The sequence below is a fragment of the Hydractinia symbiolongicarpus genome, chromosome 12, assembly GCF_029227915.1.
Source record: "Hydractinia symbiolongicarpus strain clone_291-10 chromosome 12, HSymV2.1, whole genome shotgun sequence".
Taxonomy (NCBI): Eukaryota; Metazoa; Cnidaria; class Hydrozoa; order Anthoathecata; family Hydractiniidae; genus Hydractinia; species Hydractinia symbiolongicarpus.
The window spans coordinates 11,639,650-11,711,738 of record NC_079886.1 but is presented as its reverse complement, the minus strand read 5'-3'; the positions used below and the strand labels follow the sequence as shown (position 1 = coordinate 11,711,738).

Sequence of the window (72,089 nt, the reverse complement as noted above, 5' to 3'; positions counted from 1 at the left end):
AGACTAAAAAAAGATTCGAGAAGGAGATAGCTGCGAGAACGAAAAAGAGAGGACTGTTGGGGACTTGATGCCTAATGTGTGCCAGCGATTAGAACAAACAAACAACAAAAATAAATATTGAAACAACAAACAATATAAAAAACAATATAATAACTTAAACAGAATGTCAAAGCCTGGCTTCGTCACATGCGAAGCTGAAGTCATCAGCTGGCTCCACGTTAACCTTCACAGAACGACTACCCCTCAGACACAACAAAGCAGAACGCATTATTACAAAACTTAATTTACATCTTATCCATGACATTATTCGTTCATACTTTTGTCCCGTCTTGTTAGCAATCTTTTCAGCGAGATGTTTGTGAAATATGGTACCTTCTTGACTCATACCTCCATTAATGGAAAAAACAAGTGGAGTGAATGAGCCATGTTCAAGGTTGATGACGCGGTCGTTATATTTCCTCTTCTTTTCGCTCTCGTGATTCCTATATATTGCTGCTACTGGAATGTTCGCTTGTGAGTTGGAGTTGACATTGGTAATTCGAACGTCGAAATAAGCGGATTGTCCCGGACGCCAAAAACCGCGAGCTCGTATATCTAGTCGGGCTTCATCATTTTCAACCGGTTGTAGTTTCGGTTCAATTTCAACGTCATTGCATGCCATTTTAAGAAGGTTTGCCTCAAAATCTCTTACGTTGTCGTGACGAATAGAAACAAATCCTCCCTTTTTGCAGTTCATGGCATGATTCGTATCGAATGGTTGTCCACATGCACACTTTGATGGTAAGTTCTTGACTTTGCGATTATATCTTAAAGCCAATGCATCACGGAATTCGTCCTTTGATAAATCAAATCCTTGGTCTTTCAGGGGGAGGACAGTAAGCCAACTTGATGCGCCTTTTTCACAATTCTGAGAAAGAACTCTTGACAATTTATTATCAAGTTCACTGATTACATTTTCACGTTCTTGTCTTTGTGAGGCTGTTACTAATTCCGTTCTGTCATGGCGAACTTGTCTTACAGTTTCTTTTGAAGGGATGTCGTTACCTTGAGATACAATCACTTCAACAAGGGGTGCAGATATGGCCAATGATGAACTACAATCAATTTTCGCTTTTTGAGTCAACACAGGTATGCCCATGCCGCCATCTCGAATTGGTAATTTGAACAGTTTACGATCATTTTCAGATATGGTCTCTCCAAACAAAGCAGGCAGGAATTCGTCCTCGATGACTTTATCAAGTGGTGTGAGGAAATCCTCCATATTTGGAATAGTTCTCATAAAATAATTGAATTTATGCATTTCGCCATGAGTATAAGCAGCAAATGCGGCTTGTGGTTCGCTAATTGCGATCTCAGCTAGTTTTCTCATTTCATTGCACCACTGATCCCAAACATTCATTTTTCACAAAATATATCTACAAAAAGCTATTGATTGTTAAAAATTGTTTGGATCACGTCTTTTTTAATAACTTTTGATTTAACTTTCTACACTAATTTCCTGTATTTGTTTATTTGAGGAAGTTATATTGGGTATACGCAACTGTCCCGTGCAGACTTTTACGCATTTACAGATCATGCCATTACGTTTTTTTCCTGTTATAAAATGGTGCTACATTCTTCCTTTAAATGCGCCTCCAAGTTGTAGAACAATAAAAACCGCATAAATACAACTGTTAGTCTGCAAGTGTGGCTGCCCCATACTAATCTATATACGTGTAAACCTACTTAGTGCCGTATTTGAAAGTCAAGGGTTTGCTTTTACTAGAAATCTATTTACATAAGCATAAAGTTAAATCGCCGGTTTTAAAAAAAGTTGTTTTATCTCCTGAACGTTTTTTACATTACAATCAAACAATAACTGCGAACAATCATATGGAGCAAATGGAAAATTGCCATTTTCTCTCTAAAAAGGAAACAGCTACATGGTACAGAAAGATCTGAAAAATCAGGGAATTGGGTCCGCTGGGAACAGCGACAAGTGCAATTGGACCAATACGGAGTGCATGTTACTTAGAAAACATGCAACCACATCGTTTTTCGCCCCTTTAGAGAAATCGGTTGCATCTATTTGAATGAATTTCAATGTGTTTTCTGGCAATCTAGAGCTGTTAATTTTTGACACTTCGACCTCGGGCAAAGCTAAGGATAGCCCTTCGCGGAGACACTAAATTTTAGTCAGTACTTCTTTTATATTGTAGTGGAGATAAACCTTTAAAGAGATGATATGTACAGAACTAAAACTTCAAATTTTGTTTTTCCTTTATTTAACTTTTTTTTTAGCAAAATATTTTTTACGTTATAATATACAAAGTTGTGTTGTATACATGCAACATAGACATTGTACAATATGTTACACATTACCATCAACTTTCCGTCTGTGAGCTATTTTTATCTCAGGCTAGTAATAGGCGAATTCTTGCAAGTTTTGCCAGAAGCTAATGAATAGTTGTTAAAAAAATCAGAAGACTGTTGCCATCTACACGCTTTAAGTATCCCACACGAATTTTGAACTTGTCAATGTTAACAGATTAATTATTGATGCGACCTAAATTTTAAATGGTGGTAATTGCAACTGACGTAAGAATAATAGCATTTTCCAAATATCTGGGCCTTGAACGTGACCAACAAAATTCCTACTTAACTACTGCCAACATAAGTACTGACACTGATATTGTAAATGCCATAAAGTATAAATTGTTGAAAAGATATATGTTTGTCAACAAATAAGGTACGACGTCAACCGGATATGGCAGTCATGACGAAAAGAAACAGGAAATATGACACAGCACGCAATAAAGTTTGCGATATATTTTTATTCCAACAACAATAACACGAATGTTAAAATAACATTTCCTTGTCCTTGCATGTTGCATGATACATTATAAGCCGGCTTTTCTATACCGGTATACTGGCTTTAATACTAACCTATAATCGTTTTAAAACACCTTCTTTTTTATTTGTTTTAAGATTCATTAAATATACCTTCGCATTGTGGAAGTATCGATGCCTCAGTATATTATTATGAGCCAAATTGGTAAGGTATGACGAGGACTACACTAACAATTTTTTTTTTCACAAAGATATAGATGTATTAGAGGTACATTATTTAAAGTTATGTACCTACTCCACTCCATAATTGGCATTTTTATTTTTTGAATACTGATTGTTGCAACCCTATGTCGATGTCTCAGAAGATTTGCAACTTTCGATGTTATTGCTCCAAGAATATATAAAGCTTTTTAATTATGTAAATTCTAAAACGATGGGCATACTTTTTACAATAACAAGGTTCTCTCTCAAATTTTTTTCCTAATTAACGAAACTGTTTTCTTTCTGTTACTGTGTAGAAGGATTTGAAACGCGATCATTAACAAATGATGTCATAAGGTTTTCCATTTGGATGGTAACAGGAATAGTGTTATCGTATCAACTAACGCATGCTAGTGTACGTCTTAAAATCTAAGCAAAATTTTGTTTTCCTCCTCGTTTAAAAAAAGGTAGTAAAATCACGGTTAAGATCTAGTATTCCTAGATTTCTAAAAGTCAGCTTCTTTTGTTACCGATCATTTTTTTACTAACTTACGTTCGTATTTTGTATCCCTTGTTTAGTTATTGGTTTCATGCTTTCATTTTATAGAAGTTTCATTATAACGGAAATAAAAAAATTAAGAAATAAGAAAAGTATGAAAGAGGAATATTTTTTTATCCTTCGCTGGCCATTTTGATGTATTGCCAAATCTTTTACATTTGTACGTGTCGTCTAATTTGACTATTGTTCATTTAACTGGGTCTCCTAATAAGGAAATACACCCTTATAAACACTGGAGTTGCTACAAACCAATATTCTCATTGTTAAGAATTATAAAACGGACGACTATTAAGTTAATCGAATATCATATCCCAAATTGACCTGCTAAAATGGAAGAAGAAACGAGCGTTCACATATGTGGTTTTTCTGTTCGTGTATTTTCTTATTGGTATGGAAATGGGTTGCATCAACGCAAAATTGTGGATGTATGTTTCCACTCTTCTGAAAACCGATAACGATGAATTGTATTATGGCTTAATAAGCACTGCATTTTTTGTTCCATCTTTATTTTTTCCGCCTATTGTAACAAGAATTGTTGATAAAACACGCCGAGTTAAGTTATGCTTAATTTGCATAATGTTTTTGTCTATTAGTGGCAGCATTTTATATCCAATTCACATGTCACCACTATTTCCATTAGTCGGAAGATTTTTAAGTGGTTTAGTATTGCTGCAGGCCCACTTATGATTTCCGAAGTAGCAAGATCTTATACAAGCAAAGGACTAATGCAACGACTACCGCTTTTAAACGGGATCATGATGTTTAGATATGCGTTTGGACCGTGTGTTTCAGTTTTGTTTCTAAATGCAGATTTATGGATTGGCCAAATACACATAACACACGCAAATGTGATTGGGCCATTTCTTCTCATTGTTACAGCTGTACTTCTCATTGCTATCATAATTTTTTCTCATGATCTATCAAGGGAGTATGATATGAAGCTGGATATAACGGAAACCAATGAGAACAACAGAACTGAGACTACGTTTAATATCATAAAAAGAATGTTGTGTGCTCCTGACAGCTTGCTGATCATCACTATTTCAGTTTTCTTTGGAATCGCTGATCAGTTAATTTTCCGTGTATTACCCTTACTAATCATCCAGAAGCTTAATTTTAGCTATGCATTTTTAAATGTGGTATTGGTCGGCCTTTCTCTCTTGAACACAGTCCTTATAATAATCTACTACATTGGAGTATTGAGTGTCGTATCAATAATGATAACATCTTTATTGCAGCTTTTAATATACCACAAAGTTGGAAACGTTACTATTTGGTATATGTGGATAATACTAACAGCATTCAGCGTTGTTGTATTGGCCAAGCTTGCATTTTCGTGTAAGCAAGGTTTTATGGAAGGCGTCAGAACTCTATCTCTTCAAAGTGGTCGAATTATTGGAGGCGTATTATTTGGTACATATTACGACTATATGAATGCGTTTTATGTTGGAATGAATGTTTTGTCAATTTTATTCCTAATTACCATATTGATCAGAAGAAAGACCCTTTCAAACCCAGTACCAATAATTTAAAACAATCAGCTTGAAGTGTATGCTGTGTGAGGAAGACAGACAACGAAACGTCGTATAAATAATGAATTGACAAAAGAATGAAAGAAAACTTTTTTTATATGAAAAGGCCTTTAGTAAGAAAAGATTTAAAATCGATACTGTGTCAGTTTTTATCTTTTTAGGATTATCTTGTTAAGTTGTTTACAACAAAGAAATTATTTATCAGTACGTTATGTTAATGTTTTGCGTGATTTAATAATTTACTTTATTTGAATAAACTATAAAACGAGTTGTTAATTTTTTACTTTAGCGACATACAAAAAAGCTAAGCTTATGACGGGGGAAGATTTTTTGAGCAATGAGGACCAAAACAACATCTTAAATCATCTTAATATCATATTTTCCTATTAACACCCAAATAGAATTGAAAACGATAGAAAAGACTACTTTTGATATTAATTAAATACTCTACATAAGCACTTACCCTGCTGGGAAATTAAAGTTTTCTTTCTTTTCTTTTCTAAATGATAATGACGTCACCAATGATTAAAAAAATTGCTTGTTGCCTGTGCTTGTTGCCTCTATTGTATAGAACTTGAAATGCTAATCAAAATATTGTTTAAGATTTTAACGAACGGTTAAGGAGATGACGTCAGCAAGTTCCCGCAAATAAATTGAGAAATTCCTTAACCCCTTGCTATTGTATAGATATTGAAACGCTGATAAAAAAATGTATAGGATCATGTAATTTTCACGAACGGTTAAAAAGATATTGGGGTTTAAAGGTTTTTTGATGATTATGTTGAAAACCCTCAGTATTTTATTCTGAAATGTCAAAAAGGAGGCCTGCAAGAGTTATCAACAACAACAAAAAATCTTAATGCATTTTAAATATTTTCTTTCCCCTAAAGGCAAAAATATCAAAAAGCCATCAAATTTAAATCTAGAAAAAACAGTCTTTTTAGGTTGCATACCATCCTCTCCCACAAAAATTTACAAAAAATGTAAAAATCAAACGGTCAACAACACAAAATTAATTGTTTTTTGGTTTAATGATCCATACTTCCTGTTATCAAACATTTTAAACAGAAATGTCAAAAAATGCGGTAAGCAAGGAGTAAATTTCAAACTAACAAAGATCTTTATTTTAAAGTCCTTCGTCACAAAAGCCTACACAAAATGTGAAACAACGGTTTCTGAGGAGTAAATCCAAATCAACAAAAGTCAGTTCAAAAGTTGGTTTTGAATTTACCTCTTAAAAGCTGTTCTTCTTTGACATTTCAGACTAAAATATTGTAAAATTCTCAACAAAAACAAAAACGTGAAACTGTGGAATTTATTCCAGCAAAAGTGAAATCGCGCATAAAGTTGTTCGTAGCAAAACATTAAATACACAAAATATGAAAAACATCAGCAAACACAACAGTGAAGTATATTTCTACAAAAAATCTTTTTTTCCGTATATTCCATTTGTGTATTGCAGTATATATCTATTTCCACAACAGTTCACACAAAATCAAAAAAACAACAGTTTGCAACACAAACAAATAAATGGACAACCATACCACCCTCTCCTGCATAATGTTAACCGAAAACGTAAAAAACCTAAATTTTTGGTAAAAAATATCGTCTTTGTAAAGTCACACACAGACAGACAGAAGCTTCGTATTATATAAGAGACTAGTCGATAAGGCCCAAGAAAAAATCCACTTCGTCTGAAGAACAATAAAAATTAAAAAATCCGTCATTTTGATGACGTAAGCAATACACAAAGAGTTTTCAGATTTTTATTTGGCCGTTGCTCCAATGTGTACAGCTTGAAAGGCTGATCAAGATAATGTATCGGATCGTGTTCTTTTAACCAACGAATAAGATACAGAGGTATAAAAATTTTGCTTACATTGGCAAAGACAAACTAATGTGCGAAAATTTTTTTTACAACATTTGTTTAGCCGTTGGATCAAGAAAATGTACTGAATTATGTACTTTTGACGAACGTGTTTATGTGATACTGGGGTTTAAAAGCATTTCGATGACGTCATCAACCCGTCTGTTCCGAAACGGGTGGTAGACGCAGCTTTGGAGGACTTACCCAAAATGGTCTCCGATGGCCCCCAGTTACCCACATGAAATATGACGTCAGTTATTTTTAGCCGTTTCGCTAATTAAAAAAAAGCTTCGACGTCAGCCTAAATACTTTGACGTCGTGCCGTGACGTCAAAAAAATTAACATTTGGGACATAGCTTTTTCGGCGACTTTAAAGAAAATTTCGGCGACATCAAAGGAAAATAAACACATCCACTATGCTTGTCACAAATTTCGTATTATTATATAAGACCCATGGAAAAATCCAATTAGGTAAAGAAACAGTTGAAAAGCTCTGTCATTTGAATTTTGATGACATCAGCAAATATTTCAGTATATTAAATACTGCCTTTTACCAAAAAAGTTCATCACTAACATATTGCCGCACGTAATCTACGGCTCCAAGCTCTGGGGACCGCGGCTCGATTTCTGCTCACTGCCAGGCCGTATGTTAGTGATGAACAAAGTAGTTCTTTTACAATACAAAAAACGAACGTTTGCAAGGAGTAAGTCCTACTTTACCAACAAAATTCCTTAAAATCTTACACAAAATGTAAAAATGAAATGTCAAATCGCATAAAATCCTTCCAACAAAACTTGAGAAAAGACGACGGGGCAGCAATCAGGACGGGATTTCATGGAAAGGGATTGGATCGAGTCCCGTCTTGAAATCCATATCAAGCAAAAATGTAAACTTTGAACGGCGGGAAAACATGTAAACAAATATGGCTACCTTCCGTGACAGAAGGAATGTGCTCCTGGTCGCTTATGACCAAAATATGATTAAAGGATGATGAATTTGCGTCACTTTTCGATATTAACACTAGCAACAATTTAGATACTTTTTTGTTGGAAGCACAATACATTTGACTTGGGTATGATGACTGATGCTGAATGCAAATCAGAATTTCGTTTTTATCATTCTGACATCTACAGGTTAGCCCAAGGTATAAAATCTATTCGGTAAAAACTTACAACATTGACAGTCACTAATAATAACAATAACATAATAATAACAATAACAATAATAACAACGTCAGAAGTAACACATTTTAAATATGTATAATACATCTTATTATGTGATTATGCTGGAAACCTTCAATATTTAATTCTAAAGTGTCAAAAAGAAAGGCTCGCAAGAGTAAGGACAGATCTATGAAAATAAGTTTTTCACAGGGGCGGATCCAGTGTTGTCAGCGCTGTCACGCAACTGACATAAATTTTGCTCAAGGGTACCATGGTCCCTCAGGCCTGCGACTGTTAAACTTTTACTTTACGCAACTTTTTCTTCCGCGACTGAGTTGGTGGATACGGCAAAAAGCAACTAACGTATTGATTTACGAAAAACTGACGCTTTTGTTCCATATTTACGGTATTCGAAGTGTGGCACAGCATGTACTTCCCAATAAACATTGTATTTTTTGTAACCGATGCCGGGTAGTTTATATTTCGGACCAAACGAAAGCAATCAATGGCTTTCCGGACCAAATGAAAGCAATCAAGGGTTTTTCGAAAATGTGCAAGACTAACCAGGCATGGTGACTCACGACATGTGTGCTGCAGTGAAATGCAAGAAATATACGTAAAATTATTACATTAAATCAAGTCTGTATGTCAAAAATATGTTTATAATTGCTTATAGATAATGGAACAACATCTAGCTAGCTAGTTAGAAATTTCAATGCAGTTTGGATTTTTTAAAGTCGTTGTTGTTGACAAAAAACTTCGTCAACAACAACGTTCGTCGTTCTGCAGTTGCTTTGTGGTAAGATAATACCACGGAGTCAGCCTAGCTCTTCAATAAACATCCAATAAAAATATTTACATTATACATGATGTACACATTGTGTAGCTATGCTCTACATAAACATCAGCTAGAGCTAGCTAGTAGAGAGTTTTCTCTTTTTTATTTCAGGAACCATCCCTTGTCCTGCGGGGTTACATCGCAAATAATGCTCCCTTGTCATTAAAAGTAGACGATTTGTGTCCGGTTTTACTGCATGGTATAGCCGTGCAATGCCATTGAATTCAGCATGGATGCTTTCTGCACCTTGTTATCCATAGAACCCTTAACCTGTACCCCAAGCAAAAACAAAGTTTACGGCATAATCCTCAAGTAGATGTAACTTTGGAGTGATCGATTGAAGGGGAAATATATCTCGAAGAAACGCCATCAGTTCTTTTATATTTAGTTTTAAAACAAATGTTTACTATGTGTGTAATTTGTGCAAAGATGTGACCAATTATTAGTGTTTATATAATATGCGTACCAAAGTTTTCAATTTTGTCTTGGTTCATAACTTCACGTGTATTTAATATTTTGTGACATTTCGAATAATGTAAAAACAGCTGTTTAAAGTTTTCAGCATGTAAAATAGCACCTGTATGTATGTCTGAGCCATTGTATCCAAGTTTAGTGACAGTGATTGGAAGTTATTGCACATTTGGATAAAGTTGTTAGGCTAAATATCAAATGTTGTTGAATACAGTTTCTGTTAATGCACTTTTAAGCTTATGTTTGGCATGACATGTATATTTCTATTTTGGTATTATATTTTATGAGTGTTGGTATGTTTGTATACACTTAGTTACTGTTGCCAAGGGTTTGCAGTAGCATTTGGCTGCGTTATTTTGTGAGTGCCAGGTACATGTTCCAAAACTTTATGGTTTTTTGATAATCACACACGGCCCGCACACAACGAATTAAGAGCATGCCATATCCTAAAGTTTTAGTACACGACCCACACGACCCGTTTGTTTTTATGTATTAAATAATATATGTATATTCTTTTAAAAAGGTATATTCTTTTAAAAAAATAAAACGGGTCGTGTGGGCCGCGTGGTTAAACTATCCGAAATGATGTTCGAATTCGGGTCATGTGTGGGCCGTGTGTGCTTTGTAAACGTATTTTTGCACTTAAAAAGAAGAAAACTTTGCAGTATATTAAGTATAAGTGTTTTGAACTTAGCGTGTTTGCGGCAGTGCTGGCTCTATGTGTATGGCTGTTTTGTTTGCATTCTCCATGTAAAAGTGACACAGAATTATCGTGTCACTTTTACATGCAATTGTGCTCATTGTAGAAGACACATACTGTACTTATAATTGTATTGTAGTTGTATTGTCAAGGTAATCCCTGTTCAACTTTTTTTCAAAAAATTCAGACAATCAGGGACAAAAAATGTGGCCAAACCATTAAGAATAGTGAAAATATTACCCGTAGCCCCCCCCTTTCCCCCACATCAATGTTTTGTTTTGCACCTTGACCTTTTGAGTAATCTGTTTATTACACCCCATTCTTCGTAAATTGCGGAGATTGAGCTTATTTAATCGTTTCGTAGCCTCTTTAATTCGTCATTAGAGATGTTGTTCGAAACTATTGAAGGTTTAAACCATGTTAAAATTATGCTCATTAAAATAATCTCTGTGTACCAATACAAACGTAAAAATCGTGCTGTGACGATTGGATACTTTATTCAGAGATTCTTTTGCGAGAGAAATTTTCGCGAATTTCGCGTTTTTTAGCCTTTTTCGCGAAACTTTGTCTCGCGAAACTTTCAAAATTGGACATTCGCGAAAGTTTACTCAGTTTTTAGAATCTACAACTTTTTCAATTTGTAGATTCGCGAAAATTTATTCAAAATATTCCGCGAGTTTTTAGACTCGCGAAAGTTTCTCCGAATAAAGTAATCCATTATCTGGAATATTCTTGCATTGGAAATATACCGAAATGCAAATATTTTTTTTAAGATTTTTATAGTAGAAGGCAATACCTGTTAATACAGTCACCAAAGTTAAAAAATAGTTCTTTCCTTAAACTGTTGAAATTGAACTAGTAAGGGTATTTTTTTATGCAAGTACCTTAAGTGCATTAATTTTCGCGAGCATTAAATTTCGCGATTTTTGGGCTAATTCGCGAAATTTTGTGCTCGCGAAATTTTTGGAAAATGCCAATTCCCCAAAATTAATGTTCGCGAAATTTTTAATTTTTCTATTTTTCTTTTTGTTTTTTGATAAAACATGTTACATCAAGAACGCAAAATAAGTCCATTTAGTCTATTTCAGTAAGTTCAGTTAGTTTCTCCTCCTTCTTTATCATTTTCATTACTTTTTGTTTTTTTCTCTAATTTTTAAAACATTTTTCTAATGTCTATACCGTTATTCTTTTTCGACTGATCGATAGCTTTTGGTGGTAGATCTCTTCTTTTACGCTTTTGAGGGATGTTACTGCTACTGCTAGAGTTACTACTTTTCTGGAGAAAACAACCAACTATATATTTACCTGTATGGTTGACCGTATCTCATTTGCCTTTAAAAACTTAAAAGAAATCAAACCTTGTATTAACTTTTTGCTTTGTTACTCTACCATTCTCTACCTCGTCCCCAGGGCCTCTTCTCTCGAAAAAAAAATCAAAAATATTATCAAAAAAGGCAAGGAGCACTGAGAATGAGGTTGGTCCGTCCTACCATTCGCAAAAATAAATGCTCGCGAAAAATTTCACACTCATCCATTCGCGAAAATTAATGCTCGCGAAATGTAACTTTTTTCGACTCGCGAAATTCAATGCTCGCGAAAAGTAATGCACTTAAGGTATATAAAAATCCTGCAACTATAAATTATGGACGCAGACGAATTTAATCTCATTTTGTCACTTAAGACACTACTTCTCCCACTTGCAACAATACTTTAGAAAACCTTGCTTTGGTTACTTAGATCCCAACAAAAATAAAATATAAAAAAACTTTTCAGGATTAAAAACGAAGTAGGTATGTTTAGTATTTGGTCAATTTTACGCAAACTATTACATGGTGTTGACTCATTTTCAAAATATAAATTTTAGATTCTTTTTAGGAGTTTCCTAACCCTTTTTCGAACTAACTTTGCTTGACACAAACAGAAAAAAGGCGTAAACAGTTACCATAAATCGATGATTATAAAACGAACTTAAACAGAAAATAAATTAATAAAAATTAATTTCCTGTTTTCCACGAGTCTTTCTTAATTTTTTAACTTTCCAGGAGTTTCCAGGTATACTGGCCAGTCTGAAAGTTGTTTTATTCTATAAAATAACAACTAATGGGGCAATAGCATGTTTTTTATAACAATCATAAATTAAAAGTGTTATTCGCCCTATTTTCTTAATGATCAGATTTAGAACTTGACAGAAAGCCAGAATTTATTTTCGTGGATGATAAAAAAATGCTGTCTAAACTTCATAGTTGAATTTTATGGCTACATTTGATGTTCTGCACCGAAAAATCAGGAGGTGCTGGTACAAGGAATTTCTACAAAGAAACGTAAAATGTAAAACAAAACAAAGGCAAAAAAGAGGAAATAAATTTAAAAAAATATATTATATGTATTTACAACAATAATCAAACTCTGTACATCTCTTTATTTCAGATCTAAATTTCTGCGTGTGGATTCAATTTGTGATTTTATTCTTTCTCCCACGTTATTCTCCTTCTTGCGTAGGTAAAAATCCAAATCCGATACCAGCTTGTCCCTACCCGGAAAAAATGAGAGCATATGAATTGCAATTTCTACATGGCGTCGTTGTTCCTTTTTATATAGAAAGAAATCTCAAACACACGGTATAGTTTTAAGACCCATTCAAAAAGAGATGATGATTATGGTGCTTGCTCCTGGTAACCTAAATGTACTTGGAATTCAAACTCCGCCATTTATTGTTATTAAACAAAATCATACCTGCTAACCATGCCGAGTTTCGATTGTGGATTATTATTACCTGGCAAAGCGAGGGATAATGGAAACGATGGACTGAATAAAGAAAACAAAAAAGTTTGAAGCTCGTATTCTTAACAATGTTCCCAAAGTCCTTTTTGGGATTGTTTGTTTTTTAAAAAGTCAGCATTTCGAGTTGCGATAACCACGTCGCCATATCAGATAGCTACACTTAAGCGCGCGCAATAAGAGTTCGTAGTGGCGAAAACAGTGCTGGTAACCAAAATCAAAATATGTTACCTTTTATCTTCGGAATCATCTTCCTCTACTCGAAGATCGTCTGCCATCTTAAATTCTGCTTTAAGCATTTCCATTGTTGGAACAACGACAGGTGAATCAGTGCTATGACGAAAAACCGTTTTTTGTATTGTATGCAGTAAACTTTCACACAACTGCATTAGCTATATGTGTACTGTGGAGCACCAAACAAACAGGGAGAAGGAAGGGAGTAGTATAGACGGATTTGGGGTGGAAAGGGGGTTGAAAAGTAGAAAACATGCTTTATTCGGTTAAATAACATCACTGCAATGCAACATTGTCCTAGATTCTTTGTGTTTTACATTGATTACAGAGGCAAAAGTAAATTAGTTCTTTGTTTCGTCTTAATAAATTAATAAATAGTGGGTGTAAAAAGCGCTGCTGGTGGGGAAGGAGTATTTAAAAATAGCAATCGGGAAGAGGTGTGATTATACTATACTTTAAGAGTATGCAAAATTGTATTTATATGTTTAACGTGTTTTTATGAGGACGAAGTTATTAAGATATACGCGTGGCAACATCCATGACGACACAAATCAGCTTCAGGAAGAAAAAATATACGACAACTTACTCCTCGTCGTCACTTTCCAAAACATCCTCATCTGGTAAATCTGGCAACAACGGAGGAGGGCTACTTGATGTAAGTTCTTCTCCAAATGGGTCAGTCCTGAAATGTGACACGATTTGAAAAACAAAGCATTTGAGAACACCTGCAATGATTGCAGAGAGGACGTTTTCACAGAAATATTTCGTAAAATAAGGTCTTCTTGTTAAGGAATTTAGGACAAGAGCTTACCAACGCGGAACATACACATTACACAAGCTAGGTCCATTCATCACAACTAGTCCATGCGATGGAAACCTTTTCCATGACATCAGTCCAGGTATAACATCCTGAAAATTTAAATTATTTAATATCTACTCGTAGGTTTTGAAAATGACTCTGAGGTTGGTGGAGCCTGAGTTTGGATAGGTAGCTAGGTAAAACAAAATTCAAGTTTCACACAAATTGAGTGGTTAGCATTTTACTAAAAAGGGGCCATTTGAAACATTTTTTAATGTTTTTTTCTTTCACGTTAACAGAATAAAAAGTCGTTAAAAGTCAGAGGAGTGTCACGCACATGTCGGTCAAGTCTTCCTGGTTCCGTACGCGGCAAAGGATTCAATTGATAATCGTCATCTACTTCTGAGTAAGGAAGACGCTGTGGATAAGCCTGAACGCCTGGTAAAGGATTCTAAAAACAAAGACAAAAATTAAAAAAAGTGTCCTGGTGAAATTTTAAAATAAACTGACAATGATGTTAAGGACACAGAAAATCAAACATGACGAAAAGGATTACAATAAAAACAACATTCAACAAATTTTGCTACGTACGTGGGCAGTAAGAAATGAAACGACATAAAAAATAAAGTTTTAAAAAATAAATACAAAAACCATCTTCTTACAAATACGTGCAAGGGATGAAATTGCTTCTGTTGTAAGAAAATTGATGGAGCAGTAACACGATGTGTCGTAATATCGAGTAACTGAACATCTTCTAGTGTGTTTCTTTCTTTCAGCGTTAATTTATTTGTTGATTCGTATTTAACTTGCGTAATTTCACTCTAGATCATATAGAGGAATATTAGTTATACCTAGTATGCGCTCGGTTTAGCTTAATAATAGAATTCTAAACTTTAAGTGGGTAACCTTAGTGGAAAAATGTCAAAAACAACAAAGATTCAATGTAAGTAACTCCTTTAAAATAATACAATATAAACTGTTATGTCTATCTATACCAAGAAATATTACCCGATGTCAAAAGTATAGACCAAGCTCGCGAGGTCGATACACTGATCGAGGATAATATTACTCGGAAGAGATAGATGAAACAGTTTATATTGTATTTATTAACTATTTTGTTTTGGTTTATAGAAACTAGGATTATTTTCTAAAGAGTTACTTGTGAAAAGGTTGTAAAAACCAGGTATTGATAAAGAAAGAAAACGTTAATCGCGTGAATTAAATTCTCTTTTATAAGTTGTTGTTGGCTTTCGCGTTAATTTCATACGTACTAATTTCGTGATCAACAATAAAAAAACCATTCAATCAATTGTATGTTTGAACAAACTATACCTCTGCGCCAGTTCTCAATCTTCGTACCAAACATTTTGGTACATATCTATATACAACACTAGTGAACGGTTGTTTATCATATGACAGAATTTTATATTGTTGAGGGACCTAGAAAAGTAAAAAATGGATACAATACATCTTTTAACAGGCGCACTCATTCTCTCTCTTTTATCGCTTGTTATAACAATCACTCTCCTGTGTGCTTTTTTTATAAGCGTCTCTGGTGTAAAAACGCTGTTTCCCAATAAGCATCTCTTATAAAGAAGGGTACTTATCAGATTAAGTTTGACTGATACTAACTTAAAGGTAAGAAATTATATGTACTAAATCAGTTCATGGGACCATTAAAGTTTTCTTTTATCAGGGGTTTAAGGTTCAAGCTCGGAATCAAAATTCAAATAAACATGTAAAAATAAGGAGAAAATATAAAAAGAAAAGAATTAAAGAAATAGCGTGGTTAACCTTGGCGTTTGCTTCATTGTTTACGTTTCAAAATTAGATGGTAAACAGGAGTGACTAATACACACCACGAAGAAACTAAAACTAAGGTTTTAAACAGAGATATCTGCAATGTTTTTTTTTATTATTATTTTCTGCCGCCCGAATTCAAAACTAGTATTGGCTTACTTTATACTATCAATAAAAGCTATAATGATAAAATTGGAGTTTTCTTAGTTCTGTAATTTAATAGGTTAAAGTAACAAAAATAATGGGTAGCGTTCCAATAAATTTTACAAAGTTAGATGATAGTACCACAACATATAATGGAGAAAAATGAAAACAATTTTAATTAGCGAAAAAAGAAGAAGAGTGCATGATGAAAAAATGACATTTTATACTACAAATTATTATTCACATGTCAGGAATTTTAATTAAAGGCTACCTTTAAGCTGTACGTTTCAATTTGACTTTTTACGACAACGCTCGTAGAAGCCACTGGTACAACACCTAGTGCATCAACAGCCTGAAAAATATTAATGGAAACAACTTAGCAAATAAAATCAGCGATGGTTTGTAAACAACAATGCTTTATCTCACATTCACTACCGCCTATTTAAAACCAAAAAAATACAGTTAAGTTATTGCACATTTCACAAACAATTAGAATTTACAAAAAATAAGAAAAGTTGTATACCATGTCATCTTTTTCATTGGGATCCTTGTACACAGGAAATGCAAAAGGGCTTATTCTGCTTCCATTAAATTCCGTTGACAAGTTGGCCACGATAACTTGCTCTTTGTTTTTGTCTTCGTGACATTCTAAACAAAACAAAATCAAAACAAGTTAAAAACAAAAGACGGTGTAAATCGACCGTGCAATATTTTCTGATTCTAGAAGAACTATTCTTTAACTTCCTTACACAGGCTACGACTCAATTTTCCGTCCATATCAATAAAAACAAAACAAAAATAAATCAAATAAGGTTAATCTACTTTAAGTGCAGAACTTTTGCGGATAAGCCATATTAAAAAAATTTGCGATATAAACCAAATTTTTTCAAAATTTGCAAAATTTGCAAAAATTTCTGTCTGCAAAAACGTTTTTGTCTGCAAAAAAGTTTCTGTACTTGAAATAAAACTACAATACATTGTGACTTCGTTTAGTCTTGTTGTTTATAAATGTGCCGTACTATTGCGAAGATAAAACTGTTTCATTAGCCTTCCTTATGATGAGGTTTTGGTTCGTTACGTCGTACTGTTTATGTACTGTGCTGTAGAATATAAAGGTTTACACGATTTGTAAATTGTGAAAATAAATTTGGCGCTACATTACCTTCCAAAAATAATATTTTTAAACAAAACAAGAAGTATGCAGATAATTTTATTGTACTGGACGCAAACACTATTTTGGATTTGAAATCTTCAAGTAAACACTAATGATTCCCTTTTGACTAGTAAAACTGTTTCTTGCGGCATACAGCTACCGAAAGTCATGTAAATACACAATTCAGTTTTACTTACCAATCAAATCCCAAGCAACAAAAGAACTTCACAAGAACTGCTTCTGCTTTTTGGCGAGGCGAATATTTAAATAATATTAAAACAAAGAAAACTGCGCATGCCTGAGTCCGCCAGTGAGTATGCGTCGTGGAAATAAGCCTTACTTACTGGTAGGTGCAGAAATGAATTTAAGTCGTGAAAATAAGTCTTACTTACTGGTAGGTGCAGAAATGAATTTGCGTCGTGGAGATATGCCTTACTTACTGGTAGGTGCAGAAATGAATTGGCCACGCCTCCAATCATCAAGATGTTTGCTGATCGAGTTTAAATTTTTAACAGCTCTCAAACGAACGATGACCTTAAACGAAGAAAAGCAAGAAATTAAAGAAGAAGGAAGAAGGAAGACAAAAAGAGTTTTTAGTAGCAGATCACGTCCCTGAAAAAAAAAAGAAATAGAATTCTAAAATCATGGGGTATTAACTTATTTTCTATGAACTGAAACAAAAAAAGTGTTCTGCAGCTCGATGTCGTAATTTTTTAACCCAATTTTTAAATTTACGATGGTGTGTACAGGGACTTTTGGTTCACTTGGCCGGTTGAGTACAGGCTTCTGTTTTGTTTGTGGGCTTCGAACAGTGTGTTCGAATGTCTCCAATTCTTTCATTAACGAAACGTTCACTCTAAATAACTTTAGAGATTCTCTTTGCAACGATAATCTATCAAACACGAGGTCGTTTAGACAATTTCTTACGTCGTTAATTTCTTGTATGCACGCATATAAATTTTGTTAATTTATCACTATCATAAAAATCACACTAAAAAAGTTTGGAGGATTATACCTTTCTAGCAGCGTGGATAAATCGTTTTAAAACCATATATCTTTGCCTCCAGTCATCATTCAAATACAAATCGAAAGTTGGCAACGCTTCAGTTTGCTGTTAAAAGAGAGATGACAGACATTCTTGGCGTGGATTTAAAATGGATCCACCACATAGGCATAAAGTAGTGTCTTCTCAATGATACAGTGAATACCGTATTCTCTCTATTTGACGCCCTGGGCGTTTAATTAATTTTCGAGATTTTAGGGTGGGCGTTAATTGGAGAGGGGCGTTAATTAGAGAGTGGGCGTTTATTAAAAGCAATTAAAACTTTCAAGTAATAGATTTTCTTTTCTTAAGAAAGCAGTGACAAAGAACTGGTAGGGCATGTGCCGATTGAAATATCACGCCTGATTTTTCATTTTCTGAATAATAAACGTTTACACACTTCGTCCAAATATTGTCTTTATTTGATTAAGTGTAAAATTCTAATAAACGCACCCTTTACATAAAATAAGAAATGGGCGTTAATTAGAGAGGAGCGTTAAATAGAGAAGGGGCGTTTAATACGATCTTTAAAGTTTTAGGGCGGGCGTTTATTGGAGAGGGGCGTTTATTGGAAAGGGGGGTTTATTGGAGAGGGGCGTTAAATAGAGAGTGGGCGTTAAATAGAGAGAATACGGCACTGTATTATTTTATTACGAAAAACAAAAAGCATTTTTTCACTTGTACTTGTAAAACGTTTGAAAAAACTTCTACAGCTATGTGGAAAAAATGGTTTTACTAGATTCCACGTTAAGACGTTCTTACCTCATTGGCAACCCTTCTGATTCTCCTGGTGTTTTTAATGGTTGACATTCTGTTAAATTCGACATCTAATTGGGGATCTCCTCTAATAAACTGAATGTGAGAAAATAATACAAACATATTAAAATGTATAATAAAATAGGTAAAAAGAGATATATAAAAAATGCTTAAATTAAAGAGCTGCGTGTTAACTGGCAAAAGGTATTTGCTGTAGACTTGACATGAAATTATTTCCACAAGAATTGCTAAAAGATGAATGGTAAATTTTTAATTGGTTTTGTTTATCTCCTTTTTAATACATTGTATTTTTATTTTTATTTCAAAATTCTTTTTTTACATGGAGACCAATCTAACATATATATGTCTAATACTAAATAAGATAAGGTTTGTTAGTCTCTGATAAACATGTCAATTAACAGAGAATGCAAGACTCCTCCTGTCTACTTCGTTCCTTTATATCTTATCTCTACTACCTTATATTTTTGTATTGTTTTTTCTCTATCTTCAATTGTCTTTTTGCGGAATAAGTCAGTTGTAGCACCTTCGCCTACTTTCACACACCTAAACCAATACGGAGAACAACACTGTAAGTTCCTAGCTATGTAACAACAATAATCTTTTCAAGCTTCAACTAACCAATCACTTCTGCGATGTTGAATATTAATTACTTTAATTCGTTTAAGAAAATCTTAAGAACGTTAGGATGTATTACCGTCAGCAGAACAAAAGTCAAGAGCAGGAACTTCAATTAGGATGCCAATATAGACAAACATCTTTTGTTAGTTATAGTTAAAAATATTCACAAAGTTTCATAACAATTGAGCAAGTAAGTTTTTTACATAATCATTAATCTTTTAGAACGTAGATCCAATGCGATATACATCGGATCTACAGTCTGGTCAAATAACAAATCACTTATATTGTATTGATAACATTAAACTTTACCACCGAAGTTGGTTTCTTTGTTCTTCTGACATATTTTTGCACACCAAATGATCAAATATCGCCTCCTGTGTTAAATTAAGATAAATAAAAAAGGTAAATCTTTTGTTTCTTTTTTCTTAATAATGCACAAAAAAGAAATAATCACTTATGTTCATAAAATACATAAAGTGGCTTCACATCAATGATTTATGACACAATTGCGTTTCCTGTACAAGTGTATTATAATTTTTCACATTTTTTCACTGGAACACACAGTATACCTTCATTTGCTTTGTGTTTGAAATAGGCTCACTTCTACATCTTACTGCATCTTTTAAATCTTTGGCTTTCATTTTACCAGGTTGTTGTGTCAACACATAAGCTACTGCTGAAGGATTGTTTAAATTTCTCGGGAAACGAATCCCATCCTTGATAATTTCCTACATGAAGAAAGAAAATTTGTTTTTACCTTAATAGATTTTTAACAGAAACCTTGCCAATTTTAATAAATTGTGGCATTCGCCAATACAGTTATAAATTCTGTGCCACACAATAGACCCCAATCAAAATATGATAGTTAATAAACTCAACTGATGTGGTATTATGTCACAAAACCATGTTGTTATGCAAAGGTTAAATGAACCTCACAAGAATATTAAACAATTTCATTAAATTTACGCAAATTGCAAATTTTAGTTAATGATTGAAAATAAACAACAATAACAAAAAAAAGGGAATTAGTAACTCCTGTATTTTTACCACAATTTTGTCCTATTTGTAATTCATGTCGGCGAATAACAATGTGTCAACAACAATTCTTATACCACGTCGGTAAGCCCTTGTAGACTCTTTTTCTATTTAAGCTAGATGTAACTTTAACTTTTGATCTCATTTTTTACTCTAAATTTAACTGTTTTTTGTATGGACACGTGCGATCCAAGAAAAAACCCAAAACAATTGCCAATGTGAAACACAAATTTGTTGAGGGTAAGCAAATGGCTGATGCTGAGGGTAAGCATATGGTATTTGACTTTTTTTTGCTGGAGGGGAATAAATTGAATTAAAAAGTTGTTGTTATAATACAAGCTTTTTTATAAAACAAAGTAGAGATTAAATACAAAAGATTCTTCCTAAAATTATACTCCCAAATGACTGGTAAATTATACATAATTGATGTAGAAAAAATTCAGCATGTCGGTTAAAAAAAGGCTTTTATAATTCCAATTTCATTAATGGATTATGGTCGTTAATATTTTGTCAAATCAAAAACGTTTTGTGGCAGTTTAGTTTATATTTTGCCTATAGAAGTCTTGCGGTATGTTGTCATGTTGTGAGATTTATATACTGGTGGAAATAGTGGGTAGAGAAAGTTAGTCATGAGTTCCCGCTTGAAAATATATGGACCGAATTTCGCCTATGAATCACCCAGTATTAAAGACGTAAGTTTTGAATAGAAGATAAAAGAAAAAACATTTCCAGCATGACATTTTTCAATGTAAATGGGACGACTCGTTGTTTGTCGAAGTCAACACATTGAAAGTGGTCCCAATAAGCTTTAAACTATGCAGTTATATATGGAAGTTATTGCGTTGTATACAGTCGACACTCGTTATCTTGACCTTCCACGGGACTGGTGAAAAAGGTCGAGATAACGAAAGTTCGAGATAGTGGATAGGCGAGATAGGGAGCGTCGATTGTGAAAATTGGTCGAGATACGGAAAGATCGAGAAAACGGCATGTCGAGATAACGAGCGCCGACTGTATAGCAATATAGCTAGCAAAAATGTTTCTTTGCTGCCGTACACTCGTTATCCTAAACTAGTTTATACACAGGTGAAACCCCTGAATGTAATGATTTCAGTTCTTACTTTTAATATTATTGTTTTTGCTTTAGTTAGTGGACTTTTCAAAATTTCATTCTCAACCTTAAACCTTTAGCAAGTAAAAACTGCAAAAACGTAAGTGAAAAAAAAAAAACAAGCACACAAACTGGCCCTGTATCCAATCCAATATCCAGGGCCTACGACACGCTTTTCAAAGTAAAGTCTAGTTTTAAAATTAGTGTAGGGATTGTCTAAAAAATGCAATTTGGATCCTCTATATGCGCTATTTCAGTCATTTTACAACGTATAATTAGTAATTAAACAATCAGTAATCCACTGTCATTTAAACGATATCAGTCTTAACATGACATTTCTGAATCACGTCATGTCCCTATTCGTGAATCCCTATTTCAAATATCTTATGTCGTTCGTTATGTTTCGCAACAAATTCATTTCCGACAGCAATTAGGTCATCTTACTTATACAGCAAAGAAAAAGCATTAAATCGTTTTGCCTTCATAGTCGACCTTTGCCAGGTTTTTATATTTCTATCCTTTGAAAAGACACGCTCTGCAGTGGCACTAGTTGCTGGATTTACGAGCAGTAACCTGCACATGTGCACTAAGTTTGGAATAAGCCGATGTTCTGCTTTGCTACAATTCTCTAGCTCGTTATGGATACTATCGAAACATTCAGGGTCTTCTTCGAACAAATTTTTAACTTTATCTTCATATAATTCTTTAACCTGTTTAATTCCAGAAGCATAGATTTTTCCTTAACCATCATGAAGTAGGAGTTCCTCAAGTTTCTTATATATTTCAAAACTAGTTTGACCGAATCGATCTTTGATAGCAGTGACTGTATTCTTTATCTGCTGTAGTTGCGTGATAAGTAGTGCTGTTACTTTCATAGCCTTCAGTAAACTGAAGGATTGAGTAACTTGGGCTTCTTCGCTTTCTTGGTAGTTTGGATCGTCTACAGAAAGATATTCGGCCTTCTAAACAGCCTTGTGGTAAAATTTACTGAAACTATCTCAACTTCTCACGCCTTGCATTATGTGCCTAATTATCAACTCAGCACATCTGTTACTACTGACTGCTGACATATCTTTGTTCTGTAATCTTGCAGGTTATCTGTAATCATGAATAACTTTTTTCCAAGTCATAATCCAAAGAAAAATAATAAAATTTGTCATTTGTTTCTGGCAACCAATGATACGTGCTTTGACTTCTGTAGCGCGTGATTTTGAAAGACAAACCTCCGAAAACTTCATGAAAGGCTAGAAAAATGATATTTCCCAAATACATACCTCGAACTGTCCAGCGTGTGACACATAAATTTTCCATTGATGGCATAGAGGAATTGTCTGCAAGAACGTAATCATCAAACTCAGTGTCTATGTTTTCTTTCATATCCGCAAGCATTTTTTCTCTCTTTGGAGAATACTTGACTAGAATACATGTCTCACGAACAGTCCCCACAATATCGACACAAAATCTTCACATTTTTGCACGTCTTTTATCGATAAGTTTAAAGAATACATATGGCAATGTGTGGAAAGAGCCTTTGGGACATCTTTAAAGATTTAATAGTTACTCCAGATTTTTTGCCTACCATGTTACTTGCTCCACAAAAGTCTGCCCACGACAATCTGACAGATTTATCCATAGCTGTATTAAGGTATCTTTTATAGCACTAACAATAGTTTCACTTGTTAGATGTTAGAGATTTCGTAAAAACCGAAAAACATCAGTGGCAAGAAGATCATCGTTTACAGTACAAATTGAGAGCTGTTCATAGTTTGAAATGTCAATACTTCATTCGCCATCAAAACTAGCATCTCTAGTGTATAATTTGCGTGAACTTATTTTTTTTCCACTGTCTGTCATCTCCTTTTTTAGTTTGTTTAAAATGGCAGAATCGTCTTTTCCTTGCACTAAAAGCAATTGGTGTAAATTGTCATTTACATCTTTGTTTCCGAAGAAGGAAATGCATCGACGAGCAAAAAATTGCACACACTCCATGACTTTGATGAAAAATCTCCTCTGTTCTGCTTTTGAATCTGCGTGAGTTTTGTCAAACATTTCTTCAATATCTCCACAGCGTGGGACCGTTATCATGTAACACTTTGCTGCTATATCTATTTGCTTTCAAGATTGTAATTTTGGAAAAGCAAAATTATCTGGTGGCTGAAACTGGTGCTAAAAATATTTTTATTACGTTTATTGAATGGTTCAGAAAGATACAGGTGCATCTATCTGTTACAAGATTCGCCAAACTATTTTGTTGGATTGGTGGGACTCCTTCAATTTTAAAACTTTAATTCTTCTTCGAAATCAAATCTGTAATTTTTATGTTTATCTGAAACAGTGAAAACTATTGTGCAAACAAACCTACCGAAAATGGTAATAGAAAACTCATATAATAGAATATTCAATTAGGAATCGTTAAAGAAAAAAAAATTTCAATAACAAAAATCTTCGTGCTTTAACTTCGTGCTTTAACTGTTTTCTATATATACATAATGTTATGCCCCACTTTGTGATAATTGCCCCACTTTGTAATAATTTTTGTCCCACTTGGTAATTTCGAAGTTGCCCCACTTTGTAATTCATCGTTGCCCCACTTTGTAATTTTCAAAGCTGCCCCACTTTGTAAAAATGTCTTGCCCCACATTGTAATTTTTGGTTTTTCGCATGCTGACCAGTATGCAATTTTTTTGACGTCATCTTTTTCGATGTTATCCGTGTTCTGGATGCTCTGTCTTGTTTATTGCGATGAAACGCGCGTCACACGTTAGTAGAATGATTACTTTTAATTTTGATAAACAGGCATTGTAACATTACATACACTGACTTTCTTTTTGTAAAAAAATGTAGTGTTTTTGAAGTGTTTTTATACCATAACATAACATAGATATTATAACTGCGTTTCAATAAGATATAAAAATATACAGCAGCTAACGTTTTTTTCGTAATATAACATAACATAACAAATATGACCTGTAACAATCTTTAACCTATTTAGCATAACATGCAGCCTTATCAGTTCGAGGATTTCGACGTGACCTCTTTTACAGCAAGCAACATGACAAAAAGACTTAGTGATAATCACCTCGGGTATATCTACAAATCAAACTCAAATATTGTAAATCAATGCTTTTGCAACCTTGATCACCGCCTTCTCAAGTATTGATGATAAGAAAGGGGGATCCGACGTCAGAAATAAACCTGAGGGTAAGGTTTTTTGCCATGCCTCTGCATTTAATTTGCATAATCACAGTATATAGAGAACCTACCTCCTTTACAGCGACAGTGAACTTTTTCAATTCAGCATAGTTTAAATGCTATATTAAAAGATTTTCTGACACTGATTTCCGCATATCCGTCTGCAGCTCTGTTCCTTGTTTTTTTATATCCAGCTGATTTACTTTTTTTGAAAGTTTTCGCTATTACTTTATTCAGTTCACCTTTTTTCAGAACTCGTTTACCTTGAAAAAAAATTAATCTACTTGAATCTAAGTCAAATCATTTTTTAATCTCCAGTATTTGATGAACGCGCTTCTGTGAGTCACAGTTCTGTCTTTCACTGGGATTATAGATTGTCCATTGTTCCTTATCAACTCTGCTATTAGGTCATATTCGTCTTCTCGCATGGGATGAAAATAAATCAACACGAGCCTTCAATTCCATAACAATATCTGAATAAGAAATTTGCTTTCCAAGTTTTCCTTTTAATGTCAATTCTGGTTTCACAAAAGGTTATTATAAAAACGTGTCCGATCCAAAAACTATTCCAAAAATCAAAATCCGTTTGAGTAAGTTAATGTCGATGTCCAAAAGATTATCCTATCCAGTCCAGTCCAAAAACTTTGATGTAACTAATTGAATTATCTTTATGCTGGTGCTATTAACCTCTCTATATCCTGCTACAAACCAACTAACTTTATCAAAACTCACAACAGCTTGATGGCTATTATTTAGAAGTTATTTCATTGTTTCAACGCTTTAAATAATAGGGACATGTGTCATTGCAGAACTAATGAGAGAATACTAGCTGGTGATGAGAAACTTTCGAAAAATACTTAACACTTTTACACTTTGTTTGCTTTTTTTGCAAAAAAATCTAGGCGCAGCTCTAATATTTTTATATACTTTATCACATGTACAATGTACCCGCAAGCATATATTCACTCTATCATTTTTACTAACTTCCAATTTAAGTCCTCTTTCAGTGTGCTTAGTTTTGAATTCATAGTGCGCGACCCCCTATCAAAGTTTTTTTTAAGGGAACGCCTGAAAGGCTATTCATGAGCAAAATAAACCAACAATTACAAAGTGGGGCAATGATAAATTACAAAGTGGGGCAGCTCCGAAATTACAAAGTGGGCAAAAGTTATTACACAGGAAGGTATCACAAAGTGGGGCAAATAATTACAAAGTGGGGCAAGATAATTACAAAGTTGGGCAGGTATCATTAAGTGTGGCATAACAGCATACAGTGCCGATCGCGAGTAAAGCTACACATTTTCGAGAGTAAGAGTACAAAAATAAAACAGTGAGAGTGCGAGTAATTCACTCCCGAGTACAACGCGAGTACAACTAAAATGATATTACTCGCATTTTTGTTAATCATACTCTCAATGATTAATTATATTTTTACTCGCAAGTGTACTCACATAAGTACAGTTTTTAAAGTCAAAGTAATACGCGCGTGAACACATTTAATTTTTTTGCGAGAGATATTAAATTGTAAACGTTAAAAAAATCAAGTTAAAAAAATTAAACTTTTTTTGCGAGAGATAATAAATTGTAAACTTTAAAAAAATTAGGTTAAAAAAATTAAACTTTTTTTGCGAGAGATATTAAATTGTAAACTTTAAAAAAAATTAAGTTAAAAAAATTAAACTTTTCTTGCGAGAGATATTATATTGTAAACTTTAAAAAAATTAAGTTAAAAAAATTAAACTTTAATTTTAAATAGTGAAAAAGACTGTGTTGTTTAGAAAGTAAAACAAATTTATTGTGGCATAAAAAAACTGAGAGTAAGAGATTACATGTTTTTTTTTAATTTTTTTTTTGCCTATTAATAAAAAGTCTGTGCCCAGAACTACGTTTCAATATCATCAAAAACATTGAGGATAAAAAGAGAAAAAACAAACAACAACAAAAGTATAGTAAAAAATGTATTAGTTGTTAAAATGAAAGTATATATACAAATAACTTTTACCGTTCAGTTTGAATGTTCAGTTTTATTACATAAAGTAGTTTTTTAAAAACCAGATGCCTTTCCGTTTCTTTCAATGACTTTCGGAATTACCTTGCGTAAGTGTGAAATATACTTTCGGCATTTTTCTGGCGTCACAGCCGACCATATTTCCGAAATTGCATTTACCAATTCTTCTTTCGTGTGCGGTTTATAATCATTTCGAATTTTTTCCTTCATTTCATGCCAAAAGTTTTCTATAGGGTTCATGTCTGGTGATTCAGGCGGGGTTTTCCACCAGTTTATTTGATTTTCCTGCATCACTTGCGACGCTTTCAAACTGGTGTGTTTGGGGTCGTTATCTTGCATAAACCTATGCCCATCTGGAAATACATCGGAAATAAACGGTTTCAACGTATTTTTTAAAATTTCTTCAGAGTAGAACTCTTTGTCCATTATGCCGTGAAAAATTAAAATTGGAGATGCGCCACGTTTTGATATGCATCCCCAAACGTTAAGTTTAAAAGGATGTTTTGGTTTTCCTTTTAATTTTGCTGGCTCCCACCAGCGATGAAAAGATACCTTTCCGTTCCAGTCCATTTGAATGCAACTCTCGTCTGTCCATAAAACATTGCCGAAATCATCTTCCATTTCTTGTACTTTTTTAGCGAAGATAAGCCTTTTTTGACGATTTACTTCCCTTACAAGTTGACAGTACTTTGTCCCAGTGGAGTACCAACCGAGACCACGTCTTAATCTTTTGATTTTACTTGTAGAAAAGCTAACATTAAATTGCTGAAGCAAAAGTTGTCCAAGCTTGTTAGCAGTGAGTTCGTCGTTTTTCTCCATGCAGGTGTCGATAAAATCGAGAATGGGGTTTGTAACATTTATTGGTGACTTCGGTTTCCTTGGAAGATTTGCGATAGAATGATGCTTGGCCCACTTTTGAAAAAGACGATATATCGCTGACCTTCCAACATTATATCCTTCACTTTTAAGTCTTTTCTTAATTTCGGTGACACCAAGGTTTTCATTTTTTAAATTGATAATTCTTTGACGAACATGATCAGGTAATTGTTTCCCCATTTCGAGTGCTCCTTCTTTTTGGTTTGTTGATAAGAAATAAAAAACCGAAAAACAAATTCCCTATTAATCACTTCTGTTTTTTCACTCCCGAGTACAGTTAGAGTAAGAAATAAAAGAGCCGAAAATTTCATTCATCATTTAATAACCTTTGTTTTTGTACTCCCGAGTATAGTTAGAGTAAGGGATAAAAAAGCCGAAAATCGAATTTCTTATTTAATGACTCTGTTTTTTCGCTCCGGAGTACAATGAGAGTAAAAGTAAAAAGGATGTTAGTTTATAAAAAATTTGTCGTAAGAATCAGCACAGAAATTTTATTCTTTATCTAATTTATGTATTATAAACTTCTTTTTAGAGTGCAGCTGTTGATAAAAGACAACCTTCATTAGTAGAAATAAATTACAAAGTCCCACAACTAAATTACCAAGTTGATTTTAGTGATGTTTTACGAGAACCGCGGAAGGCACAAAATGGTAAAGTAGAAAACACCGCCGAAGAACCGCCAAAGGATAAAGTGGAAAACACCGCCGAAGAAACGCCGAAGACGCAAAACGATGAAGTTGAAAACACATTCTCCTTTCTAAAGTTATTGGTTTCACCTGGAAAACCACTGCCATCATTTTCGCCACCTACTTCGACACTATCCACTTCTATTCTTCCCGACCTACCTTTTTCTCCGCCTTCACCAGCCAGACCTCTGCAATCAACACCTGCCGTTAGAACAACACTTTTTCCGAATTATCCCGAGCAAACAAAGCAGTGCACGTGCGATTGTGCTGCTATGCGACAAATCATTGAAAGACTAGAAAAGCGACTAGCTGCGTTGGAAGGGAATGCAATTGCCTTATCCGCAAACTTTATCGACGACAGTGACGAAGCATTACCTTCAGTCCAGGGGTTGTCTCCACTAAAGGCGATGCAGAGGACGAATATTGATGATGACGATTTTCAAATAAATGAAAGATTAAATAGAAAAAAATACAAGGTGGACACAGCTCCTACTATAGAAATTCCGACCGAATTCTGGCCGATAGCCAATGAAGTGAGACAAGGGGCGACATCTTTCAAAAACTTTAGCTATCTGTTGCTGGCTAAATTATTTGACCACAAGGAGCTTGTAGGAAGAAATTGTCGAGGAGTTAAAAAACCTGCGATTGATGGCTACAAACAAGATATTGTTAAAGCTTTTTGTTGGAAGTTTTATCCAACCAACATGGCTGCACCGGGTGCATGGAGGGACTGTCAACGTGCAATTGATGAATTTATACGACGTAGCAACAGAACAAAGAAAAATTATAAATCATGCATGTTGCAGTCATAAAACTCTTTCAGTTAATAACTTTTTTGTAAATATTTTTTTAGATGTAAATATTTTTTATTTTTAGATTTTTTTAAAAAAATATATCATTAAACATTAAACTGTTTTTTTTTATAAAAAAAATCCCTCACGTTATTTTGTTGCTTCGATCTTTAAACATCCCAACAAAAACAAAAAGATAACAAGCTTAGTGACGTCCTGTTTCTACGGCGATATTTTAAAATTATACAGATTGTTGTCTGAGTTATAAAGCAATGTTTGTTGAAAAATATTCAGAAAGCAAAGTCTGCATGTGGCAATTGATCACCATAACTATAATTAGATATCATTCTGACTCTGTGTTTGCGAAAGAACATGCTGGAAGTGATTTCACATAACGAAAGTAGCGAAAGCATTTAAAGAAGAGACACAAAAGTTGAACTTAAAAATTTATTTTTTAATTATAAACTAAATTAAAAAAAAATTAAATGGTGAATTAAAATTAATGTCTTATGTTTTTCTTTAATATAACTCGCGAGTAACATGATATATTTTTTTAAAGATTTACTCGCGGGTAGTTTAATTATTGCGTACTCGCGTTATTAAAAAGATTACTCTCGTTTATTTTACTCGCACTCGCATTGTACTCTCACTCTGAACTATTTTACTCGCATTTATTTGCACTCGTACTCTCAAAGATGTGTAGCTTTACTCGCGATCGGCACTGTATAATAAGCATATAATGAAGATGTATTGTGTAAAGAATTGCATGATGAATGATATAAAAGAAACGTGCTGCATGATTTTTAATTTTTGTACGCTAATGCAGAATTATTTCTTTATACATTGATTGCTTTAAAATGTAACATCTGTCAATATTTATTTTGAAACTGGTGACTATATAGTAATGTTTTTTATTATTTTGTTACAGTCGTAAGGCCTGATATCAAAATAAATGATATAATGAAATAAATTTTTGGCAAAATAGTATAAACTATTGCCAAAGATTCCATCTCCACCTTCATTATTCATTTCATGTACCCAAGAATATTGATATTAATGTTGATCTTGTTTGCCAATTGAAACTTGTATATAAAGTTAAAGACTAAATTACGTTTTTCCTAATCTTTTTTCAATAAATAACAAGAAACTCTCTAGCAACATACGTACTTTCGTGTCTTCTTCTCGATGTCCATTCAGCCCTGCACTGTCAGTTTGTTTCTTGGTTCTGGATCGTTCCAGTGGACTTTGTACTCTTGTTTTACCTGTAAGGGTTTCTTTTATTTGCTGTAACTTTACTCTATACAAAAATGAAAGTATGATTAAAAATATAAAGAAGCATTTAAGAAAAAGAGATTGCAAAATTCTTAAAATTTGATGAAGAATGCCATACTTAGTTTTCATCATTTGTTCAAAATTTTTTTAAAAAAAGCTCTAGCCGTAGGTATACAAAAGGATGCCAAAGCATCTACTCAAAAGATAAATAAACAAATAAATACAAAAGAGTACTTTGCAAATGTTTCCATTTTTACTTGCCTGGAAGCAAGACCTGGTTGTGAGGAGCCTGTTAACGAGCAGTAGAAAGGTTGATAATTAAATTGTGACACCATAACCTATAAAAAAGGATATATACAAATAATATACATTACAAATTTTACCAACAAATACTCAATTGAATAATCTAGCTGTGACAATGTTTTAATAAAAATTTGGTAATTAAGGTGCGAAATATTATACTTTGCCATAGTAGACAATGTCTAGTCACAAATTCTGTGTATTTAAATAATGCAGCTATAGACACTATTAAGAATTGGTCTTTATAGCATACTGGATAATTAATGCTGACCTTGTTTTCCTGATTGCTTTCCCTTAAAATGTTGAATTAACAGTTTTACGACTTTGTCTATGTGTGAATAGCTTACACATGTTCAATCACAAACCTCTGATCAGGCCTTGTAGCCATATATATTTTTACCTGTATTTTAGCACACGTAGTGCAATATTCCATAGGTGTGTAAGAAACAAAGATATCAACATGCTTATGTGCTGGTATTAATCCTAAATATAGTCAAAAACATATATAATAAATCTTCATTACGTATTATAGAATTAGCGGTTTGTATGACAGGATTATTACACAGAATGGAGCTTAACTGATAAACCTACTAGAAATGTTGGCTGTGGAGAATCAAGATTAATAAGTAAAAATAGAACTTATCTGATGAAAAAGTCTGTCAACACACAAAAAGTACCTGAAGTTGGTTCTACACTAAACACAGACTGTTTCTGAACAAATCCAATTTGAAAATCAAAATCAGCTGCTGCATTATTTTTAAATACAATTTTCTTCACCACAGTCTGACCAACATGAGTGGGTTGGAAATTTATTTTGCTGGGAAACGAGGAAGAAATGTTCATTACTAAGTAGGCATGGATTGGCACAATCAGATTGCATGTTCCCTAGAAGAACAATTAACAAACTATAGAATAAAAAAAAAGATAAATGAGCCCTTAAAATTTGCGTCGGCATACCGCACTGCGACGTAATTGCCGACGTAAAATACGAAGATACCGTATAGTTGCGAGGCAAAAAAATTGCCGACGTAATTTTTGATTGTGTTTCGGTATTGTTTGAGCTACTCCCACTCATTGCGACTGAAGAAAAATTACATTTGATTTTAAGTAAGTTAGGCCATTATTACAACTAAAATCATTAAAGCTACAGAAATACTGTGGTGCCTTTCGATTCTTAATAATGATAACACAGCAGGCAAGCAGACCTCGGTTTTGTGAGGAGAGATGTTCTGCGAAGACTCTAACAATTGAGTCTCCTGTACAGTTTTGGTCCATGTTGAACTGTGCCCGTGACAAGGATTTTCGAAGCATGTCACCGACGACTTCTGCGATATACAACTTAAAATGCAATAACCTAATGAGTTCATCTTGAAACACAAAAAGCCAATTGGCAGTGAACTATTAACTTAACAAAGTTCATCATCGGGAAGGTATATGTCAATGGGACTTGTGTTCCATTTCCACTTGTCATTGTTTTAGGAGATCAATTGAATTCATGAGAGGTCTAGCCCATATTAAAGGTGAATGACAAAAGTTTTTGCCAGCTGAAAAATTTCATTACAAAAAAAATTGCTGGCGCAAATCAGTTGAAATGTATCTCACATCAGCAGTTTTATTGACGACGTAAAAAAATTCAAATTTTAAGGGCCAATAAAAACTCCAGCATTAGTGCAGAGTATTTACCTTGGTATGAATTTGAATACAATCGCAATGGTATCTGTTTTCTGTTGGCGCGAATTCAATCAATACTTCCAAGTACATGCCAGGAACAAATGATTCCTATAATGTGACACAGAATATTGTGCAATAGAAAACCTAAAAAGTTTGCTGAAAGAAAGATTGATATTTTGGATTTTATCACGCACAGATAAAAAGTTTTAGACTAGCTTTATATGTTTATGTGTGTCTTCTTGTAAAATTTTTTAGATATTTAATCTTGTATAGACACCAGTTTAGAAAAAAGATGCCACTGGTAATGCCTTTTCCTGCTAATGATTGTCTGGGGTTTTTCCACTTAGTAAAAATTCTTCTTCATTTTATGTCAAATCCAGTAATCAGTAGACAAAATCACTTACCGTTTTTTTGTATTTTATTTTAAAGACATCTGTGGAAGGTGGTATGATATGCATTCTCTGGCATTCTCCAGACGCATTTATAATTCTCTAAAAATATAGAAAGGAAGTTAACGCATTGATACACAATTTGATTTTTTCAATTCGATTTGTCAAGTTCGACAAATAAAATAAAATTTTGTCGAAAACAGATTTTTTTAAATTATTTGTTTCAACAAAATCAGAGAGGCAGTTGCAAACTTGAAGTTATATTGACAACTGCTACCAATCAAAACAATGCAAGAAAGTGGACCAAAAAATGGTAAAGTATGCAATACCTAGAGTAATGAATTTTGATAAGAGAAAAAAGAATAATATAATTTTCTTCCGTTATCTTATTCTAACTATGACTACATAACTAAGCTAATACAAGGAGATATTTCGAAACAAGACACAGTAATGAGAGCATCGCTGTCTGCTTGTAATTCTTTTGTATGTGTTTTTATAATACCTGTCCTTACACTTTGTGACTCGGACATACCAAAAAACCTCTTCCTGTATTTAATCGCTTAATAAGATTTATTAAATTCTGCTTTGTCCTTTTTTTTAAAATCTTTAAAATATCTTTGTATGCTTTAAAATACTCTACAGTTTACAAAATCAAACTCCACTGCACAGTTTACGCAATCAAACTCCACTGCACAGACATTAGATTTCAAAAACAAAAACAAGCATTTTGATTGAAAAAGCATTTTGATTGATCTAAACCTTTTAGATTATTTTAAAAAGTTGGACCAACTTTTTAAAAATAGCTTTAAACAAGTCTGAGATGTTAAAAACATTCCAATTTTTGTGTTGAATTTGAATTTTAAAAACGATGTATCAACAAACACCATTGAAAAACATAAATTAAAGTGGCATATGGAAAGTTGGAAAAAAACTATAATTTCAGCTCATATTGAGAAAGAATATATTTTTTTTTTTTGGTGTGCCAACGTTTTTTCTCAACTTTATAAAAAACAATATAATTTCACACATCCTCATCTTATAATTTCACACATCCTAATTTTATAGTGTTAAAATAACAAATAACAATATTTTTTTTTTAATTTTGTACTAAACTGACCTCAATTCAAATAAGGCTTATTAATATATACAAGTCAAAAATTAAAGAAGGATTTGACCATAACAAAACTATCACTAAAAAATACCAGTTCATGATGGTTCATAAATATATAAGTCAAAACATGAAACTCCCAAAATTTTTAAACAGGTAATTTGAAAAAGTGTAATTAAAGTAGAACATTTTTTATTAAGGACTGTTCACAATTGATGTAAACTGTTAGGGGTGAAGGGGGGGGGGGGGGGGGGTTATGCTAAAGTTGACACTGTTTGACCGAGAAGGGGGAGGGAAGGTGACACTGCTATTGACACCGACCTTCACAACTTCTATCCCTTGCTTTATTCAAATTAAGCAAAAATTCAACTTTGACACAAATCCTTAACTCCCAAAAACAGTTACCAATGGTATTTGACCTCTATTAGTCACTGTTTTGGTCGTATCTTGTAAGTACAAATTAAGGAATTAACCTTATAGTTATTTAAGTTTATTTATTTATTCATTCATTCATTCATTCATTTATTTATTTATTTAAACAACTTAAAAAATCTGAAAAAGTTTGCTTATTATAAAAAATTATAAAAAAAATCTTAAACATAATGTCTACCAGTTTTCGAAGATACCTTCCACCAGCTTCGAATCCATCAAAATGAATAATGCAAGGCCTAACATGGAGGAGTTCGTTTTCTCCAATAGTAGTGTAAATGTCTAAACAAATAAAAAAGAGTATATTTCATTTAAGGAAAACATCAGAAAAACTACATACATTGTAGCAATCACACTATGAAGGCACTGATATTACCTTTTTTGGGCATTATCTTCTCTGAAAACAAATTGCAAGAATTTTAATATATTGTGCACTGTGGGCCAAATTTTTCTTCTTTTTTAGGGGAGGGGGGTCTATTAACAGGCCACTGTAAACGACGTGTACTTAAAAATCAAAAATAAAAAAACTTGATTTTTTTAAAAGAAAGGCTGATCTTTTTAATGGTAAAGCTATATTTTCACTTTTCCAGCTGTAAATGTGATTTTTAAAGGATGGTGATTGTACAATGATCAATTGATATCGATTTTCATCCATCTTTCACACTTTCTAAAAAGTTAGTTATTTAAAAAAGAATATATCACTCTCCTGAGTATAATAACTCATTTGAAATATATAACAAATGTTTTTCGTTTTTCCATCTGCTTAAATTTTTCTTAAATTTTTTAGCCATAAACTGCATCAAAAAGACTAAAGACGATTGAATAGCACAAGTCTAGGCAATAGTTGAAGTGAAAAACCCTGGTTGATGGGAGGATGGCAGAGCATATTTGAGAAGAACTGCAGAGTAATGGAAGTTAAAGGCATGGCTCTATATATCAGTCAGCAGTCCTAAGGGGTAAGCAGCAGGAGCTAACCAAAACAAATCACTTGCAGTGCTGTGTGAGGACTTCATAGAAACTATGCATAATCAATTAGATATTGCGAAATAAAAAAATACGTTCAAAAAAATATTTCACATAATTTTGCGTTAGTCACCAGTAGAAATCAAAGTACATTACATTACACTGGCATATCACAGTAGCTAGCAGTCAGAAAAAAACCTGTATTTTCTCTTAGGGACCTTTGAAAATTTATTTTGTACCATAGGTATTTTTGAGTTTGCGTGGACATAAACTGTCCATATTACGTGATTATCTTAACAAATGGCTTTTGTGACAATCTCAAAAAAAATTTTACTCATATAGAAATAATGTTAAACTATTACAGAATTTCATAATTCCCTACCTTGGTTCTAAAAGGGCCTAAGTCCTGAGTGCTTTAATTTTAAAAGGGCCTAAGTCCTAAGAGCCTTAATTCTAAAGGGGCCTAAGTCCATTTTCTTGATTTTGAGAAAACTGCGATTAAAGTTTTTACTTGATTCTGAAGTCATTTTTAATATTTAGGTATGGAAGTGAAACTTTTCTGAAAGCCATGATTATGATTTTGTTTCTTGGATCAAAAGCTGTTATTGGCAAAGTAAAAAGTCATGTGCTACCAAGTAAAAACAACAAAAAGGACTTGGGCGTCTTTAATGCTTACTAATTTAAATTATAAGGACTTATAACCACATATGAAAACCCACTATGCAGGTTTTGTTGCTTTTCTTTATCACCATTGGATCATTAATACACTATATTCAATTTTTTCATCTACTTACAACCAACGATAAAATGCTGGGCTGTTCTAAGAATAAATGAATTTAGGTCCTTTTGTTTTTATTTAAATTGAATTTAATATGGACTTAGGCCCTTTCCCATGGACTTAGGTCTTTTTAAAACTGAAACATTTCATTCAGATGGACTTAGGCCCTGTACTAAAACCTAAATGGACTTAGGCCTTTTTTAAAATTAAGTATGTTTTTTATCAAAGTTCGTTATCAATTTTAAGACATCAGAGATATCAAAAGAAAGCCAGTGATCCAGAGATTCAGAAAAATAAAAATTCTCAAATTTCATAAAAATGGACCTAGCCCCCTTTAGAATTTTTGGGGACCTGGACTTAGGTGTCTTTAGAATTGGGGGGGGGGGACCTGGACTTAGCCTCTTTAGAACTAAGGTAGCAAGTTACTATGTATAATTTGTTTATTTAACTTGAAGGGAACCCAAGGTATAAAATGATGTTGGACTTATAGTATAGAGCCTAAAAAGTTGGTTACATGGACTGTTCCAAAACTGTCCAGAAATGAGATAGAAATCATGTTTCAGATGACATATTTAAATCAACAAAAAAACAAATATGCAGGCCTGGTCGTGAGTTTTCACCTAGCGTGGGGTGCATCACGCACCTAAATTAATACTGGTGCACCTCGGTTTTCTTAGGTTGATGGTTTTAAACCTTATCAATGTTTAAAGGGGAAGTCCGGTCATTTTTCAAAATTTGTGTGTTGAATAAACACCATCGTTTGAATAACTTCTGCAATTTTTTTTTTTTAAATTTGTATTACAAATGTTATGTCTATCAAAGTTTAGGATTGTTACTGTTTTTTTTCAAACGCTGCCATCTTTTTGTTGTTATCATCCAGGTCTGGGCTCTTATGTTTATCGTGACGTATTTTATGACAACAGCTTTCTGCACGCCGGAATACTTCAGTTGTCGATTACACCACTTCAAACAAGTCATAAATATACCATTGAATTTACTGTTATCATGGTTACTTGTGGTGCTTTAAATTATTGTAGCTCTTCCACCAAAAAATCAGTAGCTGATGTAAAAGGGTGGCATAACGTTCCCACTGAAAAAGAAAGTAAACAACGTCGTAAGAAATGGCTAGCAGCTATGAAGCGAGATCCACCCTATCAAGCAGACACGAATTTCGTTCTTTGTGGTATGCATTTCACGTCCAAATGTTTTCAACGCGATCTCAAGGTATTTCTTGCACTTCTTAAATTTTTCTTGACTTCTTTTCATATTATTTCTTGTGTAAATAAGCTTGTTGCGAAACTTTATTCACCTTCAATAATTTTCTGAACACCTGTCTTTTGATCGTTTCACCCATGAATAACCAGGGGGTAACAATACATTTTTAAATTTTAATATTTAGGCGGAGCTCTGTGGCTCTGTGATAAATTTAAATTATTACCAAACGCTATTCCATCTGTATTTTTATTCTCAAAACCGCTACCTGCAAAGCGTTCTGCATCCATCGCAAGAAACGAAAGAAAAACAAAACGCCAGGTAACCCAGCAGGCCAATCATGGTTAAACATATTTGTACATGTTTTTTATAAGAACATTTAAATTTTACCTCAGTGTGGTTGTTCTTTTTTTTACACTTTTTTAGCCTTGAATGTCTTTTTTATGTGCTCTTCCAAAAAATGATCAGATTTAAAAATCTTGGAGTTGGAAAAATATTTGTTCTTTTAAGGAATAAAAAATTTCTTAATGTGTTCATAACTGTAGATTGTGGATGAAGCTTGTACAGCAGAAGAAAACTCAGGTAGCCCGGAAGCACCTTCCCTAGAAGCCGAGCCCCTTTTTAAGGATGCTATTATGCAAACTGTTGATGTCGTCATGATTAACAAAGAAGTTAGCTGTGCTACACCAATGTGAACAAAGAGCACTATGGTTCCTGCTGTGTTATGCAAATCAATGTCTACTTAGATGAGTCCAACTTTTTCTTCAGTGAATATGCAAACTGTTATATTAAGTCAACATACTAGCGTTTCCCCAGTCAACCTTATTGCAAAAGAGGGAGATGAAATTGGAGATTGCTCTTCATTTTGCGCAAGTGAAGTAGAAGATCGCACTGATCCAGATTCATCTTTCAATGTCAGTAGCGATGTTGATATGGTCGTAAGTAGTGCTGATACGGCTGATAGTGATGTTAATGAGCAAGATGTCGATGTTAGGGAAGGTACGCAGTTGATTGCACCTTCAACAATGTTTCTAGTGTACTTTGAAATGCTTAAGTCGCTCTTTAAATTCTGCTTTGAATGCGGTGAGAAAGCTACTATCAAAAAACATATAACTAAGGGTAGTATGCTTATTGTGAAATTGGTTTGCGCCGGTAAACCACAAAGTGACATGGAGATCACAACCTTACTTAAATCGAATTGCGGAAGGAACGGTAAGGCTGTCTGCTGGAATATTGGTGGGATATTGTTCAACAGGTTAACGTTTCAAGGTGTGAAAGAAGCATTTGAAGCATTTGAAACTGCCAATGTTAACTTTATAAGTAGGTCGCAGTTCCATGGTTCCATTCCTCGACTTGTGAAGGAGATCCAATATTATTGAAGGAAAAGTGGCAGAGTTTACTCTGTCAAATCCATGGGGTACATTATTAAGTAAATAATACGCTATATCATAAGTGTGCTCATAAAGAACTTACCCTGCTACAAAAAGCTCAGAAAAAGTGGTTAACCGAAGAAAATCCTGCTTACATCACCCTGGAGAAAATTGTTAATGAAAAACAGCTACTAAACGATTTACGTAGCTGATTTCAAGCACACTGGACGGCTCGAGGTTTACCATTCCCTGTTGAATAAGTACTGTCCCAAACGCTTAACATTCTTGTACGCTGGGATGGTTGCTAGGACGCAACTAGCTGTGCTTGACCACAACTCGGGTGTAGAACAACAACAAGCCACTACGTCCGATGGGAGGTTGAAGTTCAAAGTTTCTTTCACCAAAATTACGAAGGAATGGGTGGCAAAAAAAGTAATGGATCCGAAAAGAAAAGAAATAACAAGAGAACTTGATGAAGGAAGTGTTTGATTTGGTTCAAAAAATATTTTTTAAGTTGCCTGAAACACCCAGAAATATTGCATTAAAAATAAACGTTTGTGAAGGAAGTTGTTGTCTCGAATATGCGTTCAAGATTTACCTAAAAGTAACCCCCTGGTTTATAAATGATATTGAGCATTACATCAAGAAACGCTTATTTTACAATTCCGGGGGACATTTGTTATATTTAAAAAACATTTATTGTACAAATTTTATTCATCATCTTTACAATTATACATGTTCTTATATATTTTGTTTGTCCAAATCCATTCCTGATTCTGTGTATGGCACATATACCCCATCGGGCTGCGGCTATTCACTACGAATTACCCACACAACACATGATGGTATAGGCTTTCGATAACCTTTGCCCAGTCTTCCATACACCCACCATATATATTGTTTATAAGCAGCAAACCGATATGATCTGTTGCAAAGCTCATGACGAATCCCTCTCATGTTGTGAATAGCACCTAGTGCTGTCTGTAACACGGGTTCCGGCAAACAAACCATTTTGAATTCATCTGAATTTGTAACACACATATGACCTAAGCGAAAAAAGAAAAAAGATCTTTAAAAAGGCGTACCTCCGTGTGTAAATAAACAAGGTTTAGCTTTCTAAAACTTTGTTGTGACAGAACAGAAAGTGATTGATGTACCAAACAAGGAAGTAAAATACAAGATAAGAAGATATTTTAATCAACAGAAACCTTGAAAATGACCGTCCAGAATATCATTATTATCACGACAACATAAACTTTCAGTTTCAGTGACCATAGTTTTACACTTTTTGCACTGGCACCACTCAACATTTCCAACATGATTTCCAGCTTCAACATTGCAGTTTTTAGCACCAACGTTGTTTTCTAAAGCTTCTAAAGCTGCAGCCACTTCACTTTGACTCCGTTCCGGTTCGAATATGAAATTCTTCATCTTCATTAAATTCAACATCGCTTACATCGGAAGAGGAAGATGACATAACTACTTCAAGATAAGTTTACAACTGTAAGAAAGTAACTCGCCGAATGTTGTTGTCACGAATGACGTCAGAAGACTATTAGTGTCCAGATTACTTGTTGCGGAAATATATTATGAAGTGAAAGTAGAAATGATATGAGGCAAAATTGCTTCTTTTATGACTTTTAGAACCTTTTAGCTTAAAATTTTTTTTGGCTGTTATACAGACATGTAATATTGTGATTTTAAAAATTTTAAATTTACCGGACTTCCCCTTTAATTACAAAAAAAGCTAAACATGAAGTCAGAGAAAGATTTAAGAAAGCTTTGCAACTTTTATTGTTGTCTCAATTATTTTATTTTAAAAGCCTATTTAATCGATTTGTTTTTACTTGTGGCTGTACTAATTATTAAATATTGTTAAAAAAATACGGCAATAAATATGTTTCGTTTAGTAGCGTTTGTGATTTTATAATTCAAATTTTATATAATATAGAAAACTTACTACAATGTTTTAATCTTTTTACCGTCATTTTTATAGAATTAAACCTAAAAATAACTAAATAAAATAACTATAAAATAATAAAAAAAATTATATATATCGCTGCTGTTAACTTTCCGTAATTTTATTTACATTAAATATTGTTTTTTCCACATGTAGCTACGAAGTTTAATTAATGACTGAAATCATAATTTTTTTTACACAGAGCTTAAACCTTAAGCTGTGAACTTTGTTGGAACTCGCTATTCCTTTGTTCCCCACGCCAAAACAAAGGCCAACAAAAGTATTAATGTTCTTAAGTCCATGGATGTCTGTTCTACCTGTAAGTGCAGTCTTGCAGAATTGTTTCATCCGTGCTCCGTAAGAAGTGCAGTAGTATTGGTGGAAGGTTAAGAGCTGACATTCAGTTTGTATGCAAGTGTTGCAAAGGTGAGATTATAGAGAATGAAGTATTTCCAGCTTCCATGAAGTACAACAGTGGCTCGTTAGAGATAGTTGAGAACTTCTGTTACTTAGGTGATATGTTGGGCAGTGAAGTGGGTGTTGGAAGAAGTGTTACTTGCAGGATAGGTTCTGCTTGGAAAAAGTTCAGAGAGTTACTTCCTTTGTTGACTAGCAGAGTCTTGTCAATTGAGTTAAAAGGTAGGTTGTATGAGGCCTGTGTAAGAAGTGTTATGTTGTATGGTAGTGAGACATGGGCAGTGAAGCAGGAAGATCTTGACCGTTTAGAAAGGAATGATATGAGAATGGTTAGGTGGATGTGTAACGCCAGTCTGAGAGACAGAAAGAGTTCAGATGAGCTAAGAAGCAGGCTAAGTATCCGCGGAATTAAAGATGTTACCCAGATAAGAAGATCGAAGTGACTGGGGCACTTGGAAAGAATGGAGGGGGATAATTGGGTAAGAAAGTGTAGAGACTTGATAGTTCCTGGGGCAAAGCCCAGAGGCAGACCGACAAAGACTTAGGAGGTTATAAGGACAGACTTGATACAGAGGAAGTTGAGTTTAGATCTAACACAGTCTAGATCAGATTGGAAGAGGGTCATTAATATACCCCGTCCAACCCATGCTAGCATGGAAAACGGACGTTAAGCCGAGAATGATGATGATGATGATGATGATGAAACCCATGTGCGGTATATTTTCTGCATAAATTTTGGTAAAATGTAGCTGAACTTTCTGAATGACTTTTGAAGTTTAATTCAAGCCACGTGGATAAAGATTTTTTTTTAATTCAAAAACCAAGCATAATTTTGCCTATTTGCTTGTGATGACCTGCAAAATAAACAATAAATTTATGAAAATGACAGTATAGTCATGCATACTATTTCGGACATGAAGAAAAGGAAGTTAAGGTTGAGAGAGTCACTATACGTATACGCTCGACCATCGTGTTTGGGATTCACGATTTAAAATGTCCCCCACTTTGCTACCTCAAAATGAACTAAAACGATTTAAGCGTGTGCCAAAGCGTGCGCGTGCGATCGCACGCCTCTCCTGAAAAAGACTGGATCTTGAGTGAATATATGTACACTTTAAATGCTTCTAGCCTTCTTTTTGGGTCATTTTCGTAATCATTACTTTTGATAAGCTAAAATTGATTGGCTGGTTAAAATTCTTTCAAAAGACCTACCCATACATTTTCTGACTTTATAAATCTTGTCTGAAAATGTTTCCGCTGAAATAAAAAATTGTGTCTGTCAGCTGAAGTTTTTCCACCAAAACATTTTGCGAAAATTTTAGTTCTTAATGTAGGGATATTACTTTGCAGTTGTATATAAAGGTTGTATATAAAGATAAAAAAGAAATGACCACAAGTAAAAAAAAATATTGTTAGCTTTAAGAGAGAATTATACGGAATTCATATCCTGGAATGTTCTAGTCTTATAACAAAATTTTGACTTGGTTTGTTTTAGTTTATAACCAATTATTTTAGGTTTGGGTTCATATATTCCTTGTACAGAAGTATATGTGTACCTCCTCTGTTGTTTTAATGCAATATATCAAGCTACAATGTTGCTTCCCCTGGACCTACAGAACCACACCTTTACATGATCAATTATAACGATGTTTTCTTGGTTAATCTCAGCCCATACAATGTCCTTTAACAAAGTGCGGTTACCAATTATCAAAAAAGGCTTTCTTCTGTCTAGATGTGAAAAAAAGACAACAGGCTCTTGGAATGAAGTAGAAATCTGACAACCTAAAGCACTGTAAGTAACTAACTTTCTAAATTTTCAAGGTAAGGTAATTTATATATACACTGGTCTTTTGTTATGACACTGTAGTTTAGTGGTTATCACTCCTGTACTTTATGCAGGAGATCGGGTTCAATTCCCCTTCGCGGCGATTCAATATGGGCAATTAAATATTACCATAGCCCCGGGTTAACCCAAGCCATGTGAGGGAGATTGGAAAGATGGCACAATGTTTGGGCCATTGAATGTTGCAGGGAGTTGTCTGGCAGAGCGCTTACCCTAATTGAGTTTGCGTAGCTCAAAGAGAGCATTAAATACTCTAGGAATCCCCATCAAAGCTATGACCCCTCCTGGAAATAATAGACAGGGTATATCCCTCGATATTTGTGAGTCTAGCCATGTAAAGTATGTCAGTGCAGGAAAATATTTTTAAACTAGTCGATGGACAAATCCATGGGTTTGTCTGTCCTTTATTTACCTGGTATACGTCATTTGTTTACATTTTTCTCACAATTGCTGAACTAGACTGTTTCAGAGAGGAAGGTCACCATTACTGCCAAAGGTAGCACATTCTTTTTAAAAAGGTAAAAAAAAGAATGCAATATTTCTAAGTTATATTAACTAATTATGCAAAAAAATTATTAAATTCTGTACTTTAGCATATATATAGCTATATATCTATATATGATGTGAAATAAAGTTTTTTTGAGGTGGGAAGTCCCCTTTGAAAGCATGTTTTTATGCGTATGTGTACCTCATAATAAGTTCTCAACACTGTATGTTTTGCAAGTCACATTTGCATGAAAATAGCAGTACTCAGTTCAGGCTTTCTCATTTTATAAATTAAACGTGAACAAAACGTGAACAAAAAAATTTGATGTCTAGTTCACGTTATTTTATGAAATAGGAAAAAGGTGGGTTTGAAAAACAAATAAAATAAAATATGCTTCCACTGTCAACTGACATGAAGTAAGAAATTACATTCAAAAATTAATTCATGTTATTTGAAATAATTCACCAGTTAAAACCAAGCTTTATTAAACAGTTTTCTGAGTTAGTTAGCTGTGTTAAGAAAGTAAACTTTCACTTTACACTTTTAAGAAGATATTACATTAAGAATACAAACAAATAATTATTAACTAAATAGGTTGCTCACTCACTAGTATCCAATAAATGATTTTCCACCTTCTTATTATCAGGTACTCCCACGAAGTCGTGAAGCATGTTCTCTTTACCGGATGGGAAAAAACTTGTATTGCTTGCTTCAACCGCCATCTTTGTTTGATGTTGCCTTGGGGCAGCGAGACCGTGCCTTATGGACAGTGAGAATATCGTGTATTCAAGTTCTAAAATTGTTCTCGTGTTGTTTGCATTTTATGCGAAAAAGCAATACTAAATGATAAAAAGTGGAAAAATATATCCCCACGCAAACTTTATTCTTGTTTCCTTGTTTTACAACATTTTCATAATCACTTCTGTCGTCAAAGATTTCTTCAAAATTTAAACTCGATGAAAATTTTGTTGCATTTGAGAGGAACCATATTTTCGCTAAAAAAATAAAAAGAAGGAAAATATCAAGTTTGATAAAGTTTGTTCTCGAACAAACTTTTTATCAAAATAAATCTGTTCACCAACCAATTTATGCTGTTTCATGAATGTTTGATGCGTTTGAGTGCAAAATACCAAAGTAGGAGTGTATTTCGAATGTTTTTAACATTCGATTGTTTGAAAAGACAAAAAACATAAACAACAGAAAACATCAAGTAAAAATTATTTCTTGGATTGATGGTTGCCAAGTGAAGCCATGCCTTCTATTGAAAGTGAAAACTAAACCGAAGCGATCGTCAATTCTTTAATAATATTGTTGAAATAACCTTTTTCACGCCGCCGTTTCACCCTAATACAATAATAACCGATTACCCCGGGCTGTACTGCAAAATATCGCCCGAGGTGTAAGTGCCGACCAAGCTTGCGAGGTCGGTGCAATGACTGACGGCGATATTTTCGGTACAGCACGGGGTAATCGCTATTATTGTATTTGTTAACCGTCTAAGTTAGATAAAAATAAAAAATAAGAATTTTAGTTTAGTGTTCTTTTAATAATATAATTCACTAGCACTACTTTTGTTAACACTCGAGGTCAAAATTCGAAAACGTTTTGTCTAAAAACAAACATTCTATTTAGAATTCGAAAGTCCCTATAGAATAAAACTTTCTAAACAAAACATTACGAAGTTCGACACGTACAGAATAATGTGTAAAGTTGAATGCGCAGCTAAAATATAGTCACAACGAATATTGAAGTAATTTTTTTAACTACCTAACTAGCTAAGAATAACACGGGCTTCAACGAGTTTTATTGACTCGGTAACCACAAAGCTGAAGGAACGAATCTAAAAATGAGAGGAGATGTATTTTTTATGCTACCGTCGCCCTGTATTTAGTATTTTTGATAAAACTGGATATCAGATCATCGTTTTTTATGGATAATGTAGCTAGTTAACTAGCCATGTTGAAGAAGCATCCAGACGAAATGTTGGAGAATCTGGTTGTTTTAACTGTTAAACTTGACATTGTTTTGTTTCTATCCTATGAAAATGTTTTTATTAATAAATGTATTGTAGGCGTTAGATATATAATCATTTCCAATGCTTCTTAAATATTTTTTTTCGTGCTTTTTTACATTTTAAGCTACCATCTTTCTTGCGCTAAGCCAATCAGAATGCCTAAAAACCCGTATTGTCGCTTGAAAAATCCAGACGCTTAACAAAATCTGGAGTTGCACTACGAGTGAGATTTTCTTTGTGTGAATCAAATAATTTGTTCAACATTAACAAAGCTGCTAGCTCCGTCATCTTGAATTCTCGAATGAATTGAACTTTTGAAATTTGAATGTTTTAATGAAATGTGTTTTTATAGAAGTGCAAATGCAAAATTTGATTTCATTAAACAATTGAATTTTGATTAAAATCTCAACACAAGAGATAGAGAAATGTATGTTCTAGCACAGTCCCTAAAACGCACCTGCGCACGCCCACAACAAGTCCCTAATATTCAGTGAAATTGTTCTGGCACAGTCCCTAAAACGCACCCGCGCACGCCCACGAACAAGTACCTAATAGGCAGCACCTAGCCAACACATATCCCTAATTTTCACCGCCTAGCCAAGACCTAGCCCCTAATATTCAAATAGTGTGACGTCATCATGTAGAATAAAAGATCCCAAAAATTTCTAGCGCAATTCACATAATATTCTACGCGCATAAAGGGAAATTCCCTATCGTACAAAATGAGTAGGGAAATTCCCTGTTCGCAATAAACGCTAGGTGGAGCAGAAATGTAATCTTATGATTTTGTTGGAAACTGTATATAACATGGAATCATACACTGTAAATCAATTACGAGATATTGCAAAAGGTCGTGGGCTATGTAAAGGCGTTCAAGGGATGCGTAAAAAGGATCTGCTTCAACATCTCAAAACCGATATCGCAATCCAGAAACATTGGATCAAAGATGTTTCGAGACCGTCCTGGTTGGTGGGTTTCCTTCTTCAAAGACCTTGTGGTTAGAGATTTGTACGATCCCTCAGACGCTGTTTTACTCCATTGTGCAAGATTTTGCTTTATGCGCCTTATCCGTGAAAAAATACGAACCGTAAAACAGGAATGGAATCAACATCTAATTTCCAAATCTAAAAATGGCGGACCAAGTGGAAGACCCAATACAATGTATTTTTTGCCTCATTTACACGGAGGAACGAATTTTTTGAAAGATGTCGATTTAGACGAGGTTTCAGAATTTTCAAGTATTTCGATACGTACAGTGGAAGATTTTTCTGACGAATTTGGTGAATTTGCTACCACTTTGATGGCTCAAGATGGTTGGAACGTGCCAGATAATTTCGAAGGCTGTTTCAATTTGTATGCGTACCTTATTCAAAAAATTGCAGAATATTCATGAACAGTTGAACTAATTCTTTATGAACAGTTTACTTAGTTTGTTTTCCAGAAAAAAGATATGCCATTTTTCTTTTATATAATGCTGTCTTCCGAACAAAAAAACATGCTGCTCAGAAATATAAATGGTACAACACACCACACGTATGCCGCGAATTACCAAATTATAGTCCACTTAACCAGTAAGGGATTCTAATTAGGTCATTCCCGGTGAAAAAAGTATCTCCAAGTTTAAATAGAACAAAACTCTAACTCATATAAAATATCCAAGTAAAAATCTCCAAGTTCATATATAACAAAATTTTATAAAATAGTTTCTATGTGAAGTGTCCAAATAGAAATCGCCAAGTTTGTACAGAACACTGCTGTAACTGCCTTTGTATAAAATAATAACATGATCGAATTTCAAACACACTCCTAATAGCAAAATAAAATATGTGCACTGTCATGTTTATATAACGTTTTGTTCTCAACTATTTCTGAAGGTTTCTGAATTAAGCAAAAAAAGAACGTAATTTAAAACTATATAAAAATATCAAGTAAATACATATAGTATATGATATCAAGTAAAATCAGTTCCCCAGCTATCCACCCGCAAGATATTCTGGAATTCTTCCTGGAGTTCACAAAAATTGCGGTACGAATACGGCAGTTCCAATAAAGGCGCACACGTATGCGCAATTGGTCTTCTGGCAGCATTTTCACCCATTTCAACAAATGACACATCTATTTTTCTACATAAAATTATGTCTGAACCTGTCAAAAATCGCAACAATTTCACAAGATCAGTATTGTCAAGCCCACGAACATATTGAAGCAAATATTTGTAACAACATCGTTGTCCTTCTGTCTTCGGATCTGCAACGAATAGTTTATAACTTTTTTGGTAGAAGGTGTAACAGCATCGTAAAAGTTTTTCAAGAAATATATTGATGAAAATTCTTTATATTCTTTCAAACATAGTAGTGTTTTCGCCCAACTGCAAACCATGATGAACGGTTTTTGTATTATTTCTTGCTGTGCAAGTTCAAGAACAACTCCATAAACATTGAGTGGATTAACACTGGATCTACAGTTGTAGCGGTCTAGAAGATCTATGAAATCCTCGTCCTTGTATATTCCTTGATTAGTGGTTTTCAGGGCTTCTTTTAATAATGATGCATCCATTGGTGACACAAAGTTTAAAAAAGATTCCATGAGCAGATCATTAGAGAGCGGTGTGTCCCCAAATAAACAATACGTAACAAAACCTTTGGCTAAAAAAATTGGAAAATATCCAGTTTTGGTGTATCCATGTTTCAGTATTTTTCCAATTGATTCCCATTCCTCAAAGTACAAATCATGCCTTATGAAAGGTACCCTTTCTGATGTTTCAATACAGAGAGAATCAGCAACCTCCATCCAAAAAGATGTATAAAAATCTCTGTCAACTCCAATACCAACGCCACTTTCTTGGTTGCAGAACGATCAATAATTGTGAATTTATTTTATCGTTTTCCATTATTTGTTTGAAGCCGTTGATCATATCTTTCTTCAAGCGCAACCTATGAACTTTGATAGTTTTAATATCATCAGAAAGAACCAAATTTACTTTGTTGCTATCAGGTTCCAAGTTAGTGTGGCTAGAGCTAGCGTGGGATGACAAATCCACAGTTGTGTCACGATGGTTTAAGGTGGCTGGAGATTCCAAATCTACGAGGTTATCAACTTAGTTAGGGTTACCTTCGTATACCAAATTGATGACAGAATTATCATGATGATTTGTACCAGCTTCAAATTCAAAATTGGGATTATTATCGTTTTGATGGTCAGGTACAATTCCAGATTCCAAATCGACTATGTTATCACCATGGAAACCAGTATTTGGTACAGTTTCTAAAAATATAAACTTTAACTGTATATACATTGTGTGTAGGTTTTTTTTATCGATTAAGACTAATTTTCAAAAGAAAATTCCTTGGGAAATAAGACCAAAATTACCTACGGCCAAATAAAATCTGTTCTATCCAGACAAATTAGCATACGACACAAATTATATCGAACGAAATTATATCAGACTACTGTACCAAGTACTTTCAAATTTTCTGAGGCTGTTGTACTTACCAGGAACGTCAACAATCTGCTGATCATCTTCTTCTGCAACCAAGAAGTCATTTCCAAAATCCAAATTAGGAATGGTAAGTGGTAAGTTGTGAGCATCATCACAATCAAATCCAAACATAGAATTACTTGGAGGACTTGCATCTTCTCATAAGAGATACATAAATGGCAACTTTTTTGGAGTCTTTCAGCAGTGGAAGCCACTTGGTTAAACTTGTGTTTAAAACAAGAAGCCCTGCGGCTTAAAAATTTCCGCCATTAGCAATAATCTGAAAAAGTACTGAACTTTGAAGAGGACTGAATAATATGGGGGAATAAAATCATTGAATATTCTAAAATTTTAAAATTCAATTTTTGATTATTATTAACTGTAAATCATAGCTAACTTAACTTACATAAACTTCATTTCTCTATAAGAACAATTTTAAAAGAAGAAAACTAATAAAGCTGAAAATTGATGAACAATTAAAAACAAAATAAGAACAACGGCAAGGCTGAAAATTTATGGATTTTCTCTTTTTCTCTGAAACACAACTTTGAAATTATCTTTAAAGGTGGCAGCAAATGTTTTTACCTAATCAGTTACGAAAGCTTATTTTCAGACTACATATTCTGAATTTTTTTTTATAACACACTTGTCACGATTTTATAGCTATAATATATTATCTTTCACCAGAAATATTCAGCCTCAACAATTCCTCTTTAAATTGAAACAATGAATAATTAATTAGTTCTGCTGAATATAGCTTTAGTCTACATGCTTGCAAAATTGTACAGAAGGAAGTGACGTAATTATTAAAGGGAAACGTTAAGAACATCAAAGATGGCTCATCATAAGACGATCTTCGTTATGCTACACTGCACGAGCTTTAACTTTCGATAGCATATAAACTTTAAAATAAAGTATTGTTCATTGGATAATAAAACAATTTGTTGCAATGTTAGGATTCTTATTGGCTTAAAACTCATTTAAGCCTCGTTCTCAGAAAAAAATCTGTCAAAACGAGGATTTAGGTTTTAGCCTGGATAAGTTTCGACCGTCCAGCCTAGCTGCGCTGTCTCTATCTATCTCTCTCTCTATCTCATCAGGCGATTTTAAGGATTCAGCTTTTGTTGACGGAAATCAAATTTAAGCTTATGATTGAAAAGGGCAATATACTGGATAAAAAATTAGCTAATTATTGTGCATTTAGCACGCTAATTAGCTAATTTGTACGTAAAGTTTGACTTTCACTTAGCTAGCTAGCTATATGTAGCTAAAACTAGCACACCTAAGCTACAAAACAAAGACTGGCTACGTAACTAAGTTTCATATTTACATGTAGCCTAAACATTTGAAAAGGTTTTCAAAAATTTACTAAGTGCTTTAAAAGAACCACTTTCTCAAGTTGTGCTAAATCACGAACCCCATTAGGTTCCAACAAACGATAAGACAAATTAAAACGGCTAGTTTACAAGCACAAAACAGGTAATCGAGTCTAACTTAAGTCTGGTCACGTGATGAAAATATGCCACTATATGTGAATATTTTCATCACGTGACCAGACAGGTCCAGAGCTACTTTCGAGGTTTTAATCTCAAAGATACTATTTCTGTTTACTGTGCCAAATTTTGTCGAAAACAAATACCAATTTTGGCCTGAAACGTCATTTAGATGACTTCCAAGTACTAAGAGAGTGTAGGTACGAAGTCGGTCGGTCGGTCGGTCGGTCGGTCGGTCGGTCGGTCGGTCGGTCGGTCGGTCGGTCGGTCGGTCGGTCGGTCGGTCGGTCGGTCGGTCGGTCGGTCGGTCGGTCGGTCGGTCGGTCGGTCGGTCGGTCAGTCGGTCAGTCGGTCAGTCGGTCAGTCGGTCAGTCGGTCAGTCGGTCAGTCGGTCAGTCGGTCAGTCGGTCAGTCGGTCAGTCGGTCAGTCGGTCAGTCGGTCAGTCGGTCAGTCGGTCAGTCGGTCAGTCGGTCAGTCGGTCAGTCGGTCAGTCAGTCAGTCAGTCAGTCAGTCAGTCAGTCAGTCAGTCAGTCAGTCAGTTAGTTAGTTAGAAGTTGGAAACCAATACTATCCTGGCAGGCGAGATAGTAAAAATAAAATAAAGCTTTTGCGTATTTTTTACTAGATTTCCATGACGTCATTTGTAAAACTCACCTTTGTATTTATTATTTCCACAACGAACCGTGCATTGTTTATATATTTATGAAACAAGTTTTTGTTGGTTAGTTATATTTCAATTGTAGTTGGATGAAGTCTTTTATTGAAATATGCATATATACTGTTCCATGAAATAATTCTATGTCATTAATACTATACATGTATTATACAGCCCTCTAGGAGATCGGCCCCAACAATTTCCCACCTATTTCATCAAATACCTTCAAAACTACCTACCAAGAGAAAAACTTGGCTAGAATAACAAAATTTTCACTTATTCGGAATTTCAGTTATTTGAAGTAAAATCCCCCTTAGACTTTCAAATAACCGGGAGTGTAATATATATATAAACTTGCAAACTATTTAAGGATCATTTTTTTTTTCAAAATTATTATTTCCGATATTTATACACTTCAGTGTTAGAAAAAAGTAACTCTTGTGTTTTAAATGTTTGCAATAGGTATACACCGGCATTGCCTACTCACTTCGCCGCAAATCGCATCCGTAGCTGTGATAAAGGCACTTGCTGAACATGACTGCACTGTACATTGAACCACTGGAATTTATGGATCAACTAATGTTAATCAGGCTGCATTTCATCATTTTTTGTCGCAGCTCTTAGGGTTAAGTATCTAGGGATGCTCATTAGATGTTTTCATTGGCCTGGTAACTTTAAAAGTTAAGACGAGACAACCTTTTGAGCGTTCAAAGAGGGGCAACGTTTTTAACAATCAATAAAAATTCAGACACGCTGCCATCTTTAATGTAATTGAAATTAAGAATTGAACGCCGCAATATAAACTTCTGGAGCTGCGGATAAGAACTTTTTAACACGTATTGGCAACAGTAAAAAAAACAATATTTGAAAAGTGCATATTTGATATTTAGCCAATCATGATATAAAGAATTAATTAGAAAAGCATTTAACAGATAAAATATCCTTCACTTGATGTCATCTTATTTTGTGATACAAATACTTTTAGTGCAGAAGCAAGTTGGATTTGTTGTAACTTGTGTTGTAACTGATTTTGTTTTCCCATTTGGTCCACAGTTGCGATGTGTTCTTGGGCAAAGTGGTTCACACGTGTGATTTGGTCCCTTGCAAATGCAAGAGTGGGTACATCTCCATATAAACCTATCGCTGGATTTGTAAAATTTTCCATCCACCTCACAAGTCTCTATAAAGAGAACCTCCTTATTAATAATCAAACATTTTTTAAGTGAATGCATGGTTTGCTTGATCATATTTCGGTTAAACGAAAGGTATAACGTTGTAAATGCAAATTGTTTTGAAACTATATTTAAATTTTTTTTAGAAAAAAATAAAGTACTTTTTATTTTATGGCGTTTTTTCTGCTTTAAAGCACGTTAATAAAATTTCAAAAGAAATTTAGCAAAGCAGAAAAGCGTCGCCTTTTAAACTAATGCCTACCTATCTCTTTTGTTAGTTGTTCCATGTTGCTCCACAAAAAAAGTTGACGAAAACGTGTTTTTTATTATTTTTTTTTGTAAATTCTGCTTATGGCTCTCAAATTGAAGCGAGTATCGAAGCTCTGAGATTTGATGTTAAATTTCATATCCAACTTTTCAGTTAATACAAATATACATATGTATTTAGCTGAATTCTAATGACAAACCTTTGCAAGGAGATTTGTCTTTGTGGTCACACTGATTTGAAGTGGCGTTAAAGTGAAGGTTGTTTTGACATTTTTGTCGGTAGGCCACTCCATTTGAACAGGATATGTACCCAGAACATCGTTTCGGATCAGCAAAGTTTCCATCGTTTTTTCCAACACAAAATCCTTTTCCTTAAAATGGGGAACATTCGCTTAAAAGCGGTAAAAAATTTAAAACGAACTTAAATAGCACTTAAACACACCTTTGCATAGCGGGTAGTTGCATCTATCCGTTTTAGCGTCGTAACTCAGTCCTCCTGGGCAACTTCTTTTATGTGTATAACCGTGAGCGCACGTGATAAACATGCCGCATTTTTTCGACGGATAATTTCCGTTCTTCTTTCCTGTGCAAAAGCTCTTGTTTTTCTCTAAAGGTAAATAGTGTTATACTAGTCGGTGGTCCGTAGAAAAATTCACGGGTTCGTCCGTTTTTTTTTTGTTTTTTTTACCGCATTACGTGCGTCTTGCATTTTGCGTGACAGACAAACGTATACGGGGGTATTATAATACAGACTAGTCGCTAACCCGTGTAAAGTTCAACGGGGTCGTCCGTCTTTAAATTACACGCTATTTCATGTGCCCGTTGCACAACACTTTTCTTGCCGACAGACAGATACGGCTATTACTATAGAGACTTGTCGTTAATCTGTAGAAAAATCCACGGGGTCATCCGTCTTTAAATTTCACGCTATTTCGTCTGCCCGTGACACGTTGCGTTTCTTACGGACAGATAGCAAAAATGTGGCTATTATTAAAGAGGTTTATATATAACTTGGATGCCCTTCTTGGTGTGAAAACATTGCACAAGATGTTTTATAAATAACTAAGCAATTACTGTTATCTTCCACGGTTTCCTCTTTTAATATCTCGTTATTTATGAAATCAGCGACATCTGAAAAAAAGAAATTTTTTTAATTTTTATTTTTGGATGATCCGAAGAAACATATTGTTTTTCTATTTTGTTTTTATACATTTCAAAAAAGTGATGACATTGATAGACAATACAGATAAAGAAAAGGGACCATAAGGTTTTTCGCCGAGATTAACTCCAGCACCTTTTACCATGGGATCTCTAAGGCCTATAAGTTATCTATCTGTTTCTATGCAAAAAATAAAGTGAAATAGTTAAACCTTCATAATCTTTATCCTCGTCTTCATCATCATCATCGTCATTATCTTCTTCTCTTTCATCATCTTCATCTTCATCTTCGTCTTCCTCCTCTTCTTCTTCTGGTAGTTCATCGTCATTGTCATCAACCTCTTCATCATTAGAAATGTCAACTTCATTATTATCTAACAACCCATCTATATCATCTTCAGAAGTTTCTAAAGGTCTTGAAGGTGCATGATATGACAACACTGAAAACGATAATAAAAATTTTAATCATATACCCGGACTACAAAAAAGGGCATAAACAAAAACGCTCTCGTGCATTAATACTTCCTTACAAAAATTCCTATAATTCCGATTCATAATGTCAATAGCCCAGAAAGAAGCTAAGTCTGTTAAAATTTATAGAGAAGCTAAATCTGTTAAAATTTATAGAGAAGCTAAGTCTGTTAAAATTTATAGAGAAGCTAAGTCTGTTAAAATTTATAGAGAAGCTAAGTCTGTTAAAATTTATAGAGAAGCTAAATCTGTTAAAATTTATAGAGAAGCTAAATCTGTTAAAATTTATAGAGAAGCTAAGTCTGTTAAAATTTATAGAGAAGCTAAGTCTGTTAAAATTTATAGAGAAGCTAAGTCTGTTAAAATTTATAGAGAAGCTAAGTCTGTTAAAATTTATAGAGAAGCTAAGTCTGTTAAAATTTATAGAGAAGCTAAATCTGTTAAAATTTATAGAGAAGCTAAATCTGTTAAAATTTATAGAGAAGCTAAGTCTGTTAAAATTTATAGAGAAGCTAAGTCTGTTAAAATTTATAGAGAAGCTAAGTCTGTTAAAATTTATAGAGAAGCTAAGTCTGTTAAAATTTATAGAGAAGCTAAGTCTGTTAAAATTTATAGAGAAGCTAAGTCTGTTAAAATTTATAGAGAAGCTAAATCTGTTAAAATTTATAGAGAAGCTAAATCTGTTAAAATTTATAGGAAAAAACAGAAATTAAGCAATAGTATTTTGGTAACCATTATGGATTTTTATGGAGTTCAACATTTGATTGGTGAGTAAATAAATAGAAAAAGGAGCAAAGTGAAGAACTATATCTCTTCAAATAGTCTCCACCTTTTACCGCTATTGTACGCTTGGCTAATTAAAACGCCGAGTTCAAAGTTTGACACCCCCCATTATAAATGTAAAATTGATACGTCTTCGTAGTCATGACAGAATGTACGAAAAAAATATTGGTTTACCTCCCGTCAACAAGACAAAAAATAAAACCTTTGAATACAACATGGCTCAATACGCTGACGAATATCTAAAAGATATAAAAAAAAGCGTTAAAAAAATAAAGTGCAGCGACATTTTTTGTTTGTTTTGTTTTGTTGTATTCTTTTTAAAAAAGCATATATTAAAAACTATACGATCTTTAAAACTTTAACAAATTAATATAATATATCAAGTTCAAAGAATGACTGGTTGAAGTTTTTAGAAAATGTGGTAACAAAACTTTTATAATTACTTTCAAAACAAACAAACTGACGCATGCTGACGCATGAATAGTGTTTACTTTCGCTTTCTGACAGGACATATCACATGACTTAAATACCACAGGCCTATCTTCTGTGCAAAATTATGATGATATCAACGTGTGCTATGAATATCTGACGATGCTCATCGTCTCTTACTATTTCGAATACCCTATATCTTGAACTTCTCACAATCTTTACCGAATATCTTAGTTCCTTGGACATTTTTCTAATATCCGTTCTCCGCCTCTTAAATATTCTGTTACTTGTGAATTAAAAATGGAAAGAGTCTACTGTAATCGCAATCTCCCATGCGTTAAAATGCGTTTTTAACCGTACCGTTACAAAACCCTAAAGAAAGCCTTGAAGAATAATGTAACCTTATAACAGATATGACTTATTAAGGACACTGTAGTGGTTCAGACACAAGTTCAGTATATTCATTATTTTTTTCATTAGTTTTTTTTTCAAAAAGTTATTTATTTGATTAAAAAGTAAATTAAATTTTTTATAAGATTATAGAAATGTAAAATTTAAATTTTTTTCTACGTAGCCATGAATCTCTTTTTTTGTTTTTTTAGTAAAAATAGCGGTAAAAATAGGAAGCCTTTAATAAATGTTGTGCACGGCAAAAATCCATTCTAGTTTTAAAAAATAATTTCCATAAAAAATTGCTACTGTATTAATTTAGCTAAGTATCTTTTGGAGCACACAGTGTTGATGTCTCTTTTTTCTTTCATCTCTTTTACAAAGCAGGGTATACAAACAGATTACCCAACTCTAATGTAGCTAAAAGGAAAAAAAAATTACCAGAGTTGGAGTATGCATCACCTCCAAGTTATCTGCTGAAAATCCGAAAAAAATGGTCTTGCTTTAGATCTATTATAATTAAAATATGACATTGATTTATTACAAGTCATGTCTTTTTAAGCAATTACCTTGCATTTATCTCGTGGCAGTTCCTAAAAGGAGTTTTATTTCAGGCTTAGTATGGAAACAATACGTAAATTAGCACTCTATTGGTCTGTGAAAAAAAACCCGTCTGTCTTCGTCAAGTGTAGATAAATTTTAAGCGAGAGAGACAAAAAAATAAAAATTTCTAAATCTTAAAATTTACTAGGATAACTGCTTGAATAACAAATAAGTACCTATATTTTACGACTAAGTATCTGTGTATCTTCCTAACAACAATTTTACAGAATTCCTATGCCTGTATGGGATGAAAAAAAAGTGTAAATAAATGTGTCAGAAAACATCAATAATAAAATCTTGAACTTAAGATAACCAAAAATATTTTAGTGGTAGGAGCATTTTATGACCTTCGTTTAACTTACTTGAAGTTAAAAAATATTTGTCATGACAAACAACAAAATTTCTTTTCATGGGTTGCGTCTTTTTTCCACAACATACTATGGGCTTCGAACGATGAAGTTTATGATGGGATGACGCCAAATTTAATAAATATACAGCCGGAAACATTTAACAACAAATCGAACGCGCAATGCGGTGGCTTCATCTTTATTTACGAATCTTTATTTTCTTTATTTTTCTTACTCACAAATTTGTTCACTAAGTTTAGTAGCATAAAATAATAAAAATATGTTCGTCACATTGTTACATTCGTCACGTTGTTAAATATTTTTGCTAATTTGATCTTTAATTTTTTCTTGTTTAATTATTTTGTACGTGATCATCACAGTAAGAAGAAATATATCCTTTTGTTTTTAGTTAGCCACCCGTTTGGCAAATGTAAAAATACTGCATGATAAATAATTCAGTACTCACTTTTAACAAAACTGGCATTTATTACAGATTATTTTCTATTTTGGGTCTAGTGTGTTGTCGTTGTGCATTTAGGTAAGAATACCGTTATTATGTGAAAAACATCCATTTTTATAACTCTACGAATATTTTCAATATGAAAACATTCTTAGTCTTTGTTTTAGGACTTGTTTTTTTATGATGGCTGTATGCAACATGTAAATTGATTTATTATGGAGCCAGTCGGTCTGGTCTTCAAAATCAACACTGTCATTATGAACTTTTTTTCAGCAGCCATGCCGTGCACAGTTCGCCTCTCCTTTAAATATAACGTCTGACGTATAAAATGACGTTAAAAGATAGTAAGTGGGTGAGTGACTGAACAACAGAGTACCGAGATTTAAAAAGTTAGTGTGGTATGTTTAACAACAATGTTATCTTAAATGTTAAAAATCAAAATGTATATATAAAACTTACTTACGATTCTCTTTGATTCTATCAACACTTTGTAAGATGTGTCTTGTACAGAACGTCGTTATTTATAAACAACTTGTCACGTGTAATCTTATACAAGCGAACTGACAATGTCAACATTTGTTCCCACGTAAACAGACAGAATTACTTAACTTTGTGTAATTAGAGACAACAGCATAAGAACATTTTTTTATTACACGCGGTTTTACTTTCTGTTGAACTTTGATTAAAGTTTAAAATCTTACTTTCGCGCATCCTCGTCCCCAAGGTTTTTTTCTTTTTGATATGAGAGAAGACGACGAAAAATACCTTGGTATTGTTGAGTGATTTTGCGCCAATATATGACCCAGGGGCGGATCTAGGATTTTTTTCTGGTTAGGCAAAATTTGATAGATTTTTTGGAAAAGTAATGTCAAGGGTTGTGGTGTTGTACGAGGTAAATCGGCCGGTTTGTGTTTTTGCTGTAAAAGGAGCTAATATTTTCCCAAATGTAAGGTTTTTAGTTATTAAAAATCGTTCCTAGATTAGAAACGAAAGTTTCTTTACAGCCAAATAAAAAACAGTAACCTCCGTAGTTTTAACACTTTATCCTTGTTAAAACATGCGGATGGAAAATGCGTCCGTTTAGCAAATTAGATTCGAAACAGGGTTAGCGTTTCCATAGTTTCTTTGAATGACATACTGGTAATAAGTATCATCATCTAAGAATCTTTTTACGTTTTACACATATAATACGAGCACAAGTAATAAGTTGGAGAGTTGCTTTATTTCAAAATATGCATTAAGTCTAATAACTAACAATACAACAAAAAAATACAGTACAAGACAATTTTAGGAGTAGTAGTCAATAGTAGTGCAAAGTAGAAATATTGTTTGGAAAATTATAGTCTGTGTTAACAACCTGCAAATGCAAAGAGAAAAGCACCATATAAAAGTATGAAAGCTTTTCAGTTAGACTTACAGCGTAAGATAGCAACATATAATAAACGTCTACAAAGAGTATATGGTAATCACCTCTTCATGAAGTTAATACAGTTTAGTATTAGGGTTACTGGTGTAGTTTTGCACAAATTTCTATTAAGCATTAATTTTAATATACCAACAATAATATACCAACGGAACTTTAACGAGCAGAATTTTATGTTCCAGCAACAGAAAACGCATTACGTATTGTATTGTCTCACGACTATAATATACAAGAAGAATTATCTTGGTAACTGCAACAAGGTGTTGTGTTTTATTAGCAGGTTACATAAGGTTACATCAGAAACGCCAATAAAGTATTTTTGACAGTATATCAATTTTGACAAAGATAAAAACGTTATGAGCAATTCCCATGATTGCAATGGCCAGATAGGGTCTAAACAAAAATTTGTGCCATGCTTGATTGGTGCAACCCAGTTTCCTATTTTCTTATATCATAGAAAGACTCGCCAAATTTCAGTTCAAATGGGCCAATTTTTTAACATACAGCGTCTTCTTAAGATGCGAGTTGGTTGATTATACCTTCCTCTGTATGAATACGGTTAAGGTATTATTGAAATTCATATTTTTCTTAGAGACGCTAGATTTCCCCTTCTTCAAGTTTTATTATATTATATTCTTTTTCTTAAATAAAATTATCAATTTCAGTAAATATTTGATAAATTTTTGCAAATAGGGTCCCTAGAAATATACATATTTGTAGGATTTATTCTTGCGCATCTGATTTCAAACAAATATGTTGCTATTGTATTATACTGAGGAATAAAGTCTCTAATCCTATCGTAATTTGCAAACGTTAAAAAGTCGAGTTAGCTGATAGCTAAATGCAAACAAAGATAGCTGCTTTCAGTCCGTCAGCAGTAGGTTCTTCATCACCTACTACGCGCTAAGCATATTAACAACCTTGTTTACAAACAAGGTTGTTAATATGCTTATTAAGTAATGTACTGTCTACAAACACTTACTAAAAAACAGGGCTGTTGTTTTTATTATTTCAGCAGCCTACTTTCTTAATGTACAACGCAGCACCAAGACTGAGTTAGTTATATTTTAATCAATCTAACAAAGTAACACCAAAACGTTTTTCATAAATTTTGCTAGCTTTATAAAGTTTTGCTTACAAAACTGATTGATCACGGCTTTATGCACCATTTTATTATTAACCCTGAAAAAGTGCTGACTAAGGAAAAAATCATCATAATTATGCGAAAATGTGAAAGCCAATCATATTTCAAAATCCGGTCAACGATGCCAGGGTATTATTGGACGTCATCTCTCATATTAAAAAAATCAAAAAACCTTGGGGACGAGGGTGACTTTCGCGTTGAACAGTTATTGTAATGTACAGTTAAATAATACATGTGTTAAGATGTTGAGTTTAAGAGTCTCGCCAAAGGGATATAAGTTATTTCCAAAAATTTTTGATCTCCTAGGTCCTGTTGGACGAAAATTCGCTAAATATTTGTACAAAAACTTATTAATATATATGAAGTTCAGAAGTACTTATCCTGCTTGGTGTTTTATAATTAAGACCTTTAAAAGCAGCAAAAGTTTTAATGGATGGAAGCTGTATGCCGTATATGGCTTGGTTCAGATAGGAAATGGTCGCATAAAGCAAGCGGAATCCTTGTGCAAAACTAAATCTTTTTTAAATAATCTCTTTCTTTTGCTGCGAGTGAACTAAGCTGTAAGCCTTTGAGCTTTCTTTTTTGTTGACTTGAGCAGACGTAGTTTAACTTAGCCTACTATTTAACCAAGCCTGCTTAGACGCTAAAAAATGTGTCAGAGCAAATCTTTATTTCAAATCCACCATTAAACACAAAATAATTTCTTAGAGCAACAGGCAGAATTAAAATCAATCAAAGAAACACAAAGCCAGTATGGCCACATTTTAGCCTCTTTAATTATATTTGTTCACGTAAGTAAGATCATTCGCGCTCAAAAAATCAAAGTAGAAAAGATTTCATAATATTGATCACGTGTGCAAAGAACAATAGAAGTAGCCAATTAAAAAGCTCGGTCAGTGTTCTGTATTTCCCAAATACCTTAACTATTTCGATTTGTCTGTGATAAGAAAAATTATGCTGGGTCTCCTGGCTAATTTTATTTCTCTTAGACACCAGACATTGATTCATCATAATAAGGTTAAGCAAAAACTCAGAAAATGAGTGAAAATATTTTAACATCCTGACTCGGAGAATGCCTGTTAAGAATATTTAAAACGAATGATAGATAAAAAGAAATTATTTTGTGCAAATTAGATTTACAGTTTTGCTGGAAAGTAAACAAAAATTCAATCCAAAGTTTCAGTTTTCAAAAAAAAAAACAACCTTAAAGGAAACCCGAGGTATAAAATGATAGGTTAGTTGGTTAAAAAAGTTATAAAAGTTGGTTAAAGGGGCTACGGAACGGCTGTTGATTTTCGACTTTAGTGACTTACACGAAAGTCGAGCTGGGGGCGGCGAAAAACAAAAATTGCTATTTTTCCGGCATGTATGTAATTTACAGACTCAAACATACAGATATATCTAGAATTTTTATCAGACTCAAACATTGGTCATGTTTTTATCCAGAATGAGCCTTGCTGAAATATTTCTTTGTAATATAATATAACTAGTCGTTAGCCTGTGGAAAAATCCACGGGTTTGCCCGTCGCAGCTAAGCTATCATTTTGCGTGACAGACAGACAGACGTATATGGGTATTATAATATAGACTAGTCGTTGTCCGTGGAAAAATCCACGGGTTCGCCCGTCCATTATATTTACCCGTCGCAACAAAGTGGATAAAAATATATCGCATTTGATATTCGTGTTTCCGTAACATCATTTTCTAACTCAGCGGGGGGTCCGCGCAAAGACAGACAGACGACGACTATTATTATAGAGATATAATTTCTTTGTAAAAAAATATTTAACTAACGAGCAAAGTGTGCTGGTTTGTTCATTGCGCAAAACGCGTTTGCCGGATTTTTTAACTTGTGCGCGGGATACACGGAATGTGAGCATTTTAAAGGAGAGGCGAACAAGAAACTATTTTGTGGCAGCCAGAAAATAAATTTTAAGCGAGAGAAAAATATATATAGATTTCTAAATCCTAAAATCTGCTAAGATAACTACTAAAATACTAAATAAAAAACTAATTTCACGACTAACTACCTATATATCTTTCTAACAACATTTTTACAGAAATTCCATGGCTCTATGGGGTGAAATTAAGTAGGTTTTAAATGTACTTTTTAGTAAACATCAAAAATAACATCTTTTACTTGAGATACCATGAATATTTTACGTACTATTGTAGTACCAGCTTTATATAACCTTTGTTTAGACTTCTTTGAACTAAAGAAATATCTGTCATAACCGACAACAATATTTTTTCATGTTTTGAGTCCCTTTTTCACAACATACTACCAACTTCGAACGATAAAGTTGTTGAAAATAGGCACTCTTGCCGTAAAGAACATTCTAGAACCTTGTGTACTATCTAGAAATATAAGGGACATTGGAGAATATTCCAGAAATAAGATAACTATACTAGAAACTACTAATAGTAAATAGAGAACAATATATACTTACCTAGTGAATAATGAACAATGTGCTAAATATAGAACATCTGGAATATACTAGAACATTCTAGAATATCTTATCTTTAATATATAAATAGGAGAACGTCTTGTAAATTTTAGAGTCATAGAGTCATAAAGTTATTGGAGCAGTCGAAGCAACTCTGCAAATATATAAAGTTTACATTTCAACAGGTTATGGGCCCAGTCTATGCCCAAGAAGATTGAATATTTACAGAAATAATATTCAAGAAGAAGAAGCCATCTTGTGTGTCCGACGAGTTTGTTTTTGATTTCGGTTTGGATTGGTGTAAAGTTCGCACGAAAAATCGTATTGTGGAAACCCGAAACGGATTATCCGGATTAGTTGAATACGGAACAAATGGCGATGGAAAGCACCAAAGTATTGATAAAACCATTGAATGGAACAAACTATGCTACCTGGAAGGTACAGTGTAGAATGGCGTTAATCAAAGATGGACTTTGGGGAATTGTTGATGGAAGAGAAAATGCTCCAACTGAAGAGAGAGAAATTCCGAAATTTAATTTGCGTAGAGATCGTGCGTTAGCAACGATTGTTTTGTCGGTGGAACCAACGCTGTTATACCTGCTTGGACCAGATCCAGAAGATCCTACTGAGGTTTGGAAGAAGTTGGCAGACCAGTTCCAAAAAAAGACATGGAGTAATAAATTGACACTACGCAGGAAGTTGTATGACTTGAAGTTGAAAGATGGGCAATCTGTTCAAAAGCACGGTAAAGCTTTGACAGAAATTTTCGATGAACTTGCAATTATTGGAGACCCGTTGGATGATGAAAGTAAAGTTGTTCATTTGTTAGCAAGCTTACCAGACTCGTATGATATGCTAGTTACAGCTCTGGAGGCTAGTGCTGAAGTACCGAAGCTTGAAGTCGTAACTGAACGATTGTTACACGGGGAAAGCAAGCGGAAAGATAAGGACACTTTGGAAACGAATGTCAAAGCAATGACATCGAATCATGGAAATCCAAGAAAGGGACCCAGATGTTATCACTGTGGAAAGATTGGTCATGTGAAACGATATTGCAAAGAATTAACGAAGAAGTTCGAGAGACAGACTCCTTCGACGTACGGTAAAAATCGAATGAAGCCGCAAAATGTGTGCACGGCTGAAGAAGAAGAAGATGATGACGAAGAAATCATCAGTTTAGTTGCTGAAAATACTTTGGCAGTCAATGGAAAAAGTGACTGGATAGTTGATTCAGGCGCAACATGTCACATGTGTAACGAAGAGGAATTGTTCGAAGAAATTTCGTCACTTGAAATACCACAAGATATCACTGTCAGTGATGGATATTCAGTACAAGCAATTGGAAAAGGAACAGTAACCTTGGAAATGAACATTTCAGAAAACAGAAACGTTGTATGCAAGTTATCTAATGTCTTATTTGTACCACAACTTTCGTACAATTTACTTAGTGTATCAAAAGCTGCAACAAATGGAAAGAAGTTTCAGTTTGAAGATTTCAAATGTGACATTGTGGATGCGAAACACAGAATCATTGGTACAGCAACAAAGCATGGCAACCTTTACCATCTCAACTGTAATGGATTGAGAAATAAGAAGAATCACACAGTTATGAAATGTGATAATAACGCTACAACAAAGGAAGAAATTTGGCATAGAAGATACGGTCATCTCGGTGTGCAGAATCTTAAACGATTGGCAAGGGACAAACTTGTTGAAGGGTTTGATTATGATGCAACAAAGAAACCGACATTTTGTGAACCGTGCATTGATGGGAAACAAGGCAAAATACCGTTTCCGAAGACAGGAAGAGATCGATCGAAAAATCTACTTGGTATAATCCATAGCGACGTTTGTGGAAAGATAGAAACAAAATTACTTAGTGGTGCAGAATATTTTGTTACATTCATTGACGATAAATCAAGATACGTATGGGTATATGTCATGAAACACAAAAGTGAAGTGTTTGAGAAATTCAAAGAATGGAAAGCAACTGTGGAAAAATCGACTGGAATTCAGATAAAAACGTTTAAAACTGACAATGGTGGAGAATATACATCCAAAGAGTTCGAAGACTATTTGAAGAAAGAAGGTATTCATCATGAGTTCACAATTCCGAAAACACCGCAACAAAATGGATGAACAGAACACTTGAAGAACCTTACGGACTGCGAGTGAGGAGGAGTGTTGAAAATAGGCACTCTTGCCGTAAAGAACATTCTAGAACCTTGTGTACTATCTAGAAATATAAGGGACATTGGAGAATATTCCAGAAATAAGATAACTATACTAGAAACTACTAATAGTAAATAGAGAACAATATATACTTACCTAGTGAATAATGAACAATGTGCTAAATATAGAACATCTGGAATATACTAGAACATTCTAGAATATCTTATCTTTAATATATAAATAGGAGAACGTCTTGTAAATTTTAGAGTCATAGAGTCATAAAGTTATTGGAGCAGTCGAAGCAACTCTGCAAATATATAAAGTTTACATTTCAACAAAAGTTTGTTATCATGAGATGGCGCCAAATTTGAATAAATATACAGACCGGAAACCTTCAATAACAAATCCAACGTGCAATATGGTGGTTTCATCTTTCTTCCTTGGTTTTTTACTTTCTTTATCTTTACTCGCTATTTTATTGGCAAGTTAAGTAGAACAAAATAATAAAAATATGTTCTTTACATGTTGTTCAACATTTTTGCCATTTTGATCTTCAACTTTTTCTTATTAAATCACTTTGTGTACATTGACCCCGTGACCATCACAATAAAGAGAAATATATTCCATTGTTTTTTAATTTAGCCACCCGTTTGACAAATGCGTAAAAATACTCAATTATAAATAATTCAGCACTCACAAAAATGTAAACAAAATGATGTATGGTTTATAGTTGCGCCCCGCCAAAGGGGCGCACATTTAGTGGACCACGGGTATATAATGTTGGTGTTGTGTATGGCAGAATTTTTTTCCCACTCTCTACTTCGCGGGGGACTTCTGCTCGATCTTCCAACCCGGCTCTGATGTAACACAACCTATGTGTTTGGTACCACCAAGACAAAAAAAACACTCATCGAGCATTTTTTTTTTATCTCGATGTCCTTGTTGTCTCTAAAGATTTGAATGCGATAAAAAATGCTAAGCGAGATTCTTTTGTTATGCTAATATGGAGCTTTGTAATATGAGGCTTCGTTTGCCTCGTTTAATGTGCTTAATTGTCGCTGCAGCCACGTAAACGGGCGTAAGAGGACGTGTCTAAAAAATACCACCTGCACACCACCTGCTGCGAAATTTTGGATCTAGATTTTTCATATTTCTGACCAAATAGGAAAATTTTGCTTTGAATGAATAAAGTTAAGCAAATCAACCATAAAAAAGAAAGCCGGGAAAAAATATTTTCAAACAAAAAGTATTCTTCTGTTATCTCAATAAATTGACGCGACAAAACATTGACCTTACAATAAGCTGCACCAAGCAAACGATGTGTAACACAATATGATTGACAGCTGTTAACATCACGTGGTACACACTTTTTTTGCTAAACATCTTTTGTCAACACCTGTGAGCCATCATAAACTTCGTAAGAGTAACGTCAATGTTAAAGGTCCATATGCATGTTATGGGCAGTATTCTTTTCTTTGCATTCGATTGCAATTTTTTGAGGATGAGGAAGAGCATTGAACGCATCGAAGGGTAATCACCAAACAAAGCAGTTTACTTAAAATTACAAAAAAACACAGGGACATAATGTCAATTACACACAAAATGATAGTTGCTAAAATAGACATTGCTAAAATAGACACTTAGTAACTTGTGAATATAATATATAAATGTGATTACAACACTGATAATATTATACTTCAATGCTAGATCTTAATGGATTTTGGATCTCATATTTCCTTGACCTTTTTTATTGACGGCATCATTTCCTCGACGCCACCGTCTACTAGACGTCACCATTTCCATAGGTATCTTTACGATTTTTGTCATGTTATATAGTTATATAGGTAATTTAATTGTTTAATTGGTTGATGGAAAGTAGTATACTAACCACCATGCTTTTATTTTTTACACATTACGAAAAAGAAGTACTTATAAATAAGTGACTTACCAAAAGAACATGACAAAGATAACACCACAAATCTAAAAAATATTTTAATAAACATATTTCTTCACAACTGCTTTTAAAACCGCATTTTACTGACTAAGACTGGTCGAGCGCAACTACAGTTTCTTTGTGTTCATTACAAAAGGCGTAATGATTTTTAATTTATCGCCAAAAACCATTGAATCCGAAAACCAAAATTCGTCTTGATATTAGATCATTTAAAGGAAATGAGAAAATCAAAATAATCTTATGTAAATGTTTTTAAATTGTCCATTGCAACTGTTGGGTTTATTTTTGGTTCATCACTGCTATCGAAGAACACTAATGATTTTGATGTTGATGTGAATACATCTTATGTAATATTAGATTTTGGAAAATTTTCTGTGAATTAATTTTTAATTTTCTGTTATATTTTTTAACTTGTTTTATTGAGTATGGTAAAAATTGCTTTAGTATTTTTTAGTTAAAATATTCATCCCCCCTTAGTCATATATCATACGTCATTTCTATTTGTAATTTCAGTCGACTCAGATTTTTTCCACTGGCAATGGAAAATAACTTTGATAAATGAAGGAAAAAACGAAAACCATATTTCATTCAGTTTCAAGCTTCAGATTTATTTTTTGAATCCTATCCATATGCCCGAAGAAGTCGCGTCTTATACTTTTAGTTTTATTTCGTGTTCCTAGGGCAATCACCATGGAAATCGGACCTCATTTGATCAAACCAGATTCCACAGTAAGTAGTTGCTTAATTTTGTGCAGCTGAATAAAACTCCGCTGACGCAAACGGTGGAACGTGGAAGTACTGTCAAAGTCAACGTTATGCGAGAAAAGAAATGGATGTTTTCAATGTTTATTTAATTTTATTAACCCTTCAAATAGGTAAGTAGCTATGACACGTCTCTTCTTTAATCTACACCTATGCTGTTTTATTATAATGCTACCTACATTAAGAACGAAAATTTTCGGACGGAAAAACTTTCAGTTTTTTTGTTGTTTGAAAATCTTTCCGTCCGAAAATTTTGGTTTTCCTATTATTTTTAAAACAGGACCAGTGCATAGCAATTATATATAGGGTAATCATAAAATCAATAAGAACTGCAGTCTTAGAACTTAGTATTGTTAAGTTACAATAATTTTATCAATTAAAATTACGTCGACGTAGGTATCGTCAATCACAAATTCGGCATCCTCTTCTTCATCCGCCAAATCTTCATTATCCATGTCAACCATTGTCTTAAGATCATTTCTATTGTAACTGTCAGACAGAAATCGATCGTCGTAGTTACTTTCAATAATGAATTTCATTCGATTTAGATATTTTCGCTTCTCTTCAACTATGATAAAATATGATCCCCAAGGAATTTCCAAGTCTCCCTTCGCTATAACTTGCAATGGTTTCGACGAAGCTTGTATTTCTGAGGCTCATCTATAAAGTTAGATCCAGAAGACCCATTTTAAGATCTTGATTGAATATATGTGCACTGTAAATATTTCTAGCCTTCTCTTGTGTCATTTCCCGTAATCATTAATTCTGAAATTTAGTTAAAATTCGTTCAATAGACTTACCCATATATTTTTTTGACTTTATAAATCTTTTTCCGCTGAAATTAAAAATTGTGTCCGAAAGTTTTTCCGACCAAACATTTTCCACCGAAAATTTTCGTTCTTAATGTATCTTGTTATAACTGCTATAGCATTTTAAGTTCTTTGACACTTTACTAAATTTATTTAGCTTTAGGCCTATAAATAATTGTGGTGTGATGTCAAACCTGTTACCGTGACTGTTTGGTTAACACATTTTTCCACCCTTATTTTAAGGTTAAACTTTTTATCAATTTTTTCTGTACACACATATAAAACCAAGGTACGAAAATGTTTTTTCCCAACTGGATCCCAAGAACAACCAAACATTTGCCAAGTTTTCTCACAATCCTTATTACTTTTTAAATATTTGGTTTATTTTAGCTCATACGTTAGAGTGTTACAGTTGTGCAGCAACAAGTTAATATGCTTGCTTATCTAAACCGAAACTTAAAAGGTGTCTAACATCTTACTAAGCTTTTCAATTTCCTACACCTATCCAAACACAGCTAGTAAGGATACACCAGTAGATGAATCGGTATTTATAAAATCGTGTGTCAAATCTGAGAAAGATTGTGCCAGGTTTTGCAAAAATATTTTATTAACAGGAAGTATAAAGTGTCAGGTGAGGAATGCAATTTTGTTTTAATTGGTTAAGTTCCGAACTTGTCGAACACCTTCGCGATGCAGAAAAAGAAATGATATTAAATTTAGTTTAGGGGCGGCGCCACTAGGGGGGCTGGGGATTTTTTTGCCAAATAATAATTTTTTTATTTTCTGCAAATAATTGTCTCTATCACTGCATGAAAATTTATGTTATCCAACCAAAGAACCTGCAGGCTATCTCACTAAATACAGCCGTTTTACGTGTTTTAGGACTCTAAAAATGCGTTGGCTTCCAGGGACCCCTGGAACCCAGCTGTTTCGGCGACTCACTTCGCTCTTTGATTGTCACTAAAATCTCAAATATCCATTATTCCTAAGCCCCCCCCCCCCCCTCTCCCACTTTGGAAATTGTTTCGCCGCCCCTGTAGTTTCCTTTTAACTTTTTTTATAGTGGAATTGCTGTACAGGTAATCGATGCTATAGAAGAAGATATATCATATAAGAATCCGCTGCTAAGCGTTTAAGAGAAGCAACCAAAAATGCTGCGTATGATTCCATACTTGAGTATGTTGATTATGGTAGTGATTGTGTTGCGGCTTAGATTGTGGGATGGTGAAAATTAGTAGCCTGAATAAAAACAATTGGCATATAATTCTTGATACTCATTTTGACATGTTTAGTAATAGTCATAATTTGCTGTTTTCTTTATTGCTTTTTGGAGAGACATTGCCTGTACACGTATCAGTTTTTTTAGTATTACTATTGCCTATATTTGACAAGTAGGAGCCACCCAAATATAGTAACAATCTTTTGTAATTATATTGTTAACTGATCGTGCATTTCTGTCTTTAATTGGTTCTGTGATTATTTGCACCTATACATTTTGAATCAATTTAAGGTAGATGTCAACTCAACTAGCTAATTCACGTATAAGATACCTCCGGATCAATAAGCTAATTTCAGTCATGTTCATGGCGTTCTTTTGTTCAACAGCGAATAATGTTATTACAATATAATATATGTGATCGCGCAGTTTAATTCATGACGAATTTCCTTATTTTGAATAATCGGATTAAACTAAAGTCTTCTTCATTCATCCTTCATCTTCAACTCCTGTTTATATTTGTCTGAGATCACAGGTGAAATAAACATTCTCAACGTTGGATAGCACTGGCTTTCTCACGACTATATGCGAACAGAAGAATAATTAAACTGTGAATATTAATGTTAGTTTCATTAAAAATTATGCTTTATTTGAGAAGAAAATTTTAGAATCAATTTCCCGAAAAATCCACATTTTTTAAGAAAACAATAACTTTACTCATCTTCAAGCTTTCTGCACGCTCATTCAGCCAATCTGAGAAAAATATAAGCGTTTTGCACTGCGTATAATTGAAAAAAAAAACAGTAAAAATTTTCTCGATAGAAAAGGTCATAATTTAGCATTATCAGGTACCATGCCATTTAAGGTGGATGTGGATGCGCCGTTTAAATATTCTCCACGAAACATAACAAATAGCTGTTTCATAGCATTAGTTTCGATTATAGTACCATAAAAGCAAGCGAGTTTTTGCTTGAGTTGGCAAAGTTTTTACCCTACTTCAAATAGCTATTTTTTTAACATAAATAATAGGTCCCGTTACATAGTTAGCTCTATTTAGATTTTTTCCATCAAAATACTCGATCTATTAGATTCACTGAGAAGTAAAAAAATCCGGAGGTCTAGTGTTCTTTGTCCTTGATTAGAGCTAGTTTTATTTACAGCACCAGTCAGAAGTTCCTATTACGACCACAATTTAAAGAATTTCGAACAGTAAAACTAATAATATTAAGGATAAAATGCAAGAATAAATTTACCGCCTTGAATTTTTTTTGTGAGAGAAGAGGAGAGGGAAAATAATTTGAAAAGTTCATAATTATATCTATAGTGTCTGTATCTGTTTATCCAATCACGAATTTTTTTAATAAGAAAACTGATTATAAGAAACTTAGTACTCAGCAGAGTATGCTAACCACCTCGATTTCAGGGCCTGTAGCGTTTATTGTAATTGTAATTTATTCATACCGCGCATTTTTAGCTTATTTATTTTGCACTTGATTACTCCTATTGGTTTCCCGTTCAGTTGCTCATAATTTTTATACCACATAAGCCACTCACACCAACAGTAGGCTTTAACTGGAATATTATTACTAAATAGAATAACTGTTGGTCTTGTTAATTCACCATATAATATTTTAACAATAGCTCTAAAAAATATATTACCAACTGCAACATGTGTTTTTACTGATACTATTTTCTTGCTAGTCAGCATTTTTATTGCTGACCTAAACTATCTTCTCTTTTTCTAGAACTGTATTCTTTAAATATCGATGCTGTAATTATTGGATACAATTCTTCTTTACGACACCAGGGAGCTGAAATGGGAAGGATAAGATTGGGATCTAATGTCGTACCAAAACTAAAATTTCTTTCTCGTTTAACTCTCAATTTTTCTGCCAGTTATGTCTTATATTGTACCTCCTGTGGACAGGCCACGTTCCATAAGCCATTATATTATACACAATCTTTCTTTTCCATTATTTCAAAAACAATACGTTTAAGTGTTAAACAGCAAATAATTTATATAATGACTTGGAAGTGTGTACAAACGCTAGCTAAATGTTTATCCTTAGCGGGAGTTCTGAAAATTTGTCCCTACAAGCCACTTCGATCGGGCCAAGACTTGCGCGGCATGAAACTCCGTAATAAGTATGAAACGTAGTATATAGGGGTCATGATAAGTAGGTTTTTGCTCCTGGGACACCTTTAGATCTCCAAACCCCCCACCAAAAACGATCCTACAACACCTCCAAGACCCTATTTTCAACAAAAAAAGTCTAGCTAAACAAACGCTCCTCCACCACCTCCCTTCCATCCTCCCCAAACCGGTAAATCCAACGAATCTTCCATCATAATCCGAAAACTGATAATCCCCAACCCAAGCCTTAGCGATAATGCTGGCATCAACAAAACATATTTGAACATATTTGATGAGAATGACGCGCAATTTTTGGAAGATGGAAATCGCATCAAGACATGGCAGTTCAACAAGAACCTCAACCATAACAAGGAGAATGACGCGCAATTTTTGGAAGATGGAAATCGCATCAAGACATAGCAGTTCAACAAGAACCTCAACCAACCACTGACGGAGGCCATCTACGAAAAATCACACCTCACGTGGACATGCGCGTTAAGGTAGTCTACAGTTTCAGCTGCGATATGTACAGAGGTGGTGATGACGTATCGCCTTACCACAGGACCAAGAGCTCCGGATCACTATCGAGCATGGCGGAAATCCAAGCCTTTATGGAAGAATGCAAGATGAATGGCCTGGATCTGGAAGATACGGAGTTTTGGACCAAAGACTATCTACCACCTGACAGAACCATCGAAACCCCATACGAAGGTAAAATAGTCTTTAAGCACATGCGAGTCAAGCTCATCTCTACGAGGGAGCCCTTACTCAGCTGCGGACCTTTGCCGGATTGGTTGCGAGGCAAAAGGTGCATATACAGCTTTGACAAAGACGACGAAAGAACGGACAACCTGTGCTTATGGAGATGCCTCGCGGTGCACTATCGGGGAGAGCAAAAGCAGC

At 33.9% G+C, this 72,089-nt stretch overlaps 2 protein-coding genes across 4 annotated transcripts; both read right to left on the bottom strand.

Annotated features, from left to right (window-relative positions):
- Positions 1-12,520: 12,520 nt before the first annotated feature.
- On the bottom strand, positions 12,521-44,175 carry LOC130621884 (cilia- and flagella-associated protein 221-like). 2 transcript variants are annotated; one of them, XM_057437250.1, is made up of 24 exons: positions 44,012-44,175; positions 34,556-34,656; positions 32,853-32,939; positions 32,461-32,556; positions 31,455-31,662; positions 31,178-31,260; positions 30,712-30,815; positions 30,373-30,502; positions 20,076-20,234; positions 19,816-19,880; positions 19,344-19,431; positions 18,874-18,963; positions 18,085-18,180; positions 17,510-17,603; positions 16,440-16,564; positions 16,188-16,268; positions 15,305-15,412; positions 14,635-14,793; positions 14,310-14,423; positions 13,985-14,082; positions 13,760-13,855; positions 13,171-13,272; positions 12,895-12,966; positions 12,521-12,691 (listed from the first exon to the last, which is right to left on the bottom strand). In XM_057437250.1, exons 1-24 carry the CDS (start codon positions 44,124-44,126, stop codon positions 12,580-12,582), a joined length of 2,583 nt encoding a protein of 860 aa, XP_057293233.1. In that variant the 5' UTR covers positions 44,127-44,175; the 3' UTR covers positions 12,521-12,579. The 2 variants fall into 2 exon arrangements, with proteins under 2 accessions (XP_057293233.1, XP_057293234.1); XM_057437251.1 differs by having other exon boundaries at positions 30,739-30,815.
- Positions 44,176-51,908: 7,733 nt separating this feature from the next.
- LOC130621885 (PHD finger protein 14-like) lies at positions 51,909-57,677 on the bottom strand. Of its 2 annotated transcripts, none has more exons than XM_057437252.1 (7): positions 57,589-57,677; positions 55,071-55,135; positions 53,855-54,082; positions 53,559-53,615; positions 52,927-53,091; positions 52,685-52,855; positions 51,909-52,225 (listed from the first exon to the last, which is right to left on the bottom strand). In XM_057437252.1, exons 2-7 carry the CDS (start codon positions 55,111-55,113, stop codon positions 52,005-52,007), a joined length of 885 nt encoding a protein of 294 aa, XP_057293235.1. In that variant the 5' UTR covers positions 55,114-55,135; positions 57,589-57,677; the 3' UTR covers positions 51,909-52,004. The 2 variants fall into 2 exon arrangements, with proteins under 2 accessions (XP_057293235.1, XP_057293236.1); XM_057437253.1 differs by having other exon boundaries at positions 57,585-57,665.
- Between the last annotated feature and the right edge of the window lie 14,412 nt (positions 57,678-72,089).

Excerpts from the sequence above, each read along its gene's own strand:
- LOC130621884 (XM_057437250.1), bottom strand. The coding sequence starts at position 44,126 with ATGGCGGTTGAAGCAAGCAATACAAGTTTTTTCCCATCCGGTAAAGAG. Across the intron at positions 34,657-44,011 it reads AAATCATTTATTGGATACTA|ACATTTACACTACTATTGGA; the intron begins GTGAGTGAGCAA and ends TTATTTGTTTAG. Across the intron at positions 32,940-34,555 it reads GAAGGTATCTTCGAAAACTG|AGAATTATAAATGCGTCTGG; the intron begins GTAGACATTATG and ends CTATATTTTTAG.
- LOC130621885 (XM_057437252.1), bottom strand. The coding sequence starts at position 55,113 with ATGTTGTATTCAAAGGTTTTATTTTTTGTCTTGTTGACGGGAG. Across the intron at positions 54,083-55,070 it reads TTTTGTCTTGTTGACGGGAG|TGTTGTCATATCATGCACCT; the intron begins GTAAACCAATAT and ends TATCGTTTTCAG. Across the intron at positions 53,092-53,558 it reads GGAAACCGTGGAAGATAACA|AGAAAAACAAGAGCTTTTGC; the intron begins GTAATTGCTTAG and ends ATTTACCTTTAG.